Source organism: Canis lupus, chromosome 20 (genome assembly GCF_003254725.2).
Source record: "Canis lupus dingo isolate Sandy chromosome 20, ASM325472v2, whole genome shotgun sequence".
Taxonomy (NCBI): domain Eukaryota; kingdom Metazoa; phylum Chordata; class Mammalia; order Carnivora; family Canidae; genus Canis; species Canis lupus.
In genome coordinates, this window is record NC_064262.1 from 51,213,608 (window position 1) to 51,274,555 (window position 60,948).

The 60,948-nt window shown below is 51.6% G+C and overlaps 5 protein-coding genes, 1 long non-coding RNA gene and 2 other non-coding genes across 15 annotated transcripts in view; 3 read left to right on the top strand and 5 right to left on the bottom strand.

Annotated features, from left to right (window-relative positions):
- DNMT1 (DNA methyltransferase 1) overlaps positions 1-10,042 on the top strand; it is a 52,044-nt gene extending 42,002 nt beyond the window's left edge. For all 4 annotated transcript variants that reach the window (XM_049097572.1, XM_035702761.2, XM_049097573.1 and 1 more), the window contains exons 28-40: positions 980-1,201; positions 2,212-2,404; positions 3,155-3,239; positions 3,415-3,543; positions 3,666-3,948; positions 4,276-4,417; positions 5,708-5,874; positions 6,302-6,479; positions 7,154-7,349; positions 7,653-7,819; positions 7,984-8,100; positions 9,313-9,403; positions 9,684-10,042. In XM_049097572.1, coding sequence (XP_048953529.1) covers positions 980-1,201; positions 2,212-2,404; positions 3,155-3,239; positions 3,415-3,543; positions 3,666-3,948; positions 4,276-4,417; positions 5,708-5,874; positions 6,302-6,479; positions 7,154-7,349; positions 7,653-7,819; positions 7,984-8,100; positions 9,313-9,403; positions 9,684-9,712 — 1,999 coding nt within the window. In that variant the 3' untranslated portion in view covers positions 9,713-10,042. The remainder of the gene's footprint in view (positions 1-979; positions 1,202-2,211; positions 2,405-3,154; positions 3,240-3,414; positions 3,544-3,665; positions 3,949-4,275; positions 4,418-5,707; positions 5,875-6,301; positions 6,480-7,153; positions 7,350-7,652; positions 7,820-7,983; positions 8,101-9,312; positions 9,404-9,683) is intronic.
- On the bottom strand, positions 9,731-12,026 carry LOC125753083 (uncharacterized). The gene is made up of 2 exons (XR_007404070.1): positions 11,801-12,026; positions 9,731-10,374 (listed from the first exon to the last, which is right to left on the bottom strand). It is a non-coding gene; the product is annotated as an uncharacterized LOC125753083 (long non-coding RNA).
- An 11,072-nt stretch (positions 12,027-23,098) lies between these two features.
- Positions 23,099-27,719, top strand: EIF3G (eukaryotic translation initiation factor 3 subunit G). 2 transcript variants are annotated; one of them, XM_025457461.3, is made up of 11 exons: positions 23,101-23,243; positions 23,358-23,404; positions 23,856-23,939; positions 24,044-24,132; positions 24,262-24,321; positions 25,636-25,740; positions 25,827-26,016; positions 26,772-26,879; positions 26,978-27,114; positions 27,201-27,307; positions 27,591-27,719. In XM_025457461.3, the coding sequence occupies exons 1-11, from the start codon at positions 23,224-23,226 to the stop codon at positions 27,604-27,606; spliced, it is 963 nt and encodes a 320-aa protein (XP_025313246.1). In that variant the 5' UTR covers positions 23,101-23,223; the 3' UTR covers positions 27,607-27,719. The 2 variants fall into 2 exon arrangements, with proteins under 2 accessions (XP_048954518.1, XP_025313246.1); XM_049098561.1 differs by lacking the exon at positions 25,636-25,740 and having other exon boundaries at positions 23,099-23,243.
- Positions 27,714-34,596, bottom strand: P2RY11 (purinergic receptor P2Y11). 2 transcript variants are annotated; one of them, XM_025457460.3, is made up of 13 exons: positions 34,469-34,596; positions 34,199-34,369; positions 33,609-33,710; positions 33,361-33,411; positions 33,086-33,256; positions 32,339-32,415; positions 32,037-32,144; positions 31,811-31,934; positions 31,634-31,712; positions 31,403-31,532; positions 31,160-31,326; positions 30,991-31,077; positions 27,714-29,105 (listed from the first exon to the last, which is right to left on the bottom strand). In XM_025457460.3, the coding sequence occupies exons 1-13, from the start codon at positions 34,484-34,486 to the stop codon at positions 28,012-28,014; spliced, it is 2,379 nt and encodes a 792-aa protein (XP_025313245.1). In that variant the 5' UTR covers positions 34,487-34,596; the 3' UTR covers positions 27,714-28,011. The 2 variants fall into 2 exon arrangements, with proteins under 2 accessions (XP_025313245.1, XP_025313244.1); XM_025457459.3 differs by lacking the exons at positions 30,991-31,077; positions 31,160-31,326; positions 31,403-31,532; ... (7 more) ...; positions 34,199-34,369; positions 34,469-34,596 and adding an exon at positions 30,277-30,397.
- Positions 32,218-32,297, bottom strand: LOC112667017 (small nucleolar RNA U105B). The gene has a single exon (XR_003141010.1). It is a non-coding gene; the product is annotated as a small nucleolar RNA U105B (small nucleolar RNA).
- LOC112667015 (small nucleolar RNA SNORD105) lies at positions 33,475-33,561 on the bottom strand. The gene has a single exon (XR_003141008.1). It is a non-coding gene; the product is annotated as a small nucleolar RNA SNORD105 (small nucleolar RNA).
- Positions 34,597-34,686: 90 nt separating the features above from the next.
- ANGPTL6 (angiopoietin like 6) lies at positions 34,687-43,278 on the top strand. Of its 3 annotated transcripts, none has more exons than XM_035702762.2 (8): positions 34,687-34,875; positions 35,654-35,733; positions 36,879-36,963; positions 39,697-40,291; positions 41,038-41,215; positions 41,764-41,951; positions 42,033-42,303; positions 42,857-43,278. In XM_035702762.2, the coding sequence occupies exons 1-8, from the start codon at positions 34,832-34,834 to the stop codon at positions 43,045-43,047; spliced, it is 1,632 nt and encodes a 543-aa protein (XP_035558655.2). In that variant the 5' UTR covers positions 34,687-34,831; the 3' UTR covers positions 43,048-43,278. The 3 variants fall into 3 exon arrangements, with proteins under 3 accessions (XP_035558655.2, XP_035558656.2, XP_048954516.1); XM_035702763.2 differs by having other exon boundaries at positions 35,654-35,721; XM_049098559.1 differs by lacking the exons at positions 34,687-34,875; positions 35,654-35,733; positions 36,879-36,963 and having other exon boundaries at positions 38,819-40,291.
- Positions 42,802-47,870, bottom strand: SHFL (shiftless antiviral inhibitor of ribosomal frameshifting). Its single transcript, XM_025457462.3, has 8 exons — positions 47,623-47,870; positions 47,057-47,180; positions 46,821-46,870; positions 45,164-45,202; positions 44,847-44,996; positions 44,357-44,460; positions 44,065-44,219; positions 42,802-43,525 (listed from the first exon to the last, which is right to left on the bottom strand). Exons 1-8 carry the CDS (start codon positions 47,641-47,643, stop codon positions 43,308-43,310), a joined length of 861 nt encoding a protein of 286 aa, XP_025313247.1. The 5' UTR covers positions 47,644-47,870; the 3' UTR covers positions 42,802-43,307.
- Positions 47,871-60,948: the final 13,078 nt, after the last annotated feature.

Here is a 60,948-nt window from a genome sequence, read left to right on the forward strand (position 1 = left end):
TGTGCAGCAGGGCGTCCACACAGGTGCTCAGAAGCACCTTTGGAACCTGTCAGACTAAGGCAGCCTGGTAGGAAAGTCTGGCAGCTACTTTCCTGAATGGCAGCCTCAAAAGTGTGTAGCCTAATTAATGACCAGCTTTGCCTTCATAGGCCAAATTTCGGCTTGCCCAGTCTATGAGTCTCTGCCCCATTCTTTAAGCAGCATCACCTCTAGTAGCACCTCAGTTGGGAGAGCATAGGTCATGCCTTGGTAACAAGCCCACAAATGGGGAGGTTTCCTTCTTGCCTCTAGTATGTGTCCATCATGGTTCGGCAGGACACTTGACTGGTTGGGTCACTCAGGGAACCAAGCTTGTGGAACCACTGCCTTCTCAAAGTTGCCAGTCTGAGCCAAGGGAAAGTGTGTTGGAGGTTTTCCTGGCAGTTTAGTGTTCACATGACACACTAGAAATGTTTGTGTGTCACGTCTCACACTTCTTGAACGGAATGAGTCACAGGCCAGGAAGTGCAGTCCTTTCATGTGGCCAGGAGCTGGGCATATTCAGGCAGTGTCAGCAGCTACTGTAGCCAGCAGTGCACACATGGAAGGTGATTATTTTTATCTTATTTTTTAAAGATTTTACTTACTTGAGAAAGTGAGCATGCACACGAGTTGGGGCGGCGTAGGGAGGGGCAGACAGAGGGAGAAGCAGGCTCCCCACTGAGCAGGGAGCCTGATACAGGGCTTGAACCCAGGACTCTGAGATGATGACCCGAGCTGAAGGCAGACATTTAGCTAACTGAGCCACCCAGGCATCTCAAGAATGCTCATTTTAAACTAGGAATGAGATTTAATATTTCTCTGTAAATCTCTGGGCGCTTAGCTACATTGGATTTAAGTAGTTTGGATTTAAGTAGTAGTTGTTATTGGCTGGTCAGGCTGAGGTAATTGCTTTTTATGGTTTTGTGTTCAGTTATGCCTGATTCTTGCTTCTCTGCAGCATCAAGCTGTCCAGTCCCGTGAAACGCCCACGGAAGGAGCCTGTGGATGAAGATCTATATCCAGAACACTACCGGAAATACTCTGATTACATCAAAGGCAGTAACCTGGATGCCCCTGAGCCATATCGAATTGGCCGAATAAAAGAAATCTTCTGTACCAAGAAGAGCAATGGGAGGCCTAATGAAACCGACATCAAGATCAGGATCAACAAATTCTACAGGTCTGTGAAGGCTTCTGCTCTTTCAGAAGGCATGACTCTTCTAGAAGTCTGAAATGAGGTGAAAACTGGTTTTTTAAGACTTCGGTAGAGGTGGCTGTTTTTCTAAGTGTTTCCAGTTATCTGGTGGATGCTGACAGTAACTTAATTATATTTCATAGTCTTTCTGTAGACCTTTGTTTTAAAGCAGTAGCTTTCTCTCCCCCAAAGAAATCCTTAAGCAGAAGTCAAGCATGTGACAAAGTCAGGGGTAGAATGTCGTGGGCTCTGCCATCTATTTAGGATTGTCTGAGTTCTGCCCCAGTTCCTCCCAGGTGCCCCTCCCTGTTTCTGGGGTTCCTCTCTGTCCTTTTCCCAAGTTCTTGGCTTCACTCAGTCTGCTTCTGGGATCCTAGTAACTCCTAGTTGGTTAGGAGCTAACTTGAAACTAATCAAGGACAGTTGTAAGGTTGCTTCACTTACCTAGTGTATGTTAAAGATTTTTTTTAAAGTCTTTGTAATCACTTTTTTTAAAGATTTTATTTATTCATGAGAGACCCAGAGAAAGAGAAGCAGAGACACAGGGAGAAATAGGCTCCTACATGGAGCTGGATGTGGGACTCGATCCCGGGATGCCAGGATCACACCTGGGCTGAAGGCAAACACTCAACTGCTGAGCCACCCGGGCGTCCCTGTAATAATCATTTGTATCGGAAAAGAAATGAGAAGTCTGGCTAGTAGAGGCAAGAGAAGGAAACTCCAGATGTTTAGTAGGCAGCTGTTTGTGATGCAGGGCTGGCTTGTTTGGGCTAGTCATGGGCATGAAGGAGCCGGCACATCATTTGCTGAGTTCATGGCAAGGAATCACATTTAGCTGGTGGTGCCAGCTAAAGGGATAAAAATCAAGCTGACCTAACTGGGGTTTGCAGTCTTCACCCATTGTTTTCTGAACACCCCAGAAATGTGGTGCCATTTAATTCTTTGTCAGTTAACAGCAAAAGAAAACTGCTAACAAAAGACTCTTACATTTTCAGGCCAGAAAACACACACAAGTCTACCCCAGCAAGTTACCATGCGGACATCAACCTGCTTTACTGGAGTGACGAGGAGGTGGTGGTGGACTTCAAGGCCGTGCAGGGCCGCTGTACTGTGGAGTATGGGGAGGACCTGCCTGGGTGCCTCCAGGACTTCTCAGCAGGGGGCCCAGACCGCTTCTACTTCCTTGAGGTGGTACTCTGGACTTACTGGAGGGAGGGGCTTCAGGTCAAAGTCCTAGCCCCCAGGAAAGTAGCTGAATTACCCAGAGTCTGAATCCATGGTATTCAAGTTCTTCTGGAACTTAACACATTTTTTTAAAGCCAAAAGTAACATCTGAGTGTCCTTGTGCACCTCTAGTTTATTTGGAGACTGTTAGGTGGCCTCTGCTAGCCCTATCAGCATCTTAACGTGAGTTAGGGAAAGGCACTGCTTTCCCTGGCAGACTTGGCCCTGCCCCTCTGTCCCTGCACCTATAGCCAGGTGATATCTGTACAGCTGAGCAGTGGCTCTGGTAATTAAGAAAGGATCTGGGCGTCTTGTCAATGAAGCTAGTCACTTTTGAACGTGGTTCTTCGGTGTCGGGTCATCTAAAGTTGATACATACCTGTGTTTCCCCCAGGTTGCACTATGGGTGGTTTAATATATCACTTTTGCCTATGTTTAGAATGCGTAGTCCAAGTACTTACAATAGCAGGAAGTCCAATGTTGGCCATGTACAGTGTTTGTATCATAGAACTCTCTCCCTTCCCTGCCCTGTTTCCAGTGTAACAAAATCAAAGTATTCTTATTGATGGCTAATCTCTTATGGCCATGATTTAGGGGGAAATTAAATGGATCTTTATCAGATTAACCTAAATTGTCTTTGTTAGAAAAGGGACCAGTGTGTTTCTCTGCCAGACTGTTGTGATTTTTTTTTTTTTTTTTTTTTTCCCTTCTTAGGCCTATAATGCCAAGAACAAAAGCTTCGAAGATCCTCCAAACCACGCCCGTAGCCCTGGAAATAAAGGGAAAGGCAAGGGTAAAGGTACGTTGTTTTTCCCACATTCTCTTCAAGTCTCTTACATAATTCAGGGACTGATGAGTCATCGTGTATGAAAACACAGCTTCTGATGTCACCTCGTTCTTTGCTGTGAATTCAAAATGAGGGTTTAAGGAGAGCAGGTCAGGGGGCTCTGACTGACTTGTGGCCTGTCTTCCAGGGAAGGGCAAGGCAAAGTCTCAAACATGCGAGCCAAGTGAACCAGAGACAGAAATTAAACTTCCGAAGCTTCGGACCTTGGATGTGTTTTCTGGCTGTGGGGGGTTGTCGGAAGGGTTCCACCAAGCAGGTAAACACCGTGAGGTTTTTCCCGCGTAACTACCCAGAAGTCCTTTCTGGCTCTGGTCACAGTTCTGCCTCAAGTGTGATTCTAGGGACTTCTTAGCACACATCTGTCCTCGTATGTCCCAGGCATCTCAGAAACACTGTGGGCCATCGAGATGTGGGACCCTGCGGCCCAGGCGTTTCGGCTAAACAACCCTGGATCCACGGTGTTCACGGAGGACTGCAACGTGCTGCTGAAGCTTGTCATGGCTGGGGAGGCAACCAACTCCCGTGGTCAGAAGCTGCCTCAGAAGGGAGATGTGGAGATGCTGTGCGGTGGGCCGCCCTGCCAAGGGTTTAGTGGCATGAACCGCTTCAACTCTCGTACCTACTCCAAGTTCAAGAACTCCCTGGTGGTTTCCTTTCTCAGGTAAACGGAGTTGAGGCTCCTGTTTTCAGGGCTGCCTGAGGGCAATGAGACCACCAACCCTGGGGCTGCAACACCAAGTGTGCCAGCGGCCAGCAGTAGTGGGGTTAGCCAGAGTGGCTGCTGGAGGCCCGGTGCGGTGGCCAAGCGCCCAGCCTTTGCTTCCAGGGAGTTCGTGGCTGGCTTCTCGGCCAAGAGACTTGGGGATTTGACGGGTATGGCATTCCAACAAGCAGACATCAAACATTCGGGTGTAGCTTCTGGTAGATAGGCCTTCCCATTCATTTGGTGCGAGCAGATGACCCTCGTAGTCTCTCCTACCTCCCACAGCTACTGTGACTACTACCGGCCCCGCTACTTCCTCTTGGAGAACGTCCGGAATTTTGTTTCCTTCAAGCGCTCCATGGTCCTGAAGCTCACTCTCCGCTGCCTCGTCCGCATGGGCTATCAGTGTACCTTTGGCGTGTTGCAGGTGGGCTTTCCTTGGGGAAGGGGGCAAAGGGGGGCAGAGGGGTGTGGACAGGAAAGGGGCTCAGTGGCCCCTGGACTGCAGCAGGTTGTCTCTAACTGAAGAGAGAGTTGAATGGGATAGGCCTGTGGTGCTGGGGAAGGAAGGGGAGGTGGCGGCTGGGGCCCGTACTCACTTCTTAGCACACATCTGTCCTCACATCTGTCCTAGAAGCTCGCAGCTTCTAGGTCTGGGGAGCACAGAACTGGTGTGCCAGTAAGTCCATCTGTGTCTTAGGGTCTCAAGAGTCACATCTGCTTGTGCATGAGGGGGGACCATGTGTTTCTCTCCCCTTTCTTTTGAGATGGAAGGGTGGTGGCCAGCTGTGGAGCTCTAGGTAGCAGTTAGATCCCCATGGGTGGTGGTGAAGCCAGAATTGCAAGAAGATGCAGACTAAACCATTACGGTTTAACAGAAGTATCTCTTGGGTCAATGTACACACGTAGAAACCTTAGGAGAAGGTGGGAGATTATACTCCAGGTAGCTACTGGTAGCTTTGCGTGAATAGATATTGGGTGATCAGAGGGAACTAGGCTTTATCTGAAAAGCAGCTAGTCTATATATCCGTTCAGCAGCTAATGATATAACTAAAGCTGAAGCTACACTCAAAAATGAGAAGGGAGGGGATCCCTGGGTGGCGCAGCGGTTTAGCGCCTGCCTTTGGCCCAGGGCACGATCCTGGAGACCCGGGATCGAATCCCACATCAGGCTCCCAGTGCATGGAGCCTGCTTCTCCCTCTGCCTGTGTCTCTGCCTCTCTCTCTCTCTCTCTCTCTCTCTCTCTCTCTCTCTGACTATCATAAATAAATAAAAATTAAAAAAAAAATTGAGAAGGGAGTCTGGCTGGAAGGCAGTGTCTGCATGAGCAAAGTGCTGGCTCCCTTGCCCCCTGGCTCCCCCGTGTCTAGCCCGGTGCCCCACACCGGGAACACTGGGTCTTGGGCTCACCAGTCAAACCTTGTTGGCAGCTCTTATGCCCACTTGCTGCTAGGTCAGTAGCAGGGCTCCGTGGCTCTCTGCCTGCTTTTCTCCCAAGTGCTGAGATCATGAGCTCTCTCGTAGAGCTCTCAAAAGAGCTGGCTGGAAATGCCAGCAGGGTTTACTCCCATCTTCTCCAGAGACTAGTGGCCATCGCACAGGATCTTTTGTCCTTCATTTTGTCCCACTTACTCTTATTGGGGGTAAACCTGCTGAGTTTATTAGGGGCTGGTTGGAAGTGCCCGCTTGACTGTGCGTGTCTGGCCCTCTCCTCAGGCTGGTCAGTATGGCGTGGCCCAGACTCGGAGGCGGGCCATCATCCTGGCTGCGGCACCTGGGGAGAAGCTTCCCCTGTTCCCAGAGCCGCTGCATGTGTTCGCACCCCGGGCCTGCCAGCTGAGTGTCGTGGTGGATGACAAGAAGTTTGTCAGTAACATAACCAGGTGGGAGCCCCGCTTGCCCCACTGTGTATGGTGCTTGTGTTACCTGGGAGGTTTGCTTACCGACAGGTCTCTCAAGAGGCCTGAGTGAGGAGAATGTGTTAGAGCAGTCAGTGTGGTGTTTGGCCTGGCGCACAAGCACTATACCAAACCTTTGGTCTTGCCCTGACTCTGGGTGAGCGCTGCACGCAGGGCAGCAATTGGACCTGGCTGTAGTAGTGAGCGGAGCCCATACCCTAGCTCATCCTCATCGTAGACAGGGTCTAAGAAAAATGCTGCCCTTGTGACCTTGGGCGGCCCTTTGACTTCTGAGCTAGGTCATCCTACCCGGAGGGGTCAGTGGCAGCAGTCAGGATATGGTAGCTGTGATGGGAGGGGCAGCAGGGCCCTGGATCCCCAGAGTCCTCAGCTATCTGCCGTGCTGTTGCAGGTTAAGCTCGGGCCCGTTCCGAACCATCACCGTGCGGGACACAATGTCTGACCTCCCTGAGGTCCGGAATGGAGCTTCGGCACTCGAGATCCTGTACAACGGGGAGCCTCAGTCCTGGTTCCAGAGGCAGCTCCGGGGCTCCCAGTACCAGCCCATCCTCAGGGATCACATCTGTAAGGTAATGGCACCTTGGCAGAGCAGCGCTGGCCTGCTTGGACCAGTGGCCCCATGAGAATGGGATGTGTGGTTGGAGCCCAGCCAGGGCTTGGGGTCGGAAGCAGGGTCTGAGCCTGGTCCCTTCCTGCTCACCCTCAGTCAGTGTCCTCTCAGCTGGCTCTTCCCCCCACCCCCACCTCGCCTCCTGTTCTTCTTTTTGCCACTACCATCTGTGCCCTCTGCAGCACACCGTCACTTAGAGCGTCAGAGCTCCTGCTCTTCCTAAATAGGTGTCAGGCCACTACCCCCCTGACTGACCTCATCTCTTCTGCCCATGTTCTCTGTGTTCTCCCAGATGCACCAAACCCAGTTCTTCCTGTAGCTGGTTCTCTGATCCTGCAGGGCTCAGCTCATATATCACCACCTCCGAGAAACCCTCTCAGCTTGCCCTAAGCTGTCCCTTCACCCGTTCTCCTCCAGGCTCTTCCAGGTCCCTGCTCTGTTACCTTCATGGCACACGCAGTCCCCAGGTTGTGGACTTGGGCTACTGTTTATCTCCCAAGATGTGGTACAAACCCCTTTGAGGTTCCTCATCACTGATGTCTCCAGTGCCTAGAATGGAAGTGCCCAGACTACCTCAGGGGCTTAAATGCTCCCTGGATGAAGTGACAGCTGAGTCCTGCTGTGCCTTTTCAGGACATGAGTGCATTGGTGGCCGCCCGCATGCGGCACATCCCTCTGGCCCCAGGCTCAGACTGGCGTGACCTGCCGAACATTGAGGTGCGGCTCTCTGATGGCACCATGGCCAGGAAGCTGCGGTACACATACCATGACAAGAAAAATGGCTGCAGCAGCACTGGGGCCCTCCGTGGGGTCTGCTCCTGTGTGGAAGGTGGGGACCCTACTCATGCCCTGGGTGGGGTTTCCCTTGGGTTTTACTTTCAACACCCTTGCCCCTTGCCCCCTTAGATTCTGATCACCTGCAGCAGTCCAGGGGGCTCCTGGCAGGAGATACCAGGGACTGCCACTCCCTGACCTGAAGCCCCAAGTGAGGCACAGACAAGCCAAATGCACACATCTCTGCTATAAATAGATGCTGAGAGCATCAAATGATAAAGCTTTGTGGATGGGGACTGCTGGCTGCTCTGTCCCTCCCATTCTAGAACCACAGTCTCATTGCAACTCTCTCTTCTAGTGGGCAAAGCTTGTGACTCCGCGGCTAGACAGTTCAACACCCTCATCCCCTGGTGCTTGCCCCACACCGGGAACAGGCACAACCACTGGGCCGGCCTCTACGGACGTCTGGAGTGGGATGGCTTCTTCAGCACGACCGTCACCAACCCTGAGCCCATGGGCAAGCAGGTGGGTCTGAGGGCTGGGTCATGCCTGGGAGGGGACAGCAGCACGGGGTCAGCCAGTGGGAATGGCCCATTGGAAGCTAGTGCTCCTCACTTCCCTCCTCCTGCCCCGAATGGCTGGTGGGCCCAGTCTTGTTCCCCTTCCCCACCTTAACCTTTCACCCCCAGGGCCGTGTTCTCCACCCTGAGCAGCACCGCGTCGTGAGCGTGCGGGAGTGTGCCCGTTCCCAGGGCTTCCCGGATACCTACCGGCTGTTTGGCAACATCCTAGATAAGCACCGACAGGTCAGTGGGGAGTAGAGCGGGGCCTGCTTTTCCTCCGTCCTTGATGAGGGACTCAGTGGTGTCCCACAGAGGCCATAAGGGGAGAGAGGCCCCTCTGCCTGACCCAGGGGAAGGGTGTGTCGGCAGGACTCACATGGTCCCTTCTAAGGGGACACTGAGTGCCCAGATTCCAGTGGCTGGTTGGCCTCAGTACTCCCAGGAAAGGGGACCCTGTCCCTAGGGCCCAGGGACTCATGGTCAGGCATTTTTAAGCACGTCAGCTGCCATTTACAGCTTCGAGGCAGGTTTAGCCCAAGGTGGGAAGTTCTAGGGCCCTGAACTCCAGTGAGGGAGCAGAGTAAATGTGCAGTGGTAGGAATGAACCAAGAGTCTCTCACTGATCTTAGGGGGGGTTGAGTTCGGTGTTTCTTAAGCATATTTCTGCCCAAGTAATGCCTGCACGAGGCTCACAAAGCCAGCAGCGCCTAGGGATTAGAGCAGAAACCCCCCTGCCTTGCCACTGCCCGAGTCCTGTTCTCTAGAAACAACCTCTCTTAGCTAGAAGTGAAGCATGGTGACTTCTATATCTGGATCTGAGTTTTTTTTTGTTTTAAAGAAGCAATTTTCTGGGGATCCCTGGGTGGCTCAGCGGTTTAGCGCCTGCCTTTAGCCCAGGGCACGATCCTGGATTCCTGGGATCAAGTCCCGCATTGGGCTCCCGGCATGGAGCCTGCTTCTCCCTCCTCCTGTGTCTCTGCCTCTCTGTCTGTCATTCATAAATAAATTAATAATAAATAAATAAATAAATAAATAAATAAATAAATAAACTTTTTTTTTTAAGTTTATTTAAAGAAGCAATTTTCTTTTTTTAAGATTTTATTTATTTGTGAGAGAGAGAGAGGCAGAGAGAGAAAGGCAGAGACACAGGCAGAGGGAGAAGCAGGCTCCATGCAGGGAGCCTGACGTGGGACTTGATCCGGGGTCTCCAGGATCACACCCTGGGCTGAAGGCAGCGCTAAACCGCTGAGCCACCCTGGCTGCCCTGGATCTGAGTTTACCTAAAGCCCTTTAAAGGCCCCTTGACATCAGGTTTGGGGTGTGAAGGTGGGCAGATGGGAGGGTCCCAGAGCCATCGTGGCGGAAGGGCTCTGGTGGCCCATAGGAGCAGAAGACCTGGAGCTGGTGCTGACCCCGGCCACACCAAGCCAGGCATCTCCCCCTTGCCTCCTGCAGGTGGGAAATGCTGTGCCACCGCCCCTGGCCAAAGCCATCGGCTTGGAGATCAAGCGCTGTATGTTGGCCAAAGCTCGAGAGAGTGCCTCAGGTACAGTGGGGGCAACGGGCGTGCAGCTGGGGGGGACCCTCTCGTCAGGCCTGGCTCAGACCCTAGCCCAGGCGGCCTGAGAATCCCTAGGGAACCCCTGTGAGCAGTTGCAGTCTCACTGGATATGCATTCCGAGCTCCTGCTGGTGCTTATTTGGTGGGCCATTAGCGTCAACACCTGGCTATTAACGTAGCCCCCAATTTGAACCTGTTCCGCTTGCCCGCTGCTTAGGGTAATCTATGTGTGCTCTGTAATGACTCTGCCTTTTATTTTTCTTTAGTTAAAACCAAGGAGGAAGAAACTGCTTAAGGACTAGTTTTGCCCTCCCGTCGCCCTTGTTTCTGGCACCAGGGATCCCCAACATGCACTGATGTTGTATTTCTAACATGTCAAAATCTGTCAGTTCAAATGTGTCGTTCACAGTGTTTGTGGCCTTGGCTGACATGGAGCTGTTCTGTGAGGTTTGCTTATCAACTAATGACTTAGTGATCAAACTGTGCAGTACTTTGTGCATTCTGGATTTTAAAAGTTTTTTATTATGCGTTATATCAAATCTACCACTGTATGAGTGGAAATTAAGACTTTATGTAGTTTTTATATGTTGTAATATTTCTTCAAATAAATCTCTCCTATAAATCACCCTGGCTGGTGACTTGTGATTTGAGGGGCTTCTGGTTGACTCTCAGCTGAGTCTGGATGAGCACGGGTTCCTCAGAGCTGAAGGGGACTCCACAGAGCTTTGAGGTTTGGAGCATTTCGGGTGTGCCATGTACATCTGGGGGATGGGGGTTAACTTGTGAGCATTCTGGCCAATGAGATGCAAGTGGAACTTGATAGTGTGGCTTCCAGGAAAATCTTCTAAAGCAAGTCTTAGTTGGCCTTCCGCATTGTAGCCCTTCTTTGCTCTAGACTGGAGTGGGATGCCTGGTGGTGCAGCACTCAAGTCTCTTGTGACCATGAGAGTAGAAGCCCTGTGTAGTGGATGGTGGAGGAATAAGAGTGGCGTCACTCAAGAGCCCTGGCTGATGGCCACTGATACACCCTCCATGTAAGAATCTGTTAGGTAGGCTCTCTGGGAAGTCAGCCTAATTGAATCCTGAATTCTAAGACCAACAAACCATTTCTTTGGTTTGTCTTTGGGAAAGGACTTGGCTATAAAATGCCAACAAAGCAGAAGCAGACAAAGAAGTGTTAGTCACCAGCACACACGACACAGAGGACCACTGGTAAGATGGTAAGTAATACCTGTCCCACCGCCTCTACCCGTAAATGGTGTGCTCGGTGGCCCTCTAGCTGTAGCTCTCCCCTCGGTGAGTCACAGGCATCTTAGTCATAGGAGTGAAGGGACTACACATAGTCCAAACATAAAAACTTAAAACCACCTCCATCCCAAGAGGTTAGAGGTGTCCCTCCTGTTAGACTGTTCGAAAGAGGGCTGTGTTGAACATCGTAGTACATGCTTTTCGGTCTCTTTCTGGGAAATATTGGGGGTTCCTGGATCATTGAGTGTAAACATTTTTGTTTTGTTTTGTTTTCCTTCTTCCTTTGAAAGATTTTATTTATTCTTGAGAGACAGACGCAGGCAGAGGAAAGAGAAGCAAGCTCCATGCTGGGAGCCCTATGCAGAACTTGGTCCCACGACCCTGGGATCACGCCCTGAGCTGAAGGCAGAAGCTCAAACCACTGAGGCACCCAGGTGCCCCTCCCTCTAAAGCTTTTAATGCTGCTCCCACCAGCAGTGCCAACTTCCCTTTTGCCTATCCTGGGTTTTGCTTCTTTAATCCTTGTTGAGTTGTCCCATCTTTGCCATATAGGAATCTTATTTTTAGGGGTTAGATTTCTATTTGTCTGCTTTTCCATTATTCAGAGCCTTCCATTATCCCTGTCCCCCAGAGCACAGACTAGTGCTTTCTTTATTTCTGTGACCTCTCCTTTTTAACATTGCTTTTGTAAGGATGAAAATAAACCCCTCGGCTTGCTACCCCAGGTAGCAAATATATGTGGTAAACACAGCAGCTTGACTTAGTACCTGGTAAAGTTCCCCTATCGGGTTTTATTTTCCTGTTATACATTGTTTGCCCCCCTACTTTTTTAAAAGCTAAACATTTCATTTAGAAAGTATATTGTGAGGGGGTGCTTGGGTGAGTCAGTCCGTTAAACATCCGACTCTTGATTTTTGGCTCCCGTCACAATCAGGGTCATGGGATTGAGCCCTGCGTCAGGTTGTGCTGGGGGTGGGGGGGCGGTGGGGGAGACTGTTTCAGGATTCTCTCTCCCTCTGCCCCTTCCCCCCTTCCTCTTTTTTTTTTTTTTTAAGTATATTGTGAGTAGAATGACAATTATGTTAAACCTTTTCCCCATTCCTAGACCCCTTGACCCAGACAACAGAATCCTTACCTCCTTCTGAGGTCCTCCTCTGCCCGAGTCCAGCGTGTCTGTCTTTTCCCTGCTCTAAACGGTGCCACTGATTAAAACTACACCTCAAAGGCTGTTCTCCTTGCAGATGTCTTGCTGAGCCCTTGGTTTGGTTCTGTTTTGTTTCTGTCAGGGTCTATTAGAAACCAGTCCTGAACGTACCACTTGTATGTTGATAAATGAACCCACATCCTCAAGCTGTAGAACGTTTCCATGGCTGCAGAAACCACTTATGCCCCCTCCCCCCCATCACTGCTCCCCTTCCCCTGCTGCCAGGCAACCCCTGGTCCAACTGGGTCTCCATAGAGGACTTAGAGCTATTCAGTTCAATGTAGGCTCATGCATCTGGTTTTTCACTCAGCATAATGTTTTTGGGACTCCTCTGTGTTGATGTCTATCACCAGCTTGTCCCTACTTACTAAGTAGAAGGAATGCCTTTATTTTAAACTGTTTATCGGGGCGCCTGGCTAGCTCAGTCAGTGCAGTGTGCAAATCTCCATCACAGCGTCGTGAGTTTGGGCCCATGTTGGGTGTGGAGATTACTTAAAAATGGCTTATGGAACAGTTTACACGGGCAGCCTGGGTGGCTCAGTGGTTTAGTGCTGCCTTCAGCCCAGGGCATGATCCTGGAGACCTGGGATCGAGTCCCACATCAGGCTCCCTGCATGGAGCCTGCCTCTCCCTCTGCCTGTCTCAGCCTTTCTCTCTCTCGGTCTCTCATGAATAAACAAAATCTTTACAAATAAAAAAAAATAGTTTACTTTTGGGGGCGCCTGGGTGGATCAGTTGGTTAAGTGTCTGCCTTCAGCTCAGGTCATGATCCCAGGTCCTAGGATTGAGCCCCGCAGCGGGCTCCTTGCTCAGTGGAGAGCCTGCTTCTCTCTCTGCCCCTTCCCCAACTCGTACTCCTGCCCTCTTTTAAAAAAAAAAAGTTTACTTAAAAACTTTGTTTTTGGGACGCCTGAGTGGCTCAGTGGTTGAGTCTCCCTTTGGCTCAGGTTGTGACCCCGGAGTTCCAGGATCGAGTCTCACATCAAGCTCCCTGCATGAAGCCTGCTTCTCCCTCTGCCTTCATCTCTGCCCCACGATCTGTGTCTCTCATGAATAAATAAATAAAATCTTTTTAAAAATTTATTTTTTTATCCTTTTGTATTTAGAAACTACTGTGCCTCAGTGGGCAGGCAGTTGGTCAAATGATGGTGTGTACATTTGTTCCTGTGTCTGAATCCACATCTACGGACATTTCTAGTGGTTGAGTGACAGTGTCAAACTTTAGATGTGGCATATCTTCTAAAATCCTAGTGGCTATTTTTATAGTGGTTATATTAAATTTATAGACTTATGGGGAAAACTAATCTTAATGACAAGCTTGCCTTTCTAAGAATAGGGTCAACCCTGGTTAACAGATATTTTTATGTCCCTCAACATTTCAAAGTCTTCATTTAGATACTACAGATTCTTTCTTTTTTTAAAAAAAAGATTTTATTTATTTTAGAGAGTGTGCATGTGTGTGCTGCTGGAGGGGCAGAAGGACAGGAAGAGGGAAAGCATCCCAAGCCGACTGCACTGAGTACAGAGCCTGAGGGGCTCGATTCCAAGACCCTGAGATCATGACCTGAGCTAAAATCAAGGGCTGGACATTTAAGCAACTGAGCCACCCAGGTGTCCTGACACTGCAATTTTTTTCATTAAGATTTTATTTATTTGGGCAGCCTGGGTGGCTCAGCAGTTTAGCGCCGCCTTCAGCCCAGGGCATGACCCTGGAGACCTGGGATCGAGTCCCACATCGGGCTCCCTTCATGGAGCCTGCTTCTCCCTCTGCCTGTGTCTCTGCCTCTCTTTCTCTCTGTGTCTCTCATGAATAAATAAATAAAATCTTTTTTAAAAAATGTATTCATGAGAGAGAGAGTTAGAGACATGGGCAGAGGGAGAAGCAGGCTCCCCTGTGGGGAGGCTGATGCAGGACTTGACCCAGGACCTTGGGATCATGTCCTGAGCTGAAGGCAGATGCTCAACTGCTGAGCCACCCAGGGGCGCCTCGATACTGCAGATTTCTTAGCTTGATTCCTAGGTATTTAACCTTTCCATCACCGACATAAAAGGGATTTCTATTTTGTTCTTTGGGGGGAGATGGAGAGGGGAAGGATGTTACTTTCTAAGCAGTGGTCCTTTGCCTCTAAAGACTGACTTGTATTGATTATTGACTTTGTGTACTATGTGTGGTGGGTTGTTGTTTTTAACCTAGCCAACCTGCTGGCGCGCCTGAGTGTTTCAGTGGATAAGTGTCTGCCTTTGGCTCAGGTCGTGATCCTGGGGTCCTGGGGTTGTGTCCTGCATCAGGCTCCCCGAGGGGAGAGGAGGAGGGTGGTAAGGGCCTGCTTCTCCCTCTGCCTATGTCTCTACCTCTCTCTCTGTCTATCATGAATAAATAAATAAAATCACCCCCCCAAAAAAATCAAGAAAACCTAGCCAATATGCTGAATTTGCTTATTTTTGTGATACTTGTGTCACTTGCTTAACCGACTGAACCATCCACCCTGGCACCCCTCATTTAGCATGTTTTTGATGTTCATCCATGTTGTGGCAGACGTCAGAACTTCATTATTTTTTGGGTTGAATAACACTCCATTGTCTGACACACCGCATTTTGTTCATCTGTCAGTGAACACTTGGATTGTCTCCACTGGCTATTGTGAGTCATGCTACAATGAGCCTGGTGTAGAAGTATCTGAATCCCTTCTCTCAGCTACTCAGAGCACATACCTAGGAGTGAAATTGCTGGATCATAAGGCAATTCCTATGTTTAACTTTTTGAGAAACTCTCAAACTTTTCCACAACATCTGCACCATTTTATATTCTCATCAGCAACGCCCAAGTGTTCAAGCCCCTCTGCATCCTTACCAACACTTATTTTTGTTTATTAGTGAAATAATAGCCACTCTCGTGGGTGTGAAGTGATATCTCATTGTTTGCTTCAGGTGTGTGCATGTCCATGTGTGTGTGTGTTTAATTTTAAACTTTAATATTGTAATTTTAATTTTTAAATTTAATTTTTAAAAAGATTTTATTTATTTATTCATGAGAGACACAGAGAGAGAGAGAGGCAGAGATGCAGGCAAAGAGAGAATCAGGCCCCATGCAGGGAGCCGGACATGGTACTGATCCCGGGTCTCCAGGATCATGCCCTGGGCTGAAGGTGGCGCCAAACCACTGAGCCACCCGGGCGCCCCCTAAATTTAATTTTTAATTTTAATTTAAGCCCTTTATGGTAAATACATATAAAATACCATTTTAACCATTCTTCAGTGTCCAGTTCGGTAGCATTAAACACATTTGCATTGTCGTGCAGTCCTCACCCCTGCCCCTCTCCAGAACTTTTTCATCTTTCCAAACTGAACCTCTGTCCCCAGGAAGCACTACCTCCCCACCCCTAATTCCCATCATTACTTTCTGTCTCTGTAAATTTGACTGCAGGGACCTCCTGGCAGTGGAATCATGCAGTATTTGTCCTTTTGTGTCTGGCTTCTTTCACTGAGCATGATGTCCTTAGGGTTCGTCCGTGTCTTAGCAGGCGTCAGAATAGTCCCTCCTTTTTAAGGCTGAATAATAGCCCGTTGGATGGATGAACCCCATTGTGTATATCCACTCATTTTTCAACAGACACTGGGCTTGCTTCCACTTTTCACCGATGTGATGCATGCTACTTTGAACACAGTTACCAATATCTATTTGTGTCCGTACTTTCAGTTCCTTCGAGGATATACCCAGAAGTGGGATTGCTGGATCATATGGTAATTCTGTGTTGAGTTTTTTTTTTTTTTTTTTTTTTTAGAACTCCCATCCTGTTTCGACAACAGCAGGTTAGTCAACGAAATAAACATTCAAGGCACAGCTAGAACCCTTTTTTGTGGCTCCCAGATCCCATCTGCTGCTTCCCCAGACGTAACCACTATCAGCATATTGCTTGCTGTGTCTCCTTCCTGTCTGAGTTTTTCTACCGTTCCCACATCTGTGAGTCCATAAACCTAGCATTCTCTAGGTCTTTAAAAATACTTAGATATGTGCAATAGAATAACATTTACCATCTGCAACCTGCTTTTCTCTCTCATGCACGTTTTGAATTTTTGAAGAAAGACAAGCTATAGAGAAAGTACATTGCATCCCAGAACAGCCAAAATGAGTGGTCAAGCATCTTTTCCCCTTTTTATGTTGTGAGGAAGCCCAATGCCCTACCATCATCTGTCACCTTTGCCCACATTCACATGCAGTCATCATCTGTGACTAGGAACAGAAAACTTAGGTGGATAGTGTCCTACAACCACTGATCACTTAGGTAGATCATGTTCTACAACCACTGACCAAGCACCAACTCTATTCCAGACCTGGTGCTTGGTCTGGGCATGTAGCAGAACAACAAACCAGCACTGTCTCTTCCTGCCTCAAGACCAAAGCAGGTGGACAAAATCCACAACGAACAAGGTGATTTTATTTTATTTTTTTAAGATTTTGAGAGTGCACACAGAAGCTGGCGGCAGGGCATGGCAGAGGCAGAGGGAGAAGCAGACACCACGCTGAGCAGGAAGCCTGATTCGGGGCTCAATCCCAGGACCCCAGGTCATGACCTGAGGCGAAGGCAGCCAGACACTGAACCAACTGAGCCACCCCGGAGCCCTATGAACAAGGTGATTTAATTAATTAATTAATTATTTATTTAATTTTAAAGATTATATTTATTTATTCATGAGAGACACAGAGAGAGCAACAGAGACACAGGCAGAGGGAGAAGTAGGACCCATGTAGGGAGCCCGACATGGGACTCGATCCTGTATCTCTAGGATCACGTCCTGTACCAAAGGCAGCGCTAAACCGCTGAGCCCCCTGGGCTGCCCTGATTTTATTTAAAGGATGGGAAATGCTACGAATAGAACTGAGATAGAGTGACTGAACTTTGCTTTGTTCCTCTCCAGATTTTAAGTGCAGCTGGATTACTGTTTACACGTGTACCTACCTGCCTGTGTCATCAATTACCCAGATGGACACATAGGAAATTCTCCAGAAAGGATGCCTGGTACCCATCCACGCTGAGCGATCATCTCAGTTCTGATTTCTGTTAGTATAGGTTGGTTTTGCCTGCTTGAGAATTTCACACAAATGATATCAAAGTCAGGGGGCACCTGGGTGGGTCAGTGGTTGAGCGTCTGCCCTTGGCTCAGGTCATGATCCCAGGGTCCTGGGATCAAGTCCCGCATTGGGCTCTCTGTAGGGAACCTGCGTCTCCCTCTGCTTATGTCTCCACCTCTCTCTTGTCTCTCATGCATAAATAAATAAAATCTTTTTTAAAAAATGGTATCTAGGGGATCAATTGTTTGGTGTCTGTGATACGCATCCATGTCATCGTGGGTGTTAGTTTGCTCCTTTTTGCTCCATTGTAGAGATGAACCACAGTTTGTCTTTGGTTATCCATTCATCTGCTGATGGAGTTTTGTGTTGTGTTATGGGCTGAAATTCATGTTTCAAAATTCATGTTTCAGCCCTAACCCCTAAGACTTCAGAATGTGAAGTATTTGGAAATCGAGCCTTTACAGAAATAATTGAGTTAAAATGACATCATTAAGGTGGGCCCTAATCCAATATGACTGGTGTCCTTATAAGGACCACGTGATGACACACGTAGAAGAAGGCCATCTACAAAGCCAAGGAGAGAGGCTTCCAAGGGAACCAGTCTGCTCAGCACCTTGATCTCAGACTTCCAGCCTGCAGGACTGTGAGAAAATATATTTCTGTTGTTTAACCCCCGCCCCCCCGGTCTGTTATGGCAGCCCTCACACACTAAGCCAAGTTGTTCCCTGTTTTGGCCATTGTGAATAAAGCTGCCAGGGACATTTGTAAATATTCTAACACATGGCTTTTTGTGGAGATGCATTTGCTTTGGGTGTTTATTTTTTTTTAAAGTTTTATTTATTTATGATAGTCACACACAGAGAGAGAGAGAGAGAGGCAGAGACATAGGCAGAGGGAGAAGCAGGCTCCATGCACCGGAAGCCCGACGTGGGATTCGATCCCGGGTCTCCAGGATCGCGCCCTGGGCCAAAGGTAGGCGCTAAACTGCTGCGCCACCCAGGGATCCCTTAAATTAAGATTTTATTTATTTAAGAGAGAGCATGAAAGAGAGAGAGAACACAAAGGGGTGGGGGAGGGGCAGAGGGAGAAGCAGACTCCCCGCTGAGCAGGGAGCCCAACACCGGGCTCCTGGGATCATGACCTGAGCCGAAGGCAGAGGCTTAACCCACTGAGCCACCCAGGCGCCCCCATGCATTTGTTTCTTTTTTCTTTTTTTTTTTTTAATATTTTATTTATTTATTCATGAGAGTCACACACAGAGAGAGGCAGAGACACCGGCAGAGGGAGAAGCAGGCTCTATGAAAGGGAGCCCGATGCGGGACTCAATCCTGGGTCTCCAGGGTCACACCCTGGGCCGAAGGCAGGCCCAAAACCTCTGAGCCACCCAGGCGCCCCCATGCATTTCTTTCTTCCTTTCTTTCTTTTTTTTAATCTTTTTTTTTTTTTTTTTTTATGATAGTCACAGAGAGAGAGAGAGACAGGCAGAGACATAGGCAGAGGGAGAAGCAGGCTCCATGCACCGGGAGCCCGACGTGGGATTCGATCCCGGGTCTCCAGGATCGCACCCTGGGCCAAAGGCAGGCGCTAAACCGCTGCGCCACCCAGGGATCCCCATGCATTTATTTCTTATGGAAAATTCCAAGAGGTAGAATTGTACATCCTGAGATCTAGCAAATCGCCCTGAAGCTGCCACTTGCTGGAGGATGGCATACCCTGCAGGTCCTCATGTCCCTCATGTGCTTTGCACAGCTGGTCTGGCTGCTGTCCTGGTTGCTGTCCTGCAGAGATTCTGGATGTAGAAGAATGTTGGTGCTACACACAAGAGCTGCGGGAGCTTTTTTTCCCCATCCACTCTTGGACTCCAGCTTCTCACTTCCTTAGGCTCCCCTGGGGCCTCTTATTTTTGCTTAGGAAATACCTGACTTTTTGTAACAGTGATATATACCTGATGTTTAAGAAAAAGTGTTCCATAAGGAAAAACACCAAAAAGGAAGTAAAGATGAAGCCAGATCAAGACACCCAGAAGCATCTGTCTTTAGTGGTTAACATCCTTCTCTGCATCCACGAATGTGCAGTTTCTCTCCAGGGGTGGCGCTTGCACAGATGGGGCAACATTGAGCCAATCCTTGAGCCAATCCCTTATTTAGGATGAATGCACTGTTTTCAGATTTCTTTCTTTTTTTTTAAGATTTTATTTATTTATTCATGAGAGACACAGAGAGAAAGAGGCAGAGACACAGGCAGAGGGAGAAGCAGGCTCCATGCAGGAAGCCCGACTTGGGACTCGATCCATGGACCCCAAGATCACGCCCTGGGCTGAAGGCGGCGTTAAACCCCTGAGCCACCCGGGCTGCCCTATATATGTGTATACTTATATTTAAAGCAAAATAACATACACATGGTAAAAAATTTTAAATATAGTAGAAAAGTCGCAAAACAAGCTTTCTTCCCCTAATGTCTTCCTCCTGAAGCATCCCTCAGAGAGTTTGGTATTTCTTTTCTTTTTTTTTATTTTATTTTATTTTATTTTATTTTATTTTATTTTATTTTTTAAAAGATTTTATTTATTTGAGGGAGAGAATGAGTGGGAGGAAGGGGTAGAGGGAGAGGGAGAAGCTGACTCTCTGCTGAGCAGGATCCCTGGGCTTGATCCCAGGACCGTGAGTTCATGATCAGAGTCAAAGGCAGACACTTAACCGACTGAGCCACCCAGGAGCACCGAGTTTGATATTTCTTTTCAGAAAATAGTTTGCATATATCTACATATATGTGTTATTAAATATTTACACGAATTGGTCCCTATAACCTATGCCTTTTTACATCTTGCTTCCTCCTAGTATCTTGAAGATATATGTATATATTTTAAACATAACCACAAATGGATCTACTTCCTTAATTACATAGATTGTGGCTTAGTGTACCATAATCTATTTAACCTATTGCTTTCATGAACAATACTGTACATTTATTCTTGCATCTTCACATTTATAAGTTTTTCTCACAGGTGGAATTACTAGCTTGCTCAAAGGAAAACAGGTATGAGTGAATCAGATGAAGAGGTACAAACTTCCAGTTATAACCACATCTTGGTGGTGAAAACTACAACATAGGGAATAATCAATGATATTGTAATAACTTTGTATGGTGGCAGGTGGTGACTGCACTTTTTTTTAATAAAGATTTTATTTATCTATTCATGAGAGACAGAGAGAGAGAGAGGCAGAGACAGAGGCAGAGACAGAGGCAGAGGGAGAAGCAGACTCCCCTCAGGGAGCCTGATGCGGGACTCGATCCCAGGGCCCCTGGATCACGACCTGAGCCAAAGGTAGACGCTCAACCACTGAGCCCCCCAGGTGCCCCATGACGATATTTCTTGTGGTGAACACTGCATTGTTGGATCACTATGTTGTACACCTGAAACTGATAAATGTCTATGCCACCATAAAACAAAATTCATATGTTCATTTTAACTTTTAGAGTATGTCAAATTTCCATCCGAAAAGTTCACAAAATTTCATGCATTAATATATGTGCAAGTGTTTCTTTCTCTACATCTTCACCAGCACTGGATAATATCAAAATTTTTTTGTTTTTTGTTTTTAATTTATGATATGATAGTCATATCAATTTATTTTATGATAGTCACACAGAGAGAGAGAGAGAGAGAGAGGCAGAGACACAGGCAGAGGGAGAAGCAGGCTCCCTGCGGAGAGGCTGATGTGGGACTCTGATCCCGGGGCCTCCAGGATCACGCCCTGATGCCGGGTCTCCAGGATCACACCCTGGGCCTGCCCTGGGCCAAAGGCAGGCGCCAAACCGCTGAGCCACCCAGGGATCCTCAGATTCTCAACCTTTTTACATTATTGCCCCTCTAAAGGAGAAAAGTGGAATTATTTTTAATTTTAAAAAGCTTTTAAAGATTTTATTTATCTATGAGAGAGAGAGAGAGAGAGAGAAGGAGCAGGGGAGGGGCAGAGGGAGAGGCGACTCTGCTGAGCAGGGAGCCCGACGCGGGGTTCAGTCCCAGAACCCTGAAATCATGACCTGACCTGAAGGCAGAAGCTCAATCGACTGAGCCACCCAGGTGCCCCTCTTTAAATTTAATTTCAGGGCAGCCCCAGTGGCTTAGCGGTTTAGCGCTGCCTGCAGCCTGGGGTGTGATCCTGGAGATCTGGGATCGAGTCCGCGTCGGGCTCCCTGCAAGGAGCCTGCTTCTCCCTCTGCCTGTATCTCTGTCTCTCTCTCTCTCATTCTCTGTGTCTCAAATAAATAAATAAATAAATAAATAAATAAATAAATAAATCTTTAAAAAAATACATCTAATTTCAATCCAGTTACATTTAATTTCTCCCTAATGATAGAAAGTAAATACTTAGGCATAAGATTTTGTCTAGGAGAGTTGCTTTTGGAGAGCCACCAGCCATTGTAATAATATTCAAGGTGTTTTGCTACCCAAGAATTCATTTTAGCCCCCTTGGGAGCCACGAGGCTCCCACTGAGAATAATACCCTACAGGGACGGCTGGACAATAAACAAGTGAGTGGGAAGGATTATATCAGAGAGCCAAGAATGTTGCAAAAGAAAGGAGGAAGAGGGGCAGAGGGGCCCTCTGACATCTTGATCATTTGAATCAGGAAAACTCTTCCCAGACCGGGAAGTCCAGCCTGGATTCTTCACCACCTGCCACCATACAATTTCTTCAGAAAATTATAATTTCCCCCTCACAGTGCCTGGCCTACAATAAGCTCTCGAGAAGTGAGCTTTAGTGTTATTAGTACCTTTAAATTTTTTTTTCTAAAAACTGGATCATTTATGTGTCTGTTCCTTTTCTTTCTTTTTCTTTTTTCTTTTTAACTGGGGTTCCATTCATTTAGTCCTATTGTTCATGGACTGCTACTTTGTATATAAAACATGTAGAGATCATTTAAGGTTTTGGGCTCCAGAGAGGAATTACTTCTGCTCTCTGGCATAAAATTAGAATAGGAGAAGGTCATCTTTTTTTTTTTTTTAAGATTTTATTTATTCATGAGAGACACAGAGACACAGGCAGAGGGAGAAGCAGGCTCCATGCAGGGAGCCTGATGCGGGACTCATCCCGGGGCCCCAGGATCACGCCCTGGGCCGAAGGCAGGCGCCAAACCGCTGAGCCACCCAGGGATCCCGAGAAGGTCCTCTTAATTCTTGAATCTGGACTAGCTAGTCCCCTTCCCAAATCTTATTTTTGATATTTGTATTATTTTTCACTTTGCCCATTTTCATAACATTTACATTCTGTTCTGTGCTCATGACCTCCTAATTGTTTAGCGTTCATTCTAGTTATAAATGGATTCATTGTTCAGCACTATTCACTATACTCACATTTTTCTATTTCTGGTTTATGTATTATTATTCATCTATGAGTTAATTAGACTTCATCATTAAGCACTGTCCTTATTCTTTTAATAGGGTCCTTCCATACATTCTCTCATATTTGAAAATGTGCACAAGTCACCTTTATATTCAACTGATATCTTGGTCTTGATACTTCTGAGTCATAGTCCGCTCGCAGTTTTGTGCACGTTGCTCCATTGCCAACTGGCATGGAATGCTGGTGTGGCAAAATCTTAGCTCAAACTGATTTTTCTCCTTTGTTGGTGATTTTTTTAAAATTTTTTATTTATTTATGATAGTCACACACACACACACACACACACACACACACACACACACACACAGGCAGAGGGAGAAGCAGGCTCCATGCACCAGGAGCCCGACGTGGGACTCGATCCCCGGTCTCCGGGATCACGCCCCGGGCCAAAGGCAGGCGCCAAACCGCTGCGCCACCCAGGGATCCCTGTTGGTGATTTTTTTTTTTTTTTTTTTTTTTTTTTTTTTTTTTATGATAGTCACAGAGAGAGAGAGAGAGAGGCCGAGACACAGGCCGAGGGAGAAGCAGGCTCCATGCACCGACCGGGAACCCGATGTGGGGTTCGATCCCGGGTCTCCGGGATCACGCCCCGGGTCAAAGGCAGGCGCCAAACCGCTGCGCCACCCAGGGATCCCTGTTGGTGATTTTTTAAAAATAAATTTATTTTTTATCGGTGTTCAACTTGCCAACATATAAAAGGTGAAATGAATGGAATGAACGAAGGGAGGTGCCACGGCCGGCGCCTCCGCCTCCGGCCGCAGGGGGCGCTGTGGGCGCTGCTGCCGGGCTGCTCTGGGCCGCGGCGCAGGAAGTCTCGTCCTCCCCCCACTTCCGGTCTCTGGCCCGGGACTTGTGCTGCGTGGAGGAGGTTTTGAAATGCCGACCGGAGATTTTGAGTGAGTCGAGGGTCGCGGAGCGAAGCCTGGGAGGCGGCTTGGGGGCCGTGGGGGCGCTCCTCGGGGCCTGGCCTCGCTGACCCAGCCTTCCCCTCCGCCACCTTGCCCTTGCAGTTCGAAGCCCAGCTGGGCCGACCAGGTGGAGGAGGAGGGCGAGGACGGTGAGTACGCCGGGTCGCCCCGGGTCACGGGCGCCTGCGCCGAGCCGGGCACCGCCGTCCGGTGCCGCATCTCCCCCCCGCGCCTCCCGCCTCCCGCCAGCCTGTCGCCACTTCCAAGTGTCCGGCTGGCCGGTCCCCCCGCTCCCTTGCCACCGCCCAAGCCTCACAGCTGCTCCGGGGAGGAAGCTGTAACAGCCAGCCTCCTGCTTGGGTGCGAGCGCCGGATGTCTTTATGGGCTGCCCCTCGCTTTCATCCTTGCCATTGCGCGAGATTACTCAGCCAGCGCCACGGCCTGGCACGGCTAGCCCAGGGCACTTGGTCCCCAGGCCTAAGCCCTTGGCCCTGCCGTCTAGGCCCCTGGTGTGGGCGTCATCCCAGAAGTCCCTTCATTTTAGCTTGGGAGCCCTCGCCCCTCCAGCTCACCCCTCCTACCCACACTCCCCTTCCTAGACAAATGTGTCACCAGCGAGCTCCTCAAGGGGATCCCTCTGGCCACTGGCGACACCAGCCCAGAACCTGAGTTAGTGCCGGGAGGTGAGTGACGCCCTCAGCTCCACTCGGGGCTCCCTCTCCCCAGCAGCATTCCCCTCCCCCTCCATCACCCAAGGCTCAGTTACTTCCCCTCTTCTCTCTCCCAGCTCCACTGCCGCCTCCCAAGGAGGTCATCAATGGGAACATCAAGACAGTGACAGAGTACAAGATAGATGAGGATGGCAAGAAGTTCAAGGTGAGGCTGGGGGAGGAGTTGGGGGCCCCTTGGCCCGGAGGGGATGGTGTGTGTGTTGGGTAGGTTGGGTTGATTAGCTCCAGAGCCTTGAAACACAGGAATTCGGAGCCTCTCCCCTCCCCTCCACAGATCGTCCGCACCTTCAGAATTGAGACGCGGAAGGCCTCCAAGGCTGTTGCAAGGAGGAAGGTGAGACGCTTCTCCTCTTGTCTTAGAGGCTCTCCCAGGGCTGGCTTGGAGGAATTAGGAATCCTTTTTGTTGACAGCGTTTTGATCTGATACCTTTATTTTTAGAAGTGGGGTTCAACTCTGTCTCTATTCTGTTGGATCAAGGGGGTTTAAGGTTGAGGGGTGTTTGTGCTCTGTTGGGACCCTGAAAAGTCCAGGGTGCAGAAGTTGGGTGGTTTAGATTAACTCCGCTCAGCTTGTTTACTTGTTTACCAGAAGGAACAGAGCCAAGCCCTCCCCTCAGGCGGTCATAGCAGCTCCTGTTTAACTGGGCTACATGCTTAGGAAGAAGTGATAGCTGTAAATAGCATTGGCACAATTTTCGGTGGACTTCCTCTGTGCCAGACCTCAATGGCAAGTGTTTTGCAGGAAGTGTTTTCTCATTTGCTACCCCTAGCCGTCCTGGGAGGTGGGGAACATTTGAGGTCTCCATTTTAAAGGGGAGGAAGCTGGGATCCCTGGGTGGCTCAGCGATTTATCGCCTGCCTTCCACCCAGGGTGTGATCCTGGAGTCCTGGGATCGAGTTCCACGTCGGGCTCCCTGCACGGAGCCTGCTTCTCCCTCTGCCTGTGTCTCTGCGTCTCTCTCTCTCTGTCTCACTCTCTCATGAATAAATAGATAAAAATCTTAAAAAGGTGGGGAAGAAAGCTGAAGCCTAGGTTTTTTTTTTTTTTTAAAGATTTTATTTATTCATGAAAGACACAGAGAGAGACTGAGGCAGAGATATAGGCAGAGGGAGAAGCAGGCTCCGTGCAGGAAGCCCAATGTGGGACTCCATCCCAGGTCTCCAGGATCACGCCCTGGGCTGAAGGCGGTGCTAAACCGCTGAGCCACCCGGGCTGCCCAAGCCTAGGTTTTTTTTTTTTTTTTTTTTTTTAAGCCTAGGTTTTTTAACTATCTCAAGGCCCCTCACAGTCTGGGTGACCCCTGGGCGTCACTTCCTTATGGGAGCTGGCCCACCTCCTGTCATGGGTGCCTCAGGAATGGTTAACTGTGTGACTGTTTCCCCCTGGGCCTTGGTTCTCTCCTCTGGAACTTGGGCTGAGAGCCGTCCCCACCTCCTGGAGCTGGCCTGAAGCTAGCGGCTAGCACATGCCAGGAGTGGTACACGCTAGGAAATGGGAACTGTCGTTGTCACCACTTTTGGGAGACTTGGGGGAGGGAGAAGAATGTGGTTCAAGGCTGAAACACCCTGAAGGGAGGGCTTTTGTAGGTCGAGTGGTGGTGGGGGTCCCACTTGCCCTTACAAGTCCCCCATCCCGCCCCGAGCCCAGAACTGGAAGAAGTTTGGGAACTCGGAGTTTGACCCACCAGGGCCCAACGTGGCCACCACCACAGTCAGTGACGACGTGTCCATGACATTCATCACTAGCAAAGAGGTGAGTTGGGCAAGGGTCTGGGCCGGTGGCTGTGATGGTGGTGGCCAGGGTGTGGCAACCCTGCTCTGACTGCCACCCCCCCCCAGGATCTGAACTGCCAGGAAGAGGAGGACCCGATGAACAAGCTCAAGGGCCAGAAAATCGTGTCCTGCCGCATCTGCAAGGGCGACCACTGGACTACCCGCTGCCCCTACAAGGACACGCTGGGGCCCATGCAGAAGGAGCTGGCTGAGCAGCTGGGCCTGTCCACCGGCGAGAAGGAGAAGCTGCCCGGAGGTGCCTGGGCCTGGGATTTGGCTTGGCGGACCACGGGGTGGGGCGGGTTGCGTGCACCTCTGGGAGTGTCCTCGGTCTCCACCCGCTGCTGTGAACGGGGCTGTCCGCATCAGAAGTTGTCCTCTCTCACTGGCACCAGCGCTGCCAGGCTGTGGTCTGTGTGAGTGTGCGAGACCAGCGGGGTGGTGCCAAGACTGCTGGTAACACCACCGTTGTTCCGTGTTGGGCTGGCGAACCGTTCCTTTATGGGTCTGGCTGCGTGTGCTTGAGACTTGGAGCTGTGATTCTGCTGCAGACTCTGTGATCAGACTGGAGTGTGCCTTGTTTGCCACAGAGGGGACCATGGCCTGTGTGCGTGGGTGTGTGCACGCACACGCGCAGACTCGCACATGTGACTGCAGCCTGTGTCCATGTCCTTCAGTGTGATTTGCTGATAGTGGGTTGACTCTGCAAGTTTTACAGCTGTGATTCGGTGTGCAGCACATTTGTTAGCTGCCATGAGTGTGGGGCCCGGGGGCTGCCCCTGCATGTTCCTGTGTTCTTCTAGCTCTCAGCCCTGGGGCTGCCAGTGGGATCTTGCTCTGACTTGCCAGATGTGACCTTCATGTCCTGGCGGCCAGTGGAACAAACCAGATACCTGTGGCTTGATAGACGGTGCCTGGGCTGGGTCAGGGCCAGAGCTGCCAGCGCCCTGGGGTGGATCTGTCCCTCACCTGTGCCAGGGTGAGGCCTGACCCAGCTGCTTTGGTCTGCAGAGCTGGAGCCCGTGCAGGCTGCCCAGAACAAGACGGGGAAGTATGTGCCACCGAGCCTGCGGGATGGGGCCAGCCGCCGTGGCGAGTCCATGCAGCCCAACCGCAGAGGTGAGTGGCGGGTGGGCACCTCTTAGTCCCATGGTCATCCTTCATTCAGGGCCTGGTTAGGGCTGTCCTCTACAAGCTGTCGCTCCTTGCCTGTGTAGCCGACGACAATGCCACTATCCGTGTCACCAACCTGTCAGAGGACACTCGTGAGACTGACTTACAGGAACTCTTCCGACCCTTTGGCTCCATCTCTCGCATCTACTTGGCAAAGGACAAGACCACTGGCCAGTCCAAGGTGGGCGGTGGCTGTGGGGATGGGTGATGGGGTCACCTGTCCTAGTTGTGCCCTAAGGGCCTCTGACTCTACCCCCACTCCTCCAGGGTTTTGCCTTCATCAGCTTCCACCGCCGTGAGGATGCCGCACGAGCCATTGCTGGGGTGTCTGGCTTTGGATACGACCACCTCATCCTCAACGTTGAGTGGGCCAAGTAAGACCTGTCACACCCCTGCCTCTCCCCACCTCTTCGCATCCCACACTCAGGTTGACTGTGGGCCCCACGTTAGTTTAATAGTCCCCAAGCCTCTTCTGAGGTACAGGTTATTTAAGGTCTTTTTTTTGAGGGGGGGCCTTCTACCCATCTGGCCATGTGTGGGCTCTGCCCTCCTGCATTGTCAGAGACCCCAGTTGTATGTGGCAAAGGGTCTTGGAATGCCCTTTGGGTTCTGGAGCCCTCACACTTGGTATCCTCATCACCTGTCTCTCTCTCTTAGGCCATCAACCAACTAAGCCAGTTGCCATGTTTGCTGCTGCTGTCTGGCCCCGGCCCCAGGACCCCATGGCCTTAGGAGGTAGCTCCCGAAAGCAGGGGGCTCTTGGCAATAAAAAGGCTCCTGTTGTCATATGTTGTCTCGTTTATTCACAGATGTCACCCACTCTTTGGCTAGAGGGGCCAGCCCTCTTTAGGATCAGTGCTGTAGGCAGAAGTTCCTGCCACTGTGGCCTGGCACTTGCTGGTCCCCGAACAGGTCTTTGTGTAGGGGAAGAAGTGGTGGTTTGGGGCCTTTGGCAGTTCAGGGCTTGTTAGTGGCTCAGGGCCAGGAGCCTCTTGTGCTCTTGGCCCCCATTCTGCTGCTGGTCTCAATGCCTTGTGGTGAGGAAGTGGCTCAAAATAAGCCAGGTCATGGGCTTAGCTCAGGGGACTAGGGCTCCACGTTTTGGGGGGGTTGCTGTAACATTGAGGGGCAGGACTTGGCCAGAGTTCCCCGTGTCCTCTGGCATTTGGCTATTGCTGCAGCTGCAGCAGCTCTGGTGGCAGCACCCCAGGCTGGGTGCCACAGCCATATAAAGCAGTGGGTGGATGCAGATGGCCAGAGGCATGAGGCCCCGCATTATCTGGTGGGTCCTATAGGTCATTTGATCCACTGCTGCCTTGGCCTCATTCAAGCTGGCAAAGCCTGGGCAGCGGGCCCTCCATCGCTGCCGAGCTTGCACGTTGAGCACCTGTGTGATGTAGTAGGGCACATAGGAACTGGCATAGAGGGCCAGGCTGCTGGCCACCAGCGCTGCCACACGCAGCTTCTCGGCAGCAGTCATGCCGTGGCTGCGCAGCACGGCCCATCCGAGGGCACTGTAGGCTGTCAGGGTGAGCAGCAGCGGCACGCCGCAGCCCAGGACCGCCAGCACCAAGGTGTAGGCTCTGTAGGCCTCGAGGCGGAGGTCATCTGCCATCCCCAGGCACTTGGTGCAGGCCTCAGGCCTCTCTGTGACACAGCTGCCTTCCCTCTGTGGCCTTTTCAGGTGCGAGAAGCTGAGCGTGGGTGCAGCCAACAGGGCTGCCAGTGCCCAGCCAGCGGCACTGACGGCCCAGGCGTGCTTGGGCCGCCAGCTGCTGCGGGTGAAGAAGGGGTGGACGATGCCCAGGTAGCGGTTTAGGCTGATGCAGGTGACGAAGATGACGCTGCCCAGCAGGTTGCAGGTGAAGAGGAAGCGCTCCAGGCGGCACGCGAACTCCCCGTACTGCCAGTTCTTGGGCGGGTAGAAGTAGGCGGCCAGCGGGAGCAGCGTCAGGGCATAGAGCAGGTCGCTGATGGCCAGCTGGGCTGAGAAGACCACGGCGGGGTGCCACGGGCGCTGCTCCCGCGTCACAAAGCGGTAGAAGGCCAGGCCGTTGCTGGCCACAGCCACCAGGAACTCAACTACCAGCATGGGGCACAGAAAGGCTGCCTGGAAACGGCTGAACTCACGGTCAATTTCTACTGAGAAGTTGGCTGAGCAGGTCAGAGCACCTGTGGGCAGACGGTCCCCAAGTGAGCGCAGTTCCTCCTCACATGGCTCGAGACCTTCAGAGCATCTACTCTGTGCCTGGTCACAGGCGCCCTCTGGGGGCACATGCTCCTGTCCTTTCTGAGCCCGGGAGGGGGCACCAGCCACAGCAACTCTAGGGTGCGAAATCCGGCCCAGAAAGGTCAGAAGCGCAGAGTGCTTTCCTGTGGTAATTACTAGGCTTGTCTGCGTCCTTGAACCCTCAGGAAGATGGGGGAAGGGGATCACTGCCTTCACAGGATGCATATAACCCAGCAGTGACAGCCCGGAATGGGTGGGGTGGGGGTTCATGAAGGGGAGTCCCCTGCTGCCACTTTCAGAAACCATCACTTCCTCAGCACCATCAGAGGCAAGGCCTCCCAGCTCCCGACTTCACCCCCCATATCTCTTCTCCTCCCAGACGGTGCCCAGAGTCAGGTCGCATTCCTTGCCCTCGCACCTCCCTCCTCGCTGGCAGAAAAGGGCAATGTTCATGACTCCCAGAGGGGCCCCAGGAGGGAACCCTGCCTCTCACCCGCTCACTCTCCTTTCAGGCTGTGACTCACTCCCTACAGTCCTTCCCACACCGGCTTTCTGGCTGTTCCTTAAGGCACATTCCGCCTCAGGGCCTTTGCACATTCTCTTTCCCTGAGTCACCAGCCCCCACTCGACCTCCTCCTGGTCTCCGGCCCTGAGAGGCCCATTCTGACCCCTCTAACAGCACGAGGCCACCCAGTCCCCTTATTCTGCAAAGCCTGTGTGTCCATCTCCAAGAGAACATCTCCTGAGGGCAGGGAGTGCCCTGCCGCTGGTGTCCTGGTGCCCAGAGTAAGGCCTGGGACGCAGCAGTGTGCAAGAGCAGATCTGCACGGACCCCCTTCTCTGTACCAACTCCGCCTCGGCTTCAGGTGGACTGCCTGCGCCCGGTCTGCCAGCAGGCTCCAGATGCCCGTGCCCTTCCCCCGCCCCAGACTGCTTCCCTGACCACACTTCTGCCTCCCCATCCCATCTCTGCTCTGGGAGGAAGTCCCCGTCCAGACACGATTAACTCACTCCCCTCCACCTCCTCGGAGCCAGCCCCCTCGGTCCTGAGCTGAACCACAGGGCCCAGGACACCTGCCTGGCCCAACCGACCCAGCAGCGTTCGCTCCTCACCTGAAGTGGTGGCGGCCATGGCCCGCACGCCCTGCCTCTAGGTTCACGGCCCACGCTGTGCTAGTCCCAGAGCCCAGTGTTACCAGCACTGGCTCGCCCCTCCCTTCCCTGCAGCTCCACCCTCCTTCCCTCCCACCAGCAGCCCCACCCACAGCCTGTACAGGCCTCGGCTGCCTCACTCCCCCGCCCTCGCCGCCACCCTGGGGTTTCCTTCCTCTTCACATCTCGCTCTCCAGGGCCAACCAGTTACAGGCTTGCAAGTAACCCTGGGCGGGGGTGCTGGGGAGGCCCAGGACCAGTTCTGCCCAGCACCTTCACCTGTGAAAGCGGCCCTGCACTTCCACTACTCAGCATGGGGGAAGGGACACTAGGTTAGGGGCAGAACCCAGTCCAATTCCCGAGCCTCTCTGGGCTTTGCACCACAGGACTCGAGATCTCCCCGTTCCAAATACAGACTCAGACTTAGGTCGGGGAAACTGCTCCTTTATGAAAGGAAACCAAGGGCTGCTCCTGGAGACCCAGGTGGAAGTCCAAAGCAGGTCTTTGGGCCCCAATTTGGGGCTATTCCATCCGCTGCTCCAGCTTGGCCTCAGACTACTTTCTTAGGTGGTCGAGCTTGGCCTCGCCTGCGGTCCCGGACAGCTCCTCTCCGTCCCAGCTTGGCCTGGTCCCGCTGGGGCTTGCCCTTGGCCTTTGAAGGCCTGTGGTAAGTGCCTCCATCTGGCCTCCGCTCTTTTCCTCGTGGCTTCTTGCCTGGGGGCCCGGTGAACTGTCCGCGTTTGGCTGCTTTCGGGAACATGTCTGTGGGGAAGAGACTGTGTCGAGGTCACCAGGGCAAAGACAAGCCCAAGGTGCCTGGCTGCAGTAATCCCCTGCCACATACCCTCATCGGGCTCCTCTCCCACTGCCTGGCGGAAATACTCAGCTTCGTCCTCCTCTTCCTCCTGCTGGCCAGCCCCCTCTGTCTCCGGGGGGGCACCAGGGTCCTCAGCATCGCTATCCCCACTGGCCTCTGCCCGCGTCCGCTTCATGCCTGCCAGGCTCTTCTTCCTGGAAAGGGGTGCCAGTGAGGGGGGCAGCCTGCACCTGCAACCCTGCCTCACCCACACAGCCCACGGCCACACACTTGTGTGCCTCTCGCTGCTCCCGCTTGCGCTGGACGTTCTGAGCCTGCTGGTCCTGCCTCTGGGCCTTCAGCCGCAGCTTCTCCTCCTTGGCTGCCAGGATGGCCTGCAGCTCCTCCTCGGTCTTGTGCACTGAGGAAGATGACACAGGTCACCGAGACCCAAGTGTATTTTGAGACCCACCTGCAAGGGCCTTAGACCTCCAGCCCATGGTTCCCCAGCCCCATCCTCACCGAAACTGTGGAACAGCACGTTCCCCTCTCCCACACCCTCCTGGATCTTGATGAGCTGTAGCGTCATCCGAGGCCCAATCTGGAGAAACAAGGGCAAAAAGTCAGTTCTTCCTCAGAGCTGGGGGCTGCCAGAGGAGTCACTTCTGCCACTGGGCCTGCCCCAGGGCTGGGCCTCACCTCTGTGAGCCGCACAGCGCTTTGCTGTGCCCGCATGTTGCCACGCCCTGCGACAGCCTGGGGCAGCTCAGTGATGTTGTGCTCACCATCAGGCTCTGCCTCACTCTCGGACAGCCCAGCGCCCCTGTGCAGAGGACACACCAAGGTCAGCGGGGGATCTCAGGCTCCTAAAACAGCTCCAGGGTACCCAGGACTTCAGTGATCTCCCACCCAGTGCACTCCTTACGTAGCCAACAGCTCGCTGATGTCCTGCAGACGGCTCATGTTGGGAAACTTCTCCTGCAGAAGCTTCTTCATCCCTCGACTTGCACCCACTGGAACAACTTTGATGCTACTGCAGGAACCAGGGCGTGAGAAGGGTGTTAGAAGTTGTGAGACTGGAGGAGGTCAGCTCTGCCTACCCATTCCCACAGTGCGTCAGAGCGTTTACTTTGAGACTGAGCAATCACAGACCCTCAGCTGGAACACTGTCATCAGCCGCACATGAAAGTCACCCCTCCTCCACCCCCACCACCTCCCAATACTCACTAATGACGGAAATCTAGCTCCTGGGAGTCGGGATTGTAGTTGATGAGAAGGCAGCGCTTGATGGTGTTTAGGTTCACCTGGAAGGAAGAGGTGGGGCAAAGCACCACATGAACCACCCACAGACTTCCCTGTGTGGAGCCACACCAAGCCCACGGCTATACTCCAGAAATCTCCCAGCAAGGGGGTGTGGGGTGCTGCTAGCACTGTGGGGACTCATGGGCTGGTTCAGGCACTGGCTAGAAATCCTGGTTCTTAGGCCCACTGAAGCGGTCTACACCAGACTCCCCGATGATTGGCACCTAACAGCCTAATTTGAGACCTGCTAGTGCTGGGGGTTAGGAGCTGGGGCTCTGGAGCCAGACAAGTTAAAATATCCAGTCCTGCTCCCTGTAACTGACATCAAACTACAATTCACTTCTGTCTTCCTGTCTCTCTGTCTACAAAATGGAGTCACAACACCTGCCACACTTCAGAAATAAAGGACCATCAGCATCATTTTCTGTCCTCCAAAGAGTAATGCAACTCCTTTTTTTTTTTTTTTTTTTTTTGAGTAATGCAACTCCTAAAAGAGCCTCTTACCCTAGAATCACAGAACACATGAGTGAAACTGGACCTCAGAACCCGGAGCTCTCAGCCTCAGTGCCAAGAGGTGAGGACTGAACAAACAACCCAAGGGCCTATGTGTGGTACCTATTGTCCCAGATGCCCCGTCCACCCTCATCTCCCACCACACCAGGCCCATCCCACCTTATGCACATTGATGGAGGGAAACAGGTTCTGGAACATGGTGGCCATGAGCTTCACGTGCATGCCATGGGGGCCGAAACTGTTGAGCACCAGGAGAGGTGGGTGGGCAAACTGCTGTTCATGCATGCGGTGTCGGCGCAACGAGGAGACTACATCTCGCACTAACGTATACTGCAGGACAGGGTGGGAAGTGGGTGCCTGGCAGCCACATGTGGTCGGCACCACCCCAAACCCATCCCCTACCCAACACCCCCCCTACCATCTCCAATCCATACCTTGTTGATCCGGAAGGTCAAGGTGGGGCCTCCTGGGAGGCGCATCAGCTTCTACAGAAAAAAAGAGTTGGTGAAGAGTGGAGGCATCCAGCTAGGGGGGGCAGGGAGTGGGAACCTCTGCTCCATCTCTTCAGAGCGTTTACTTTGAAGCCAGAATCATGGCAGCTCAGAGGCATATGGGTTCATCATGAGAGCTGGGAGAGCAGGAGGTCAGGGAGAAAATCAGGGCTTCCCAGGTATTAACTCACAAAGTAGATGTTCGTTTCTGTTTTACTCAAGATCAGGAAATGGGTGACCCCAAGAGGCCCGGCCACTGCCACACAATCCTTCAGGGTGTTTTTCTTTCGTATCTGGGAATTGCAAAAAACAAATAGGATGGATCATGAACATCTCCTCTTGAGCAAAGACTACAAGCTGAGGCTGTTATGACCTTTCTTGCATTTAATTTCTCCAAGAAAGAGAAGAGAGTGAAACGCTCCCGACCTCTAAAGCTAATCAGGCTTGAATTTATCCGTTGAACACTGCATCGCCCAATCTGCAGATGAGGCGACTGATCCCTGAGACGTTAACTAGCTTCCTCCAGGCCTTTGAGAGAGGCCAAGTTTCCACCCTAGCTTTGCTAGCTCGAGGCCCCTAACCACCAGCCCTAGGCGTGCAGCCAAGCCCCCAGCGGAGTGCGTTCATCTGCGCGCGCTCTCGCTGCTGCCCCACAAATCCCTGAGCCGCAGGGACGCTGCTCCCCGTAAGGGTCCCTTTCTCGAGCCAAGGAGACTGGAGCCACTCCGCGGCCGCCAAGACAGGGCCCATGGCTGACGGAGGCGCGCCGGGTGACGCAGACCTGCAGGCGGGTGGCGGTCAGCGGCTCCATGACCCGGCGCAGATCCAGGCTGAGCTGCCGGACGCCGCGACCCGCGCGGCCCCGAGCGAACACGAACGAGTGCGGCTGCGCGGCGTAGGCCTCGAGGTTGCGGAGCTGCGCCTGGGCGCGCGCACGCTTCTGGTGCCGGGACTGCGGGGGCGAAAGGAGAGCGGTCAACGCCACGGCCCCCCCCACCGTCCCCTCGGCCCCCTCGCGCCTCGCCCCCCAGTCCCGGCCGCCGCGCCTCACCCGCCCGGACTGCCCCATGCCGCCGGCCCTCCAGCTGCACCCTTCCGCCTGCTGCTTCCGGCGCCGCGCCGCTCACTTCCGGCGCCGGCGAGGAGGTCACGTGAGGCGGCACGCGCGGCGGCGTCACCGGGCGGGCATGCGCACCAGGTGGCGGCGGGCAGCACTCCTTGGAGGAGTTGCTATGGAGACACCTGGTGCTTGTTTCTACGGCAACCGGGAGGGGCTGGGGTGTCAGGGGAGCAGCGCGGGCTTCTGAGAAAGGAACCGTGGGTTCGAATCCTGCCTCGACCCATGACTGCGGCTGGGCGAATATGAGAGCCGCTTGATCCGCGCCAGGGCCCCCGCAAGCATCCCAAAGCGAGGATGGTGATCGTTTCCCCTCTGACCCGCGAATTTAAAAAGATGATGTATGCACAACGCTTGGCGCACCAGCACCAGGCACTTGGGGGAGCACCCGAGAAAAGGGCAGAGCATGGCAGTTAGGCACGTGGGCCCCAGCTCCTGAGGGCCAGCTGTCTTCCCCGGAGGCCCTGCCTGCGGCTGAGAGATGGAAACTCCGCATCACCTTCTGGAAACTTAGGGCAAGGCGGGCGCTTTGTGAATAACTCACCCCCTCCCGGTTTCCGCTCGAAGCCCCAGTCTTGGCCTCAGGCCCCTGGCTTCTTCCCCAGAACCTTGGGGTGGGGGAAAGGGATGCCCCCAATGTCTCTCTCCCCCATCCGCTTCCCCTCCCCCGCTTGCTTCCCCCCTCCTGTCTCTCCCTCCAGTTCCTTCCCCTCTTCTCCCTCCGGCCTTCCCTCCCGTCCTCCCCGGTCTTCTTCCTTTCTCTCTCTCCCCCCTGCCCCAACTTTGTCTCTGCCATCAATGGCCTCTCATCGCTTTCAAGTTTCGCTCTCTCCTGTCTCTACCCCCATTTCTCTCTTCTCATCCGTCTTCCTGATTCGCCCTGTCTCTGTCCATCCCCCCAGGTCTCTCTCCCCTTCTCTGTCTCTTGGACTCTCTCCCTTCTGTCAGTCCCTCTCCATGACTTATGAGGTTTCTTCTTTGCTGCCAATGGAGGAGGCTGGAGGGGGCTGCGGGTGGGGGGCCGAGGGGCCCAGTGGCGGGGGGGGGGGGGCCCAGCCCAGGCCTGGAGCCCAGCCTGGCAGCCTCTCTGAGATCTGGGACGACCATTTCCTCTTTCAGCCCGGGAGTCCACTCGGGTTACGAGTTCAGGACGCTAGGAACTGGGCGGAGGACACTGCTCCCTGAGAGTGAGTCTGCAGGTCGGTGAGGCTTTTGTGCAGGTGGGAGACCCTAGCCCAGGCTCTGCGCGGTGAGGGGGGGGCTCAGGGAGTCTCTTTGCACCCCTGAGAAATGACTGCATGGTTATTTGTGTCTTGTACCTGCATGATTTGGCCTGAGGATGTGACAGTGTGTGTGGGAGACAAATGGAAACATGTTCCTTGTGGTGGGCACGTGGGCGGGGGTGCCAAGGTTCACTGCATACTTGGTTAGCACCTCCATGCTTGCAAGCGTGAGACCTTGTGTGCCTGGGTGTGTACGTATCTGACACACGGAAAAGACGTTCTTCACCCACAGGATATTTTCCTGTAAGTTGTGGTGTGTATGTGTGTGTGGCCATATTTTGAACACACAGTTGCTGTCGGAATCTGTGCTGTGTTTCCAGTTGTGTCTTTATATGTGTTCTTGCCAGGCAAATCTGCAGACACACACACACACACACACACACACACACACACCCCAGAGATTCCATCTGTCTATCTTCGCGGCTCTATGCAGTGGTTTGCATGTCTCATTGGATATCCATATGTGTCTTTGTGTCTACACGGTTTTGGGTGCATGCGTGTGTGTGAGGGTTGTGGTTATACATGTGTGGATGCTGGAAACCAGTTACCTGGGCTGAGTCCCATCGTTCTCCAGCTGCACGACTGTGGACACATCACTCACCCTCTCTCAGGCTCAGTTTTCCCGCCTGTAAAATGGCTCCATACTGAAGAAAGCAGCTCAGGGGTCAAAGATTAAATGAGATTGAAGGTGTAGAGTTGAGAGTCAGCTTGATGCAGCAGGTGCTGCTGAGGTTTGCCGCCGTCTTTCTCAGCGGTGCGTGTCTGAGGCTGGAATTCCGCTAGCTTCCTGGGGCCTGCAGCCTCCCACGATCTGTGCTCTGTGGCGGGGGGAATGTCCGGAGCACTGACCTGTGTTATCAGGCTCTGGTGGCCTGGGCAGGGGGATCTGGCAATCCTGCCTCAGTTCTCATGCGGAAAATGCTAAATATTTACAGTTGGAGCTCCTGGACTCAGCACCACAACTCTAGTCCCAGGCTCTGGGGGCGTGGGGTGGGCAGGGGTGGTTGCCAAGCCTCTTCCCTCCCCTGATCTCCCACCGGCCTCTCCCCATCCTCACTTAGAGGCTCCTGCTGGACCCTCGGCTCCTCCTAGGACTTCTTGTGCCTGCTTCAAGCTTTGCCAGACTCAGGGTCTTGGTCCTGAGAGGTGAGAGGGCAGGAGGGTAGGAGGGCAGGAGGGCAGGTGGAGGCTGATTTTGTCTGTTTGGAGACCTGGGCTTCCTCACATCCCCCTTCTTACCCCAGGGAGTGCAAGGCGGTGGCTGTTACACACACACAATCTGGCTCCAAGGGGTGCGGTCCGTCCCTGTTGGGGGGGGGTGGCTGGTGTCTTCGAGGAGGGGGCAAGGAAAGCTCCTGCTTGGTGTGCAAGTATGATAGTGAAATGCCTTTCTTCGGCTCAGAACCCTCTGAGGTTCCCACCTTACTCAGAGTAAAAGCCCAAGGCCCATGAAGCCTTGCACATTTTGCTTCCCTTTCCTCCCTGACCTCACCTCCTCCCGCTCTCCCCCTTGCTCACTCTGTTCCAGTCCTACAGGCCTCCCTGTTATTCCACGGCACATCCAGCAAGGTCCTATCTCAGGGCCTTTGCACTTGCTGTTCCCTCTGCCTGGAACATTCTTACCCTTCTCTCTCTCTTCAGGTCTTTCTTTACTCAAGGGTCATCTTCTTAGGAGTCCTGACCCCTCTGTTTAAAATGGCCCCTTATCCTGGGACTCCCACCCCTTTCCTTACTTGCATGTTCTCCTAAACATTTATCACCCTCTGACCTACCCACCATCTGTTTTTCCATCCAGGATGTCAGCTCCGTGAAGGCAGGGATTTTTTTTTTTTTTTGTCTGTGTTGGTCATGGCAGTGTCCTCATTGCTTGAAATAGCTCTTGGCACACAGTAGACACCGGAGGAGGGTTTGCTGAATGTGTGAACCAAGGCAACGCGTGACAATGAAGACCTTGGGGCATGAGGCTGCGTGGCCACCAGGATGTCTGGGTTTGGACATAGTGGAACTTGGGACATATGGAGGTCTTGGTCCTGAGAGTGTGTGGACATGTGAGACATGTTCTGAGTACTGGCAAGTGCATGCAAGAGGGCATGTATGTCCTTGTCTGAGAGGCTGCAAGTGGGTGTACCCCAAGAATGAAGGCCGTGGGGGCCAGGGGTAGGTGGCCTCAGTACATGCCCTCAAGTGAAGATACTTGTAGGAGCTCACCTACGTGAGCTGGGGAACACTTGGGAGGGTGCAGCCGACCTGGGGTGTGTGGGTGTGTGGAGGGGTGTGTGTATGTGGCACCAGGCACTGAACAAAACGCAGACTCAGTCTCTGAGAACTGATGTTCCAGTGGAGGAATTCAGATAATAAACAACGGCAAACAAACGAGGCAGTTTCAAAGAGTGACAAATGCTAAAATGAAAAAGTTGGACTGTGATAGGGAGTGCCCAGGAGGAGCAACGCTAGATGGTGTTGTTGGGGAGGGCTTCAGAGGAGGGGACATCCGAGCTAAGACCTGAATAAGCAGAGAGGGAGCCATGTTAAAATTATGGGAAGAAAAAAAAAATTCTGGGAAGAATGGTCTAGAGTGAAGAAACAGCAAGTGCAAAGGCCCTGAGACAGGACTGTCCCTGGTGTGTCTGAGGAACAGCAAGGAGGTCAGTGTGCCTGGAACAGAGTGAGTGAGGGGTGAGTGGGAGGGAGAAGAGGGCAGGGAGGGGACAGGAAGAGGGTGCAGGGCCTTGTAGGACACAGGAAGATTTGGGTTTTTGCTCTGAGTGAGCTGGGGGCCTAGAAAAGGCAGAGATACGCCTGACTCTGGCAGCTGTGGGAGAAACAGATCAAAGATTGATGATGGACAACTGGAGGCCTGGGGTGGGGGTGGGGGGGCAGCTGCTGTAAAGAAATCCAGATGCTCTCTTGAGCTGAGATCATGTTGGGGGGTGGTGACTGGGGGCCGGGGTGTGTGGAGGAATTCAGGGTCTAAACAGAAAAACTGACAGGCCTGGCTGATAGGTTGGATCTGCTGTGAAAAATGGGAGACGAGTGATTTTGGGGTTGGTCAGAGGACGTGGGAGCTGGGGTACCGGCTACTAGACTGAGTCAGTGAGACTTACCTCTCACCCCACCTCACCTCCTCCTGCCCGTTCTCCTGACAGCTTCCGCTTCAGCTTCCCAGACTTTTTTTTTTTTTTTTAATAAATCAGGCACGGTTGTAGCCTCAGGGACTTTGCATTTGCCCGTGCCCCTGGCAAGGATGCTCTTCCTCCCGACATCATTACTTCCTCCCTCACCTCCTCCAGGAGCTCTTCCCTCCTTTCGCATTGCTGGGGGGCCCAGATCCCCACATCTCTTCGCTGTTCTACTTCTATCTTGGCAGCGTCTAATACACTCTGTTGATTCTCACAGTTTATTTACTTTGTTTCTTGCCCACTAGGCCGGGAATTTTTGTCTTTTGTTTCCTACTGTATTCCCTAGAACTGAGGCTGGCACACAGCAAGCACTCAGGTGAATGCTTGCTTTTTTTGTTTTGTTGTTGTTTAAGATTTATTTATTTTTTATTCATGAGAGACACACACAGAGAGGCAGAGACACAGGCAGAGGGAGTAGCAGGCTCCGTGCAGGAAGCCCGAGGCGGGACTCGATCCCAGGGCCTACACGATCACGCCCCGGGCCGAAGGCAGGCGCTCAAGCTCAACGGCTGAGCGGCCCAGGCGTCCCAAGTGAATGTTTGCTGAATGAATGCACGCCCCGCGGTCCCGCAGGGCTCCTGGAACTCAGTGGAGACGCCAGGGTGGGATCCCCTTGGGGCCTCTGCAGCCTGGGGAGCGGCGGGGCTCGGGGCCTGGCCCAGCCCGGGCTCCCCTCCTTCCCCGCGTCCTCCGCCTGCAGGTGGGCCATGTCGGCGCCTCCGCTGCGCACGCTGCAGCTGCTGCTCCTGCTGGGCGCGACGTGGGCGCGGGCGGGGGCCCCGCGCTGCACCTACACCTTCGTGCTGCCGCAGCAGAAGTTCACGGGCGCCGTGTGCTGGAGCGGGCCGTCCGCCGCGCGCCCCGCCGCCGAGGCCGTGAACGCCAGCGAGGTGGCAGCGCTGCGCATGCGCGTGGGCCGCCACGAGGAGCTGCTGCGCGAACTCCAGCGGCTGGCGGCGGCCGACGGCGCGGTGGCGGGAGAGGTGCGCGCGCTGCGCAAGGAGAGCCGCGGCCTGAGCGCGCGCCTGGGCCAGCTGCGCGCGCAGCTGCAGCACGAGGCGGGCCCGGGGGCGGGCCCGGGGGCGGGGCCGGGCCCAGGGGCGGAGCCCGCCGCGCTGCTGGCGCTGCTCGGGGAGCGCGTGCTCAACGTGTCCGCGGAGGCGCAGCGCGCCGCCGCCCGCTTCCACCAGCTGGATGTCAAGTTCCGGGAGCTGGCGCAGCTGGTCACCCGGCAGAGTGGCCTCATCGCCCGCCTGGAGCGCCTGTGCCCGGGGGGCACGGGCGGGCAGCAGCAGGTAACGTCTAAGCTCGGCAGAGTCGCTGTCACTTCCTGCGTGCGGCCTCAGTGAGAACGGGCTCCTGCACCCCCGCGCACGGTATCTGATCCGCAGATCTGAAACCCGAAAGGGCCCCAAGCCTGATTCCTGCCGCTCCTCCCACAGCTCATTTGGGTCAGGACGAGACTGGTGGCTAAATCTTTACTTATCCACTTAACATTTAATATAAATATTATGTTATATTAAATATAATAAATATAACACAAACATTTAATATGAATGTTTGTAGAGCCTGTATTCAAGCATATTATTTTAGGTACAGAGCGGAGACCCATGGTACGGAGGTGCTATGTGATATACATATGGGCCGTGATACTGTTTCTAACTGCTGCCATATTATCCTTAATTCCGGGTCATGGCTGGCCCTGATTTTGAATAAGGTTGTTGCTTTGTGACAATCCACACCTTACGGGGCTGTTGGGAGGATTCTAAGTTAATACGCATTGTCGGAGGTACTCGCATCATCCCTACTTTGCAGAGAAAGGGCGTCAGAGCTACAAATCAGTGGCTGTGAACACCAGAGGGGGGATTTAGGCCCAGCTCTGCCCTTGACAGCTAGTTAGGCTTTGGGGAGTATCAGTTCTAGGGCTGGGACATGCCCCTGCCTCATCTCCCACCCATCTGGGTGTTGGTAGATTTAGGGGCCCAGTGTCTTTTCAACTGAAGGCTAGTGCAATCACATCTTAGTCTCTTGGTCACCCCAGGTGCTGCCACCACCTCTGGTCCCTGTGGTTCCAGTCAGTCTGGTGGGTGGCACTAATGACACCAGCAGGAGGCTAGACCCAGCTCCAGAGCCCCAGAGAGACCAGACCCTGAGACAGCAGGGGCCCTTGGCCTCTCCCATGCCTGCAGGGCACCCTGCTGTCCCCACCAAGCCAACAGGTAAGATGAGGGCAGGGCTGTTGGGGTGAGGAGCGAGGGGACCCCCAGTGCAGTGGGAGTAGAGGGAAATAGGAGCCAGCATTTTAATGGCAGATTTTTCTCATGGTAAGGGGACCGGAGGAAATGCTTCTATTCCGGTGTTGGAACAAGGAGCTATGGCTCTCATTCTGATAAAGACCCAAATTCTTACTGTTATATGAAAATGGGAAAGGAGGTACTTTTCTTTTGATGAGGGGACAGGGAATTTCGGATTGCTTATTGGTAAGCATTTAAGCTCGATCAGAGTGTCATGTTCAGAATTCCTATTCTGGTGAGATTGTAGAACCAAGATTTAAGTACCCCAGGCTCCACATTTACTGTAGTGAGAAAAGAATGAACTAGTCTTAACTCAGGTACTGGAGACTGGATACTGGCACTCTTATTTTGGTCAGGGAATGGGAGAGGCAGGACTGCTATTTTGGTAAGGGGATGATATGAGAATCAGGACTCTTATCCCAGTAAGGGATTGGTAGGTCCAGGCTATGTGGTCCCCATGTCTGCACCCACAGGGCCATGGCAGGATTGTGCAGAGGCCCACCAGGCAGGCCACAGGCAGAGCGGCGTCTATGAGCTGCAGCTGGGCCGGCATGTAGTGTCAGTGTGGTGTGAGCAACAGCTGGAGGGGGGAGGCTGGACTGTGATCCAAAGGCGACAAGATGGGTCCGTCAACTTCTTCACCACCTGGCAGCACTACAAGGTAGGCGCGTGTGAGCAGGGGCAAGGCTGGGCCGGGGAGGGGAGGCGACCTGCTTCTGACCTGACCTCCCTATCCTGCCAGGTGGGCTTCGGGCAGCCTGATGGGGAATACTGGCTGGGCCTGGAACCTGTGCATCAACTGACCAGCCGTGGAGACCATGAGTTACTGGTGCTCCTCGAGGACTGGGGAGGGCGTGGGGCGCGTGCCCATTATGATGGTTTCTCCTTGGAGCCTGAGAGCGACTACTATCGCCTACGGCTTGGCCAGTACCATGGAGATGCTGGAGACTCTCTTTCCTGGCACAATGACAAGCCTTTCAGCACCGTGGATAGGGACCGAGACTCCTATTCTGGTAAGGATAGCTCTTATTTTGGTGGGGGGTGGGGATAGGGGAGTTGGGACTCCTTAGGAGTGAAAAGAATGAAAGTGAGTGTGGTGAGACTTTCCTGGTAAGAATCAGGGTAAGCAAGAGAACAGAGGAGAGGACTTTTATTCTGGTGAGGGGATAGAGAGCCTAGATTCCTTCTTTAATGAGGCAATTCCTTCCTAATAGAGTCAAGATTCCTGTTCTGGTGAAAGGCAGGGAGTGAGAGCTTGGAGTCTTATTCTAGAAAGGAAGTGGAGAAGATTTCTTTCCCCAATAAAAGTAGAGCTCCTGGTTTTCAGAAAGGGTGGAAAAGGTGTCCTTGTCCTTTGACAGGGGTATAGGAAGGAATTAAAGCTACTAGTCCAAAAACGAAAGTGGGGGTCAGGACTCTCAATCTGGCGAGGAGAAAGAAAATCAAGGTTGTATTCAGTAAGAGTGAGAAGGGCCAAGAGGATGCCTGACAAAAGCCTTGCACTAGTGAGGTACTGGTAGAGGCTTTTATTTTGGTGACAGGATATGGGTTTTTCTCTCTCTTCAGGTAACTGTGCCCTGTACCAGCGGGGAGGCTGGTGGTACCACGCCTGTGCCCACTCCAACCTCAACGGCATGTGGCATCGTGGTGGCCATTACCGCAGCCGCTATCAGGACGGCGTCTACTGGGCCGAGTTTCGTGGTGGGGCTTACTCTCTCAAGAAGGTTGCCATGCTGATCCGGCCCCTGAGGCTGTGACATCTGTCCATCTGTCCCCCAGGCCCAGGGGATGTTTGTCAGCAGGAGCCCAAGTTATCCTGGCCACACTTGCTTTGTGACTTAGTGTGGGCCATGGCCCACAGACCTTCTTCTTGTATCTGCTCCCCAGGGCCCTGGAATGCCCCTGCCAGTATCTCAGACCCCAATGGCTCCCCGAGAGCATTTAGATCTCAGTTTGAGCTCATATTTTATAACAACACAGAATCTCCACAGAGTGTGTCTAGTTTGCATGTCAGGGGTCACTCCCCGTGCCCGCCCTCTTCCTCCTCTTCCTCCTCCTCCTTTAGGTCCTCCAGGATGAGGTTGTCCAGGTCTTCCAGGAGGCTCCCCTGGCTCAGGCAGGTGGCCACAGTGGAGCCACTGCTGATGTGGGGGTTGCTGGGGTGCAGGACCGTAGGCAGGTGGTTCTGCTTCCGGCTCTTGGGGTGTGCGCAGGACGTCCCAGGCACATGGGGCTCTGAGGAGGAAGAGGCTCTGAGGTCATGGAGCTTGAGGCCATGTAAGACTCTGGGGGCGAAGGGGCTGCAGCCATGGGGTGCCCTGGAGAGGGAAGGGGCTGAGGCTACAGGCTATGGGGCCGGAACTACAGGAAACTCAGAGATGAAAGTCACAGGTGTTGAAGCCACAAGAGACCCGGGGACATGGGCATCACCTGACACTACAGGAGACAAAACGGGAACCAAGAACACAGAGGCCACAGGGGCAGAGGTTTCACACTGGAGTGGAACCACGGAGCCTTTAGGGGCAAGGCCACGACCTGTGGCTGATGCCACAGGAGGTGGATATTAAGGAGGAGCAAGGTCTTGGGTGGCCTGGTGTTGGAGGCCACAGAAGATGTGAAAGGAGGGGATGAGCCAAGTGGCTCTGGGGACCACGTGGAAGAAGCAGGCAGAGACCTCAGTACATAAGGCCCCAGAGGTGGATGTCCCAGGAGTCAAGGCCAAGTAGACTGCCCAGAGTGGGGGGGAGGTCACGGGGAACATGTCAGGCCCTCACCTCGCCGGTTGTAGCAATCGGCAGCCGAGCAGGAGTGGGTGTGGGTGCTGCGGCGGTCGGTGTCTCGGTCCCAGCGCGGAGGGAGGATCCGTGTTGGATACACAGGGAAGCCGCACCCATAGCAGGGGGATGAGGATCCCATCTGTGCCCAGCCCCTGGGGGCGGGCAGGGCGGCAAGGGTCCAAAGGTAAGGCCTGGGCCAGGGTGAGGGCAGGGCAGGGGTTGGGGAAGCAGGGTGGAGGGTGGGGCGGGGGGGCAGGGCGGAGGGTGGGGTGGGGGTCAGCACCCTCACCGGAAGTTGTGCCGACACTTTGGGCAGTGGAATTCAGCCACACCCCACATCTTGTCGCATGGCACCGGCTCATAGCGCTTTCGGCATTTCCTGCACCGGGACACCTGGGTGTGTAGAGTGGGAGCAGGCTCCCCGTTAGCAGTGAGCCCCAGTAGCTCGATAGTGGCCGCAGTGGGGATGCTTACACCATGGAAACTGGCAAACACTACAGAGCTGGGGCACTCCCCCCACCTCCCCGCGCTAGCTGGGTGGTAAGCCTTTACCAGAAGCACACCACTACTGGGGTGGGGGTCAGAATCCAGACTTGGGATTGGGATTTCCATGGCAGCGTGGAGTCAGAGGTCGGGCTCTGGGCGCGACCAGGGTCGGAGGGCTGGGGCCTGAGGTGGAGGCTGAACGCTCTGAGACTGTAGGTCAGGGGTTGGGCTCTCAGGGGTTGACATTCTTAGGTCAGAGGTTCAGATACTGAGGATGGGGATCGGGTGATCACCTCCTTGCGCTGGGGCACGCGCCGCCACCAGACGTGGTCACAGGAGGAGCAGGCAAACTGCCGATCGACGGCGGGAATGAGGTCTTCTTGCGCACGTTGGAACATGCGGAGGTTGGCTTCTGTCAGTGGCAGGAGGGACGTCGCCACGGCCTTCGGGATAGGGACAAGAGGGTGGTCACGCCTCCTCCGCTAATATGAACACGCGTAAGTCTCCTCTCCTGCTGCTATAATGTCTCTCCTCGTCCATGGACACCATCCACTCTCCCCAAGGATGTCCTCCTCACTCCACCTCCCCCCATCCCATACCCCGGACTCACCTGGATGTCCTGGTCCTGCTTCATGTCCTCCGGTGGGTCCTGGGTGGAAACATCAGGGGCAGGAACTGCGGGTGCAGCTCAGACCTCTTTTTACCATTATTTGTTGGGGGTGAGGCTCCTGGACGAGGAGGGAGGCAGGGTCCTGGCCCCATATGAGTAGGGAGTCCCTAACTCAGGAAGGGCTGTCTGAGCAGGGCCTGCCTGTAGATGGCCAGGTACACGACCTCAGTTGTCCTCACAGTGGAGGGCACACCTATTATCCCCACCGCTCAGACAAAGAAACTGAGGCAGAGCTGGGAGAGGGGTGGCCGGAGATCACCCTGAATGAGAATGGCAGAAGAGGCCTGGATCCCCGCGCTCCCTCCCTGCTGGTAAATGCCACACACTTGGTGGCACTGTGAGGGGTCACCTCTTTGAGTCCATGCCGCTTTAGGCTAAGGGCTTGGGCTCTGGATTCAGACAGACACAGGTTCCCATCCGACTCCAGCACTTCCCGCTGCGAGGGCGGAGCCAAATCACTCCCCCTGCATCCCTAATGAGGGGCATCTCAGAGCGCAGCTATGGTTCTAGGTGGAAACGGCTTAAATGCCACCTGCTTGGCCTGCTTGGCGAGTGCCTTCAGGTTGGAATTGGAGGCAACACGCGGAAAGCCTGCTGCTGGGGAGTGCTCACTTTCCTATAATTTTTTACTTTTATTTTTAATTTGTTTATTATTATTTTTTAAAGGATTTTATTTATTTATTCATGAAAGACACAGAGAGAGAAAGGCAGAGACGTAGGCAGAGGGAGAAGCAGGCTCCAGGCAGGGAGCCCGATGTAGGATTCGATCCTGAGACCAAGGATCACGCCCTGAGCCAGGGGCAGGTGCTCAACCGCTGAGCCACCCAGGCGTCCCTCCTATAATTTTTTAAAGAATTATTTTCAGTAGGCTCCACACCTGATGTGGGGCTTGAACTCACGACCCTGAGATCAAGAGTAGCATGCTCCCCAGACTGAGCCAGCTAGGCGCCCCTCCTATTACCTTTATCATACCCTTTACACATGTAAATATAAATAACTCAATATGTACCTTATTATACTCTTCAGCAACTATGGGGGGGGCCTTATAGGAAGATGAAATGCACAGTGCACTGGCCACCAAAGTCATTTAAGGTGTAAAGTAGCCATGTTGCATTTGTGCCTCAAAGCCATTCATTCATCATATGGGCTCCCCTGCCCTCTCTCCTCCCCCATCTCATGTTTATCTTAGCCTGTCTTGCGTGTTCTTTTGCTCACTCTGTTCCCTCTTCCAGGAAGACTGTTTCCAACTCCCCCACCACCCAGGATCCCTTCTCCCCAGCATCAAAGCTGGCACCACCTCTTCCAGGAAGCCTTTCCCGACTGACCTCCAGGGGTCCTCTGTAATGACATCAGTCCTGATTCATTTCACCGCCCAATTTCACGATTCTCTCCCCCACTTAATACCACCAACATGTAATGAGTGCCGACAGTTTGCAGGCTCCCGGGTCAGACGCATGACTAAAAGGTGACTAAGTCAATGTGGATCATGAACTAGGAACTGGTGGTGCACAGATGGGGCTCATCATGGATACACCAGGTTCCTTCCGTTCCCGGTCCCCAGCTACCCCATCCTTGGAGGGCAAGAGGGGCAGTTTACCTGGGCATCCAGGTCATTACTCAGTTCCTGTCCATCTTTCTGCTTTACCCCTGGTGGCAAGAGTTAAGTGTAAGTAAAAGGTCCTTGAAGGATCTTCTGGGAGTTTCAGGGTCCCCAGAACCCCAATATAGACCCTCCCCAGAAGATGAGCGCGGCGCTTCTTCACACAGACCACACCTCCCTCGCGCGCTCCCCCCTCCTCTCCCCTACCAGGGCCGGGACCCCAGCCGGCTCACCGTACACGATGGAGCGCCCCACTCCGGTGTGGTCGCTGCCAAATTTCCTCATCAGAGTCCCCGCCTTCTTGGAGGATACCTTCCCATGAAACTTCTCCCGGAGGCGCCGGACGCTTTTCTCCAGCTGGGGTGGGCACAGGGGGGTTCCGATCGGGGAAGGAGAGGGGCGACTTGCCCTCCTCCATCTCTAGGCATCCTTCTCCCCGCCCGAACTTGACCCTTGCTTTTGGCCTCCCCCACCATCCCTCTACGGCATTTCCTGGGAGAAGCCAAAGTCCCCACCGGGCATTGGGGGAGGGAGCGGAGTGGGGCGAGCGCCCCCGGCTAGGGGAGGAGGCCGGCCAGGTAACCTGGCCTCTGACCCTTGACCCTGCAGCCCCCCTTTTCCTCGAGGAGGCCGCATCTCACTCTGGGGGGCCGGGGCGGTCATTATCCTTTCCGAGGGGGGGCGAGTGCCCGCCAGGGGTAAGGTCTGGGCTTCGGATGGAGTCCCCAGAACTGCGAAGCCCCCTCGGCGCCCCCGGCGCCTCTCGGGGGCCCCCGGCCCAGGCGCAGGCATCTCCTACCTCCACACCTTCTTGAGACATGGTGGCGGCGGCGGCGGCGCGGGTTCCGCGAGGGGCCGCACTGCGCGCTCGGAGCCCCCCTACCTGGGCGCGCCCGGGTCCAGCAGCCGCGCAGGGCAGGGGGCGGGGCCTCCGGGCGGCTCCGCCCTTCCTTCTCGGCCCCCTCTTTCGCTTTCGATTGCTGGGGGTGACGGCGTGGACGGGGCGCTCTGGCTCCGCCCCGGCTCCGCCTCTGCCCTCGCGCCCCAGGCCCCGCGGGCGCCGGGGGTCTGCACCCTGCGGCGGAGCGCGCGGGCCTCGGGCGGTGGAGGCGGCGCGGCCTCTGCAGTCGGTCACATGTCCCCACGCTGCGCGGGGTCCGCGTCTTCACGTCCCTCGTGGGGGCGGGGCCGCATCGCAAGGCCGCCGCGAATCTCCGGGCCCCCCCCAGCTCGCGCTCCCCCACTTCATCGCTCTCGCAGCTCCCCTCCCTCGGGACCTGGGGCCCCTCCTCGCTCTGAGGCTCTTCCGCGGCTACGTCCGGACCTGTCTGCACCTCAGTTTACTCCTCTGTAAAATGGGGATGATAACAGCGGCTACATCGTGGCTGGGTGTGGTTGCCAGGATTCGAGACCCGGGGTGGAGCGCTTAGTAGCACCTGGCATGGGGTAGCCTAACGAGTCACTAAGCCGCCTACTGTGTGCCACAGCTGGAGGTAGTTGGGCGAAGGAGGAGATGCTTGTTGGATAAATAGAGGTCACTGGTGCCTAGCAGTCCAGCAACAGCCTGTAGTCCAGGGGTGCCTGGGAATCTGCACTGTAAATCGGAAGGTTGAGAATCCTCTGGGCCAGCACAATTTTTTTTTTCCCCTGAAATAGGCTCCACACCCAAGGTGGGGCTTGAACTCGTGACCCTGAGATCAAGAGTCACATGCTCCACCCACTGAACCAGCCAGAGGCCCCTATTACATAAAGCTATTCTTTAACACACACGCACACACACACACCAAAAGAAACGGAGATGAAAAAGTATAGATGTTCTAATGTTTTCTACTTGACCTCCAAAGCTTTGTTTGTGGGTCTGTGTGCCCCGTCTGGAGCCTATTAATGAGTGTAAACAGTTCATGGTTCTTTGTGACTGAATGTGGAATTTCAGGCTGAGAGCCAGGCCTGTAGCTGCATAGAGGACCTGGGATTTTATACTGAGGGAGGTGGGGAGGTGTGGAGGGGCTCTCTTGTTATACACGTATCTGTGATATATAGTACATAATCTCCACTTACCAGTGAGGAGAAGGAGGTCGCAGCCAGGGTGGGTGACAAGCAGGGAGGAAACAGGTGGGAAACTGATCCAGCTCCGACATGAACCAGATCTGCTAGATTCTTTCTTTCTTTCTTTCTTTCTTTCTTTCTTTCTTTCTTTCTTTCTTTCTTTCTTTCTTTCTTTCTTTCTTTCTTCTTTCTTTTTTTCTTTTTTTTCTTTTTTAGAGAGAGGCAGTGAGCCTTTGAACAGGGGGAGAGGGGAGAGGGTGAGGGAGAGAGAGAATCTTAAGCAGGTTCCACACCCAGTGTGAGCCCGAAGTGGGCTAGATCTCACAACCTGGAGATCACATCCTAAGATGCAACCAAGAGTTGGGATGTTTAACTGACAGAGCCACCCAGGCATCCCCAGATCTGCTAGATGCTCACGATGATGGCCATCATATCGAGCTCTGACTCTGCGCCAGGCACCATTCCAGGCACTGAGCATCGAACTGTCTCATATAGTTTTTTGTGGATTAGGAATTTAGGGATGCTTTTGCTGGGCTTTCTGGCCCAGGGTCTCTCATAAATATTGTGGTCAAGATGTTGGCCAGGGCTGCAGTCACCTGAATGTTTGAGGCTGGAGGGTCTGCTTCCAAGATGGCTCATTCAACCTGGCTGGCTGGTGGGTGCTGGTTGTTGGGTGCTGGTTGTTGGGTGCTGGTTGTTGGTGGGAATGCCTCAGTTCCTCCCTACTCGGGCTGCTCGGCTGCTCGCATGTACTCCCTACTTGGCAGCTGGCCTCCCTAGGGCGGGCCATCCAACCAGAGAAGAAAAGCCAGGTGGGACTTGGAGTTGCATCTTTTATGACCTAGTGTCGGAAGTCACACAGCATCACTTCCACTGCCACCTTTTGGATGTTAAAATCCAGTCACCGGATCTGGCTTCCGTTCAGGGAGAGGGAGATCAAGACCTCACCTGCCGCTCCCATACCCCCATCTCCTGCTGGAGCCTCTTGTTGGCTGCACCACAAGGCAAGGGGAGCAAGGGAGCCAGCCTTGCTATCAGCCCCTGAGGGCAGTTGATTAGGAAGGACAAACAGAAGATACAACCGGAGTATATAGAATGTTGGCCCAATTGTAGATGGAGAGAGAAACCAACGTTTCCAGCAGTCACATGGGGGCGCTGCTTACCCACCAACAGTTCTCTGAGCTTTGTGGGGTTCTCTGAGCTTTGTGGCCATCTTGGCCTGGCCAAGGGCAGCCTGTTTGTGCAACGGTCTGAGCATTACTGCATTTTATCTTTTGTCTTTATAGAAAGGTGTGGATGGGGAGAAAATAGATGTGCTGATGACAGTGATAAGAAGTAGCCTCGGGGGGGTACCCCGATGTGGGGGCTCAGTTGGTTAAGTGTCCCACTCTTTTTTTTTTTTTTTAAGATTTTATTCCTTTATTCATGAGAGACACACACAGAGAGAGAGAGGCAGAGACACAGGCAGAGGGAGAAGCAGGCTCCATGCAGGGAGCCTGATGCGGGACTCCATCCCGGGACTCCAGGATCACACCTCAGGCTGCAGGCATCACTAAACCACTGAGCCACCAGGGCTGCCCTAAGTGTCCCACTCTTGATTTCAACTCACATCCTGATCCCCAAGGCGGGCTCTGGGGCTTGCTCAAGCCGCAAGTTGACTTGAGATTGTCTCCCTTCTTCTCCTTCTGCCCCGTCCCCCCAACTCACTCTCTCTAAAACATAAATTAAAAAAAAAAAAAAGTAGTCTTTAATATGTTGGTATAATTGAGTCAAAGACCGAGCCATTACTGACCTAACCATTTGATGTAGTTTTTGAATGTAAGGTGAGATTTGGTGGAGTGAGGTCCAGAGCCATCGGCCAAGAACAAATTCTTGAGACTTCTTTGGTGTAAAATGGTCGTTTTAGTAAAGCACCAGGACAGGACCTATGGGCAGCAAGAGCCGGCCTGAGGCTGTGAGGAGCAATTAATTATATACTCTGGGGTTGGGAAAAAGAGAGGTGTCCAAAAGGACTTTCATATGCTAAAGAGGACCCTCAGGATACCAGAGGCCTTGCTATTATCAAGCTAAGTATGCTAGCAAAGCATTAACATTAGGATAGTTGGAAGTTTTACGGAGGAATGTCACAGGTACTCTCCCCAGGAGGGGGAGGCGAGAAGGTTGTGGGGTGTCAGCTTCCGCTTGGTCCTCAGCTAGCCTTCTGCTCCCTCATCACTTTTGTTAATTTGATAGAGCTGCATCAAGTGCCTCCCGTGTTGGCAGGCATGGTGCTGGGCACCATTTCTGCCCTCCCAGAGCTTAATGGTCTTAATGGTCAAAAGAAACACGAAGCAGATGATATCACAAGTAATTATTCTATTTATGATATATGCTAAAAAAGAGTCACGGAGGGGTCCATGAGATAGAATAACGGGGAATCTGATCTGGGCAGTGCGGTTAGGGAGGGCTTCCTGGAGGAGATACCCCTTGAGCTGAAATCCTAATGCTGTGAAACACTGTGTCAAGTGTTTGAAACTAGGTATATCATGTGATCCTCTCAGCAACCCCATCAAGAGGGTGATATTATTACAAATGGGAAAACAGGTTCGGGAACTTACTCTAGGTCTCTCTGAAGGGTGAATAAGAGTTTCCTAGTTGAAGAGGTGCAGCCTGGGTGCACAAAGATGGGTAGGGGTTTGGTCCATTACGTTGCGCCAGTAGAGGGAAGGGAAGCTCATGCCAAAAGAAACAGATCTTTCATCTGGATCCTTTGAGGGTTAAGCTGAGTGACCAGTTTAATTGTGGAGGAAATGAATGCAAATGGAGCACGTGTGTGCTTTTCATAATCTAGCCCATTTCCCCTCAGTTTAGCCAAATGAAGAAATTTGGGGATGCCCAGAGTTGGAGGTGTGCGGACACAGGAAATCTCTATTTTTTAAATTTTTTATTTCTTTTTTAAGATTTTATTTATTTATTTATTTATTTATTTATTTATTTATTTATGAGAGACAGAGAGAGAGAGAGAGAGGCAGAGACACAGGCAGAGGGAGAAGCAGGCTCCATGCAGGGAGCCTGATGTGGGACTTGATGTGGGACTCGATGTGGGACTCAATGTGGGACTCGATGTGGGACTCGATCCTGGGTGTCCAGGATCAGGCCCTGGTCTGAAGGCAGTGGTAAACCGCTGAGCCACCCGGGCTGCCCAACAGGAAATCTCTAAACTGTACGTGAGGGCATCCCTTGTTTGTGAGGGATGCCTGGGTGGCTCAGCGGTTGAGCATCTGCCTTTCTCTCAGGGCGTGATCCTGGATCGAGTCCCACATCGGGCTCCCGGGATGGAGCCTGCTTCTCCCTCTGCGTGTGTCTCTGTGTCTCTCATGTATAAATAAATAAAATCTTTAGAGAGAGAAAGAGAGAGAGAGAGAGAGAAATGATAAGTAGTTTGGAATTTCATACTTTGCCTAGTCCTTAGTAAATGGGATGTTCTTTACAGCACAGAAATCTATTGTTTGAGTTTTGCGAAATCAGCTTCAAACACATTTCCAGGAATGCATTATGTACAAAGGTTGGGTAACATGTTTGGGTCTCTGCTTGGATGAATTCAGTAAGTGGAAAAATTGCAATGGCTAAAATACCCGGAATGTATCCAGGGCTCACCAGGTGCCTGGCTCTCTGTGGGGTGTCCTCAGGGCTTTGGGCCATCCATTCATTTCTCTGCCTTGTGACTTCAGTGTCACTGTCCCTTTTTCAGATGACAAATCTGAGTTTCAGAATGATTAAGCAAAGTATGCAAGGCATCCAGCTTATAGGCGACATAGCCAGGGCGTGAATGCAGGCCCGCTGAGCACGACACACCTTCAAGCTAGAATTGAGAATGGGAAGTATACAGGTCAAGGGGTACACTTTGGAACCAGTAAGGGTTTGAGTCAATTGTTAACTCTTGCTTAACCTTTCTGGGGCTCAGTTTCCCCTTCTCTGAAATGGGAATAGAGTTGTGAAGTTTCCATGAGTGCATATGGATAAGCCACGTTAACCTACGCTGTCTGACGGGGTAGCCAGCCATCGGCCACATGTGGCATTAGCGCTCTTGAAATGTGGCAGATCCTAATCCAGATGTGCTGTCAGTGTCAAATGCACACCGATTTCGAAGATTTAGGTAAGATAACCCATCATTGGCTTTTTAATATTTTTACATGTTGAAGTGATAATATTTTGGATATGGTGGGCTAAATAAAATAATAATTTTGCTGGTTTCTTTCTTATTCTTTTTTCTTTTTTTTTTTTTTTAAGACAGAGAGAGAGAGAGCTTTCACATGCATGGGAGGGGAGGCAGAGGGAGAAGGACAAGCAGACTTCCTGCTGAGTGCAGAGCCGATGCTGGGCTGCATCCCAGGACCCTGAGATCCCAACCTGAATGGAAATGAGACACTTAACCCACTGAGCCACCCAGGTGCCCCTCAGTGGTTTCTTTTTACCTTATGACCAGAAAATGTAAAATTTCATATGCAGTTTGTTTTATGATTTTATGGGATTATGCTGATTTAGAGGATTCAAAGCAAATAGTAACCTTCCAAGGAGCATGTAGCTATTTTTATTACCATACCACCTTGGTTTATGTTGCTTTTCCTAATGTGTGGCCTGTGGGAAGACAGTCCCCTGCTCCAGTCCTGGGCGGGTGGGCCCTGTGTGTGTTGCTGGCAGCAGAACCATGCAGTTAATCATTGACTCTATGTTCCAGAAAGCTCACAGGGAAAATATTGGGAAAGTGCATGAGGTGCCTGCACCAGATCCTGAGCTCTGGGCCATCCCAGACGACTTCATCTCTTTGTATTTTACATTTTGAAATTTCAAAAATTGTGGAGAGCTCTCCACACCAAAATAGGACACTCTGCCCTTTCTTTCTCTGATTACAAAAGTATAGTGTGCTTGTACTAAAAGAAAAAAAAAATTCTTCCTCTGCCTATGTCTCTGCCTTTCTCTCTGTATCTCTCATGATAAATAGATAAAATCTAAAAAAAGAAGAAAAAGTAAAGAAGTTAAGCATTAAGAAATGTTTGATTTGGAAAGAGGAAGTCTATGTACACAGGAAAACAAAACCTTAAGTTATGGTTTTGTCTGTGACCATTGGTGTGGAGGAAAGGGGACGGGGACATGCAAAGTGTGGTTAGTTCTGGTTCCTGGGGAGGGGAATCCGGTGGGGGCTTGAGCTGGGGGGCATCACGTTTTCCTTTCTATATATCTGTTTTCTTGGGAATCCTTTTGCTAGAGTGTCTTCATGTATCATTCAAAAAAATAATACATGAAGAGATGATAACTTTTCATTGTCCTTGTGCCTGGGATAACTCTCATTAAATCTGATGGCTATTTTTTCCAGATCGTTGTCCTTTGTTTAATTAATCAATTAATCAATTAATTAATTAATTTTTAAGTGGGCTCCGAGCCCAGCATGGAGCCCAAGGCAAAGCTTCTGGCTCACACAACCCAGAGATCAAGAGTAAGATGTTTTTTTTTTTTATTTTTTTATTGGGGTTCAACTTGCCAACATATAGCATAACACCCAGTGCTCATCCTGCCAAGTGCCCCCCTCAGTGCCCATCACCCAGTCCCCCCCCCCCCGCCCACTTCCCCTTGTTCATTTCCCAGAGTTAGGTGTCTCTCATGTTTTGTCACCCTCACTGATATTTTCAAGAGTAAGATGCTTTTTTTTTTTTTAATTTTTATTTATTTATGATAGTCACACAGAGAGAGAGAGAGAGAGGCAGAGACATAGGCAGAGGGAGAAGCAGGCTCCATGCACTGGGAGCCTGATGTGGGATTCGATCCCGGATCTCCAGGATCACGCCCTGGGCCAAAGGCAGGCGCTAAACCGCTGCGCCACCCAGGGATCCCTCAAGAGTAAGATGCTTAACTGGCTGGGCCACCCAGGTGCCCCTTGAGATCTTTGTCCTTTGAACTTCTTCTTTTTTTTTTTTTTTTAAGTTTTTATTTAGACTCCAGTTAATTAACATACAGGGTCATATCAGTGTCAGGTGTATAATATAGGGATCCAACACGTCTATACAATATCCGGTGCTCATTATGACAAAGAACTACTTATTTTCCTATCTGACTTCATGATAATGACATTCAGAAAAAAACAGGAGCTTAAAACACACGTTAGGATTTCTGAACAAACAGGGATTGGGATCAAAAGAGGAACTTGGTTACGAGGGACTCCAGGAAGATATGCACACTTTCATGCCTCCGTCTTCTCACTTACAACATTGGAAGAAAACAGTCCCTGTCTCAAAGAGTTGCCTGGAGAGGGAAAGGCGTTAATGGGTGTGCAATGCTTAGACCAGAGTCTGCCTGTAACAGGTGTTCAATCAGTATTTGTTTTGACTCTTGTTACATGACACAGTATCAGACCAGAGTCCAAGGCCTCTCTCTGCCACTTACGCATGGAGTGTAATCCTGAATCCATGGCTGAACCTATTGAAGCCCTTTGTTTGCTCATCCATGAAATGGGAACATAGCACTTGTGCCTATTGTGGGGTTAAATGGGAGAATGAGACACACTGGAGACACTCATTCTGTCTTCAAAGGATCCCTAGGGGCCTCAAGAAACAACCATCATGTTCCATATGTACGTCCAGGCTGGCGGGGGAGGGAGCGTCTGGCTGGTATTCCAGAAGGAGATGGTATGTGGGATGCAAGAAGCTACAGGCATGGAATTGGGTGGGAGAGGAGGAAGAGCTGAATTAGGAGTTCTCAAACTTCCTAGAGCAGCAGAACCTCACTGGAGGCTTGTTAAAAGGCAACTTTCCAGGGGCGCCCGGATGGCTCAGTGGGTTAAGCGCCTGCCTTCAGCTCAGGTCATGATCTCAGGGTTCTGGGATCCAGCCCAGCTGGGGGCTGGGACTCTTTGCTTGGTGGGGAATCTGCTCTCCCTCTGCCCCCCACCCAGCTTGTACTGTCTATTTCTCTCAAATGAAAAAATTTAAAAAAATCTTAAGGAAAAAAAAAGGCAACTTTCCAGTGCCCACTCCGGATCTATTGGAGATGCTCCCACAAGTCCCGGGGTCTTATCTATCCAACAGATGCTCAGTGCCAGGCGTTGCACTGGGAGTGAGGAAAACAGACAAAAATCTCTGCCTTCAAGAAGCTGTAGGCTTGCATCGTTTGCCACTTGAGGGGAGTTTTTAGCCATTCTTTCCTCAAACATTTTTTTTTCTGAGAGTGCCTGGGTGGCTCAGACAGTTAAGTGGCTCAAGTCATGATCCGGGGTTGGAGATTGAGCCTCACGTTCAGTTCCCTGCTCAGTGCAGAGTCTGCTTCTCCCCCTGTTTGTGCTCTCTGTCTCTTTCTCTCCCTCAAATGAATAAATAAAATCTTAAAAATTTTTTCTGTACTACAGTTCTTTTCCTCCTTTTTTTTTTAATAAAAAGATTTTATTTATTTATTCATGAGAGACACAGAGAGAAAGGTAGAAACATAGGCAGAGGGAGAAACAGCATCCCGGTGGGGAGCCCGATGTGGGACTCGATCCCAGGACCCCAGGGTCACAACCTGAGCCAAAGGCAGACATTTAACCACTGAGCCACCCAAGTACGAGGTACTCCTTTTTCTCCTCTTTTCCTGTGACTCTGATGACAGGAGTATCATATCCTTTTCATATCCCACAGCTGCGTTGTTGAGATTGGATATTTTCTCTTTCTCTATCCTCAAGTTCATTACCTGTTTGCCTTTTGATCTCCATTCTGCAACTTAGCCCATCCAGTGAATTATTAATGTTGGTCATTGTATTTTTCAGTTCTGAAATTTCCATGTGGTTCTTTTTTTTTTTTTTTTTTTTTTAGATTTGATTTATTTATTTGAGAGAGAGAGTGTGTGTGAGAATGAGCATGAGCCGGGGCAAGAGGCAGAGGGAGAGGGAGAAGTTGACTCCCCTCTGAGGAGGGAGCCAGATGTGGGGGCTTGATCCCAGGACCCTGGAATCCCGTCCTGAGCCAAGGCAGATGCTTAACCAACTGAATCAACCCAGGTGTCCCATGTATGGTTCTTTTTTCTAAACAGCTCTATTTCTCTATTGAGGTTTTCTCTGTTTCCATTACTTCAAGAGTGTTTGCTCTTACATCTTGGGGCATAGTTATAAGATCTGCTTTAAAGTATTTGAAAATCCTAAGGCCCACATTATGTTAGGGTTGGCATATGATGATTTTCTTTTCCTTTATGAGTATTTGGGAATGTCCTACTTCTTCATACATTGAGTAGTTTTGGATTGTAGTCTCGAGAATTTGAATATTCTATATAACATAATGTTAAATTATGACATGCTGGGTCTTATTTAAATCCTATGGAGAATGTAGATTTTTTTGCCTTGGCAGGAAGGCAGGCAGGCAGTCAACTCAGGTCCAGGTTTCAAGTTGCAACCCACTTTCTCCAGGATGTGGATCCAATATCAGTTCAGTTTTCCAAGATGTTGCAGGCCTGTTTGATTTTGATCTATCCTGTGTATGTGCCACCCACTCTCTCTGACCTATAGATCCTCCCTTCCTGCTCTTCAGACCAGTTTTTTGTTTTTGTTTTTAAAAGTTATTTTTGTCTTCACCTAGTGAGTAGCTCTGAGTTCTGGGCTGCTTTTCAGTGGGAAATACCAGAGGAAAAGCAATGACAAAGTCACTGCTGTTTTGGTGACAATTTGAGTTATGATTTCCTTACTCAACCAGACTGCTTGACTACTTAAAAAAAATTGGGGTGCCTGGGTGGCTCAGTTGGTTAAGCATCAGACTCTTGATTTTGGCTCAGGTCATGATCTCAGGGTTACAAGATTGAACCCTGTGTTGGGCTCCATGCTAAGTGGAAGTTGGCTTGAGATGCCCTCTCTTCCTTGCCGTCTGCCCCTTACCACCCCCTCAAATAAATAAATCTGAATTTAAAAATTTTTAAAAAGATTTTATTTATTTATTCATGAAAGACACACAGAGAGAGAGAGACAGAGACAGAGACAGAGACATAGGCAGAGAGAGAAGCAGGCTTCATGCAGGGAACCTGGTGTGGGACTTGATCCAGGGACTCCAGGATCATGCCCTGGGCCGCCAAAGGCAGGTGCTCAACCACTGAGCCACCCAGGTGTCCCTGAATTTAAAAATATTAATTTAGGGGCACCTGGGTGGCTCAGTGGTTAAGCGTCTGCCTTCAGCTCAGGTCATGATCTCGGGGTCCTGGGATTGAGTCCCACACTGCGCTCCCTGTGGGGAGCCTGTGTCTCCCTCTGCCTGCCTCTGCCTCTCTCTGTGTCTCTCATGAATTAATAAATAAAATCTTTTTTTTAAACTTAATTTAAAAAATTAATTTTTTTAGAGCATGTATAGGTTTACAGAAAAATTGGAAAACTCTGTAGAAACTTCCCATATACCCTGCCCCTACTCTATTTTCTCCTATTATCAACATCTTGCATTTTTATGGTACATTGGTTATAATGGATGAACCAATATAGATGCATTATTATTATTATTATTATTATTATTATTATTATTAAAGATTTCCTTTATTTTTGACAGAGAGAGCACAAGCAGGGAATCAGCAGGGAGGGGAGAGGGAAGCAGACTCCCCGCTGAGCAGGGAGCTTGCTGTGGGGCTTGATCCCAAGACCCCAGGTTCTTGACATGAGACCAAGGCAGACACTTAACTGACTGAGGCACCCAGGTGCCCCATGGATACATTATTATTAAGTAAAGTCTATAGTTAACATTAGGGTTCATTATTTGTGTTGTACAGTTCTGTGGGTTTTGCCAAATGTATAATGTCATGTATCCACCCCTATAGAGTCTTGCAGAATATTTTCACTATCCTAAAAATCCTCTGTGCCCCATATAGGCATTCCTCTTCCTCTACCCTCACCAACTGCTGGCAACCACTGATATTTTAACTGTCTCTACAGTTTAGTCTTTTCCATAAGGTCACCTAGTTAGAGTTATACAGTACATAACCATTTTATATGGTTTCTTCCACTTGTCAACATATATTTGTTTCCTCCACATCCTTTCGGAACTTATTAGGTCATTTCTTTTTCCTGTTGTACAATAGTCCATTGTATGGATGTCTCACAGTTTGTTTTTCGATACACCTGTTGAAATAAACCTTGATTGCTTCAAGTTTTTAGAAATTAGGAATAGGGGTGCCTGGGTGGCTAAGTTGGTTAAGCAGCCAAGTTTTGATCTCAGTTTGGGTGTTGATCTCAGGGTGGTGAGATGGAGCCCTTCCTTCCGCTTCAGCTCAGCATGGAGTTTGCTACTCTCCCTCTGCTCATCCCCTCTCCCCCTTTGTCCTCCTGCTCGCTAGATCGCTAGATCGCATGCACTCTCTCTCTAAAATAAACCTTTTAGGGACTCCTGGATGCCTCAGTGGTCGAGCGTCTGCCTTCGGCTCAAGGTGTGATCCCGGGATTCTGGGATCAAGTCCCACATTAGGCTCCCTGAGAGGAGGCTGCTTCTCCCTCTGCCTATGTCTCTGTGTCTCTCATGAATAAATAAATAAGATCTTAAAAAAAAAAAAAAAACTTTTAAAAAAGGTATAAAACTGCTATCAACATTTGTGTGCAGGTGGAAATGAGTTTCCAACTTACTTGGGTAAATACGAGCACAATTGCTAGATTGTATGGTAAAACTATGTTTAGTTCTGGAGGAAACTGCTAAACTGTCTTCCAAAGTGATTATATCATCTTGAATTCCCAATGAATGAGTTTCTGTTTTGCCACATCCTTATCAGAACTTGATATTGTCTCTCTCTCTCTCTCTTTTTTTTTTTTTTTTTTTTTTTTTAATTCATGATAGTCACACAGAGAGAGAGAGAGAGAGGCAGAGACACAGGCAGAGGGAGAAGCAGGCTCCATGCTCCGGGAGCCTGACGTGGGATTCCATCCCGGGTCTCCAGGATCGCGCCCTGGGCCAAAGACAGGCGCTAAACCGCTGCGCCACCCAGGGATCCCTCTTTTTTTTTTTTTTTTTTTAAGATTTTATCCATTTATTCATGAGAGACACAGAGACACAGGCAGAATGAGAATCAGGCTCCCTCCAGGGAGCCCAGGGTCACTACCTGAGCTAAAGGCAGACACTCAACCACTGAGCCACCCAGGTGCCCCAATCTGTGGGTTTTTTTTTTTTTAAAGATTTTATGTATGCATGTATGTATGTAAAGAATATCTCAGCACACTTTTTAAAAAAAAAATTTATTTATTTATTCATGAGAGACATGGAGACAGAGAGAGAGGCAGAGACACAGGCAGAGGGAGAAGCAGGCTCCATGCAGGGAGCCCGACGTGGGACTCAACCCCGGGTCTCCAGGATCACACCCTGGGCTGAAGGTGGCACTAAACACCTAAGCCACAGGGGCTGCCCTCAGCACACTCTTTAAAAAAAAAAAAGATTTTTTTTTTTTAAAGTAATCTCTGCACCCACTGTTTGGCTTGAATTTATAATCCCAAGATCAAGAGTCGCATGCTCAACAATGAGCCAGCCAGGTACCCTGATATTGTCAGTGGTTAGAATTTTAACCATTCAAATAGGTGTGTGGTTGTATCTCATTGTTTTAATTTGCAATTCCCTAATGACATAGGATGTTGGGCATATATTTTCTTTTTTTTTTTTTGGGCATATATTTTCATATGATTGTTGGCCATTTGTATATCTTATGTGGTGACTTATCAAGTCTTTTGCCCATTTTATTTATTTATTTATTTATTTATTTATTTATTTATTTTTTATAAAGATTTCATTTACTTATTCATGAGAACACACAGAGAGGAGAGAGAGAAGCAGAGACACAGGCAGAGGGAGAAGCAGGCCCCATGCAGGGAGCCTGATGTGGGACTTGATCTGGGGTCCCCAGGATCACACCCTGGGCTGCAGGCGGCACTAAACCACTGAGCCACCGGGGCTGCCCATCTTTTGCCCATTTTAAATCTGGTTGTATTCTTATCATTGGATTTTTTTTTTTTAAGATTTATTTATTTATTCATTCAGAGAGAGCGAGAGAGAGGCAGAGACACAGGCAGAGGGAGAAGCAGGCCCCATGCAGGGAGCCTGATGTGGGACTCGATCCTGGGTCTCCAGGATCACAC

Bases quoted from the DNA above. Each gene is read 5' to 3' on its own strand.
- EIF3G (XM_025457461.3), top strand. From the start codon at position 23,224: ATGCCGACCGGAGATTTTGA. The intron at 25,741-25,826 runs GTGAGTTGGGCA...ACCCCCCCCCAG, and splicing joins CATTCATCACTAGCAAAGAG to GATCTGAACTGCCAGGAAGA. The intron at 26,880-26,977 runs GTGAGTGGCGGG...TTGCCTGTGTAG, and splicing joins CATGCAGCCCAACCGCAGAG to CCGACGACAATGCCACTATC.
- P2RY11 (XM_025457460.3), bottom strand. The intron at 33,711-34,198 runs GTCTGCGTCACC...TGCAATTCCCAG, and splicing joins TGACCGCCACCCGCCTGCAG to ATACGAAAGAAAAACACCCT. The intron at 31,533-31,633 runs GTGAGGATGGGG...CATCTTCCTCAG, and splicing joins CGTGCTGTTCCACAGTTTCG to TGCACAAGACCGAGGAGGAG.
- ANGPTL6 (XM_049098559.1), top strand. From the start codon at position 39,317: ATGCTTGCTTTTTTTGTTTTGTTGTTGTTTAAGATTTATTTATTTTTT. The intron at 41,216-41,763 runs GTAAGATGAGGG...CTGCACCCACAG, and splicing joins TGTCCCCACCAAGCCAACAG to GGCCATGGCAGGATTGTGCA. The intron at 41,952-42,032 runs GTAGGCGCGTGT...CTATCCTGCCAG, and splicing joins CCACCTGGCAGCACTACAAG to GTGGGCTTCGGGCAGCCTGA.
- SHFL (XM_025457462.3), bottom strand. From the start codon at position 47,643: ATGTCTCAAGAAGGTGTGGAG. The intron at 46,871-47,056 runs GTGAGCCGGCTG...TCTTGCCACCAG, and splicing joins GGGGCGCTCCATCGTGTACG to GGGTAAAGCAGAAAGATGGA. The intron at 44,220-44,356 runs GTGAGGGTGCTG...GCCCGCCCCCAG, and splicing joins AAGTGTCGGCACAACTTCCG to GGGCTGGGCACAGATGGGAT.